The sequence below is a fragment of the Lactuca serriola genome, chromosome 5 (genome assembly GCF_051521515.1).
Source record: "Lactuca serriola cultivar US96UC23 chromosome 5, Lser_US96UC23_V15, whole genome shotgun sequence".
NCBI classification, from domain to species: Eukaryota; Viridiplantae; Streptophyta; class Magnoliopsida; order Asterales; family Asteraceae; genus Lactuca; species Lactuca serriola.
In genome coordinates, this window is record NC_136412.1 from 280,689,037 (window position 1) to 280,760,007 (window position 70,971).

Below are 70,971 nucleotides of genomic sequence, written 5' to 3' on the forward strand. Positions count from 1 at the left end.
GGGATCAGGTTCCGAGCCAATAGATGAGGGGCTACGCGAGTTCATCGCGTCAGAAATCACCAGAGACATCCTTGAGTCGACCCCCATTATCTTCGGGTCAATCAAGGAAGGGATATTGGAGTTGATGGAGGATCGCCTCCGGGCATTCAGGAGCGACATGGTATCTGGTCAGTCGGGATCCCGCACATTGTCCTTCAAGGACTTTCGGGGCAGTGGTGCGCCAGATTTTCATGGGGCGAAGGACCCCATAGCTGCCAGACGATGCATTGTAGACATTGAGTATGCACAGATGATTAGCTTCTGCCCTGAGGGGTCGAAGGTGAGGTTCGCAGTGGGGTGTTTACGAGATCGAGCTAGGGATTGGTGGGAGTCCGTGGGTGACTCGTTGGGAGCCTCAGCTATTGAGGCTATGACTTGGTCGGACTTCGCGACCAGGTTCAGGGCAGAGTTCGCGCCGGCTGTCGAGCTTCAGCAGCTGGCCAGGAAGTTCTTGGATATGAGACAAACGACGGAGACTGTGGCGGAGATCACCGCCAAGTTCCGGGAGAGGACGTTGCTGGTGCCCCAATACACGGGTGATGAGGATATGAGGATGACCCGTTATCATGACATGCTATGAGCTGATATTCGGGAGCATGTCAGTTTTTCAGCTTGCCCTACCCTGGACTCTATGATTGCCAGGGAAAGGGAGAGGGAGATAGATCTGGAGCACATCCGAAAAAGGAAGGCGGAAGAGGGGCATGTTATGGGGGCTTCGGGAAAGAAGCCCAAGGGATTGGGTGCGGGGCCGAAAGGCCAACAGGGGTGGGACCGCTGTAAGAAATGCGGCAGGGCGCACAAGGGAGCGTGCAAGATAGGATCGTTAGGCTGCTACAAGTGCGGCAAGTCAGGGCACTTCATCCGGGATTGTACCGCCCCTGCACCTGTGATGCAGACGTCTGAGTTTCTATGTTTCCATTGCAACCAGAGGGGCCACAAGAAGGCCAATTGCCCCCAGTTGACAGCATCAGCGCCGGTTAAGGCGCCAGCTCCAGCTACCCTGCGGATTACAGATGGCTGGCAGGGCAAGGCAGAGGCTCCAGTGGTGAGGAGCCAGGAGTTTCAGCTGACTGCAGAGGAGGCACACGCCGCACCTGATGTGGTGACGGGTATGATTCTTTCCATCTATTTTATTTTTATGATGTTGTGTTATTGATATGTGCCCTGTGTTCATGTGTTAGGGTCGTTCCATGTGAACGGTATCCCAGTTCAGGTGTTGTTTGACTCGGGTGCCACCCGGTCATTTGTTTCCGTTGCGCTTAGCAAGAGATTTACTGAGTCTTCGGGCATGTTGGATTGCCCTTTAGAGGTAGAGATTGCCGATGATCGACCGGTACGAGCATCAGCAGTGTTCATGGATTGTGTTCTGAGGTTATTTGAGGAGCGCTATTTGGTGGATTTGGTTCCCATCCCGTTGCAGGGGAACAAGGTGATCATAGGCATGGATTGGTTGAGCCCTAATGGGGCGGTGATAGATTGTGCACAACAGCTAGTGCGGATCAGGACCCCGAGTGGGGGAGATTTGCTGATCCACGGCGAGAGGCCGCAACGTGGAACTGCAGTATGTTCAGCAGCGAGAGCTAGGCGCTACCTTCATCAGGGTTGCGCGGGATATGTCGCGAATGTTCTGGATACCCGGGAGACGGGTAAAGCGACGGTGAGCGAGGTTCCAGTGGTGCGAGAGTACACTGATGTTTTACTGGAGGAGCTTCCTGGAATACCTCCGGAGCGTCAGGTAGAGTTCAGGATCGACCTAGTTCTTGGTGCGGCTCCGATAGCCAAGGCACCCTATCGGTTGGCTCCTCCCGAGATGCAGGAGTTGTCTACGCAGCTGCAGGAGTTGCTAGACAAGGGATTTATTTGACCGAGCAGTTCACCCTGGGGAGCCCTGATCCTGTTTGTGAAGAAGAAGGACGGGTCGCATCAGATGTGTATAGATTACCGGGAGCTGAATAAGGTAACGGTGAAGAACCGTTACCCACTCCCGAGGATTGATGACCTCTTTGATCAGCTACAGGGAGCATCTTGGTTCTCCAAGATCGATTTGCGTTCAGGTTATCATCAGATGAGGGTCAGAGAGGAGGATGTACAAAAGACTGCGTTTCGGACGCGCTATGGCCATTATGAGTTCGTGGTGATGCCGTTTGGGCTCACCAATGCTCCTGTCGCGTTCATGGACCTCATGAACCGCGTGTGTAGACCGATGTTGGATCGGTCAGTGATAGTTTTCATTGATGACATCTTGGTTTATTCCAAGACGCAAGAGGAGCACGAGGAGTATCTGAGAGAGGTTTTGGAGACCTTGAGGAGGGAGAGCTTGTACGCCAAGTTCTCCAAATGTGAGTTTTGGTTGCGCGAGGTGCAGTTTCTTGGGCACCTCGTCAACCAGAACGGGATTTCAGTAGATCCGGCCAAGGTGGAGGCCGTGATGAGATGGGAGGTTCCAAAGTCTCCATCCGAGATTCGGAGTTTCCTAGGATTAGCAGGATATTATCGGAGATTCATTCAGGATTTCTCCAAGATAGCCGTACCCCTGACACGGTTGACTAGGAAAGTCGTGGTCTTTCGATGGGGGCCTGAGCAGCAGGCAACGTTCGAGATTCTGAGGCAGAGATTGTGTGAGACATCAATCTTAGCACTGCCCGAGGGCGTGGAGGATTTTGTGGTGTACTATGATGCGTCTATCTCGGGCTTAGGTGCAGTATTGATGCAGAGGGGACATGTCATTGCTTATGCCTCGAGGCAATTGAAGCCTCATGAGGCGAACTACCCGACGCATGATTTAGAGTTGGGGGCGGTGGTCTTCGCCCTCAAGGTATGGCGGCATTATCTCTACGGGGTTCGATGTACCATTTTCACGGACCACAAGAGTTTGAGGTACCTCATGGATCAGCCGAATCTGAACATGAGGCAGCGCCGGTGGCTAGACGTGGTGAAGGATTATGATTGCGAGATCCTTTATCACCCGGGGAAGGCCAATGTGGTGGCCGATGCGCTTAGCCGCAAGGCAGCGCCGATCAGGGATATTTGCATGAGGATGACTGTGGTGACTCCCCTATTAGAGCAGATTCGGGAAGCTCGACAGGAGGCTATGAAGGAGGAGCATCAGAAGAGTGAGCGTATAGTGGGTCAAGTCACCTCCTTCGATTATGATAGTCGAGGGTTATTGACACTACACCATAGGGTGTGGGTGCCGTATCACGAAGGTGTTCGCCAGATCTTGATGGAGAAGGCGCACAAATCCCGATTCTCTATTCATCCAGGGGCGACGAAGATGTATCGGGATCTTCGCCTAGACTATTGGTTGCCCTGCATGAAGCGAGATGTGGCGTGGTACGTCGAGCGGTGTTTGACCTGCAGGAAGGTCAAGGCTGAGCATCAGAGACCGCATGACAAGATGCAGCCGTTGGATATCCCATTGTGGAAATGGGAGGATATTACGATGGATTTTATCACAAAGCTTCCACGGACGGCGCGAGGAGTAGATTCGATTTGGGTCATCGTGGATCGGTTGACCAAGAGCGCCCATTTTATTCCGATTCAGGAGAGTATCTCGGCCGAAAAATTGGCCGATATCTATATCAGGGAGATAGTGGCGCGGCACGGGGTGCCAGTGTCAGTGATAACAGATCGAGATGTGCGGTTCACTTCCAGGTTTTGGAAGAGGTTTCATGATGAGTTGGGCACTCGTCTGCATTTTAGCACCGCCTTTCACCCGCAGACGGATGGTCAGAGTGAGCGGACTATCCAGACTTTGGAGGATATGTTGTGGGCATGCGTGCTACACTTCGGTGGTAGCTGGGATACCTATCTTCCCTTGGCTAAGTTCTCGTACAACAACAGCTACCACACGAGTATTGACCGTCCCCCATTCGAGATGTTGTATGGACGGAGGTGAAGGACCCCGATATGTTGAGGTGAAGTTGGTCAAAGGGTCATGTGAAGCACGGAGGTGGTGCTCAAGACGACCGAGAGGATCCAGCAGGTTCGAAGCAGGCTTTAGACTGCGCAGAGTCGGCAGAAAAGTTATGCCAACAAGCATCGATCAGACCTAGAATTCCAGGTCGGGGATATGGTTCTCCTGAAAGTGTCGCCTTGGAAAGGCGTCATTCGATTCAGGAAGCGGGGCAAGTTGGGCCCGAGATTCATTGGTCCGTTCAGGGTTGTAGCCCAGGTAGGCAAGGTGACATATAGGCTGGATCTGCCAACTGAGCTCAGTCAGATCCACAACACCTTCCATGTCTCCCAGCTGCTGAAGTGCCTCGTGGATGATTCAGCGGTGGTGTCGTTAGAGGATATACAGGTTGACGACAACCAAATTACATTGAGCGCTCAGTCGCAATCCTCGACCGGAAGTCGAAGGATTTAAGGAACAAGAGGGTGAAATTAGTAAAGGTGCAATGACAGCACCGCAAGGGTTCGGAATGGACTTGGGAGCCGGTGGAAGAAATGATGGAGCATTACCCCGAACTGTTTCAGGATCGAGCGGCAGACTTCGAGGACGAAGTCTAAAATAAGTGGGGGAGATTTGTAGCACCTGGTTCCTGGTACGTAAAATTTATCTTAGTGTTTTTCATTTTTAGCCTTGGACTCGGCGAGTTGTAGGTCCGACTCGCCGAGTAGAGACGGGATCCGGAACACGTTTAAGTTGGCGACTCGGCGAGTCCCTGTTGTCTAATGAAACCCTAAATTTCAAGGGTTTGCACCTTATTTAAACCCTCTTATCCGCCCCTAAGCTCGCCCCCTTCACCCTCAGAGCCTTATACTTCGTTCAAGCCTTATTCCTTGTGAGATTGAAACATTTTGGTGTGTTTTCTTGAAGATTTGGAGAGAGAAGGAGAGTAGATCAAGAAGAGAAGAAGGAGGCCAGGCATATTTGTGTTATCTCAGTGTTTTCCTTGAGGTATAACTCAGTTTCCCTTTGTTTTCAAGCTTATTGTCCCTTGTAGCTCCATGAAAGCCCTTCTTGAGCCTTTTCCCAAGCTTGTTTGTGTTTTAGGGTTCGTAATAAGTTGTTTAGCCTCTAGATCTAGGCATGATTGAGCTCCAGGAGCTTGGATCTACTGCCTTTATGGAGCCATATTGCATGAAAGCCCTAGATCTACTCTTTTGGTGCATTTTGAGCCCTAAAACCCTCATGGGTGTTTATTTACACGTAAAGTTGGAAACTTTACGTGTTAATCAGGCCCTAGAAACCCAGATCTATGAATGGCATGAGCTGGATTCAAGTAGAATCGCGTGTATAGTAATTGCATGTGGCAGACTCGGCGAGTCGAGTCGCGGGTCCTCGAGTTTTTCCCCTTTTTTGTGTTGCGGGTTGGAGTAGTGAGTCATGGGGGTGTGACTCAGTGGGTCAGAAGCCAGACTCACTCATGAAGTAACTCGGCGAGTCAGTGCCATGACTCGACGAGTTCAAGGCAATCTTCTTGCCTCAAGAACAGACTCGGCGAGTCTCAACATAGTGTGTTCTTCGGATGAAGAAGGATTCGGCGAGTTGTTCATATAACTTGGCGAGTAGGATGAAGGACTATTGGCCTTTAGTTTAGAAGGAGAACTCGTCGAGTCAATGCTTAACTCGATGAGTAGAGACGGGTTTATGGTCGAACAAAGGGATAGGGACTCGGCGAGTTGGCAAGTCAACTCGGCGAGTCGGGCCAACTGGCAGTTGACTTTGACTTGACTCTTGATTGGTAAAGGGTAAATGGTCATTTTACCCTGAGGTCGGTTAGCAGTATTTGACTAAGGGTTTTGTGGGAATTATAGCCGGAGGATTTCCGGAGCGGCAGCAGCAGCAGACAGTCAGTTCCCACGCAGATCAGCAGCTACTTCGAGGTGAGTTACCTTCCAGTAGCGGTGGGTCTACGACCAAAATGTCGGCCCACCAGTAGGAGTTGTATGATAGATGATGGTCTCTGTGATATTCATCTAGGGTTGCTACTACCCGTGTTATGTTTATGTGCTAGTATGATATGATGCTATGTGATATGTGTTATGTGGTAGTAGTAGAGGGTGAAATAGTCCCCAATATCCGGTCGTAAGGACCGAAGGGGTAAGCCGGGCACCCAGATATGCCTGCAGTATCCGGTCGTAAGGACCGAAGGGGTAGGCCGGGCACCCAGGTATTCCCGGCAGTATCCGGTCGTAAGGACCGAAGGGGTAGGCCGGGCACCCATATATGCTCGGCAGTATCCGGTCGTAAGGACTGAAGGGTAGGTCGGGCACCCAGATATGCCCGACAGTATATGTATGTTATGTGATTATATGGTATGTGGTACAGTGGGGGAACTCACTAAGCTTCGTGCTTACAGTTTTCAGTTTTGGTTTCAGGTACCTCTTCTTTGAAGAGGAAGGAGCCGGCGCGGTAGCGGTACATCACACACATGCTTTGTATTCCGCATTATGAGATCTTCCTGGGGATTTGTACTTTGACACTTTTACGTTTTATAAAACTGTTTTCCAGACACGCAATATCTTTGTGAAACGATATGAACGTTGGGCGTTTTATTCCTAATGTTTTGCTAAATACATGTTGTAAAAATGAAATTTTTGGCTCGTATTTTGGGATGTTACATGAATCACATGTGATTTATATGTGAATCACATGTAATTCATATATGATTCACTTGTGATTTACATGTGAATCACATGTAATTAATATGTGATTCATTTGTGATTTTTCATGTAAATCACATGAGATTTACATGTGAATCACATGTAATCAAAAGGCTAAAATATCCCCTTATAAGTATTGAGAAAAAAAATCAGTTACATATATTTACAATAAAGAAAACTAAAACTTATTTGATTATTAAAATTGTATTCCAATTCTTTCACTTGATGTTGTTAATTGTTATCATTTGTGGTGTATGTTAAATGTGTTGAAGTTTTCAGAGAATTTTATTAAACATAAATAAAGCACATTTTTAAGATAGTTGAGCATTTTATTTGTGACAACCCGAAATTTTCCATTCAAATCAAACCATTTCAATCCAATAGAAGTAGAGCAGTTACAGTGAGAATTCAAACTTTTGGAGTAAGTTTGGCAGTTTTAGGGTTTTACACCTAAGGAGTTATTAGGAGAGTGGGTGCATTAGGATTTTGTGCAACACTGTAATTCCATTACTCTAGGTCATTAGAATCCACTCCGAGAATAGAAATATTTTCTGCCAAAAATCTCTGGACTATAAATAGAATTCTGAACCAAATTGGTTCATTATTTGATTTCCAGTTAGAGAAAAGCCAAATACTCTCTCACGGATCTTCGGGTTTTCATCCCAGATTGTGAGTCTACTTCCCTAAATGTGTTTTAATACTTGTTATATGTTTTATAACATTGTTTACATGTCCAAAACACTAGATCCGGGAGTTTACCGCCCAAGAACGTTCTTGGGGAGTAAACTCCAAAATCAAGCCTAAAGGCCACATAGTCCCATTTCCGTGTTAGGCAACTAACTAAGGACCTAGTGTATGATCATTGGAGGCTAGAAACAAATCAAAATCACTTAGTTTGAGGAGTTTACGGCCAAGGAACCACCTCTTGGGCCGTAAACTCCAAGTAAAGGGCACAAATGAGTGCCTTGTGATCCCTAGCCTTAGAACAAACACCTAGAAGCTTTACACTCATGATTTATGCCATCAAAACCCTTAGAAATCATTTCTATAAGGGAGTTTACGGCCAAGAAACTCCTTGGGCCGTAAACTCCAAGTTTTAGGTTCCAAAATGCCTTTAAACTCTTCCTAAGGCTTAGTATTCATTTTTGGCATGTACCTTAATGTGTTTAGGACCTAGAAAACACATAAAAAGCATAAGTGTTTGAGAGTTTACGGCCAAGAGTATTTCTTGGGCCGTAAACTCCTTAAATGGGGTCAAAGGACACCCTAAACACTTCCATAGGCCAAGAAACTTTTAGGGCAAGTACTTAGAGGAGATATGGACTAGTTAAAATTCTTAGGACCTCATGTGTGAGGGAGTTTACGGCCCAAAGAGTTCTATGGCCGTAAACTCCATCAAATGGTCCCATTTAGTGCCTTAAACCTCCCTTAATCCAAGTATTGAAGCCTAGACTTGTTCCTAGAATTGTTAGACACTTGAAAAGACAATAAGAACCCTCCCAAGGGAGTTTACGGCCGTAAACTCCAAGGGAAAAGGGTCTTTGGGCCGTAAACTCCCCTTAGGAGTCAATATGGTGCCTTAAACTCTTGCCTAGCCTTGAAACAATTCCCCTCTAAAGTTGTACTTCTAAACTCCATTTCATGGCTTGTTTGAGAGTTTACAGCCAGGAGCCTACTCCCCTGGGCCGTAAACTCTAATGATTATGGTCTTTTGACCTTAAACTCTCATTAGGGGCATTGCACTCCTTTATTGCAACCCATTTGCCTCCTAGCACTTGACCAAAAGTGTTGTCCTCGCGCTTAAATGTTGTTACTTGTATAATTAGTGTTATAATCACTAGTTATTTATATACATATGTCTTCATATGTAATTAGGATCATTGTGTGTGTCTAAGTCATCACTTGACACCAAGCACTTGTCCGATCCTTCCGTACGATAACAGCCCGTTCATTTCCAGTCGCATACTGCAGGTGAGTTCATACCCCTTAACTAATGTTTTAAACTGTTTTAAATGTTTTATGGGGGGGGGATACAAGTAGAATCATGCTACTTTTTATGTCAATCACATGTGATTAGTAAGTCGGATTATATTACTTAATACATCAATCACATGTGATTAATATACAGCATTCAAAAGATTTGGCTACTCATTAGCCGTTTTACCAAATAGTTTCCTTCAAATGATTTTTATAAACATTTTATATGCTTTAAACTACTTATTACACTGTACTTCTTACTCGGCTTATCATACTTCAAACTTGTTTACAACTGTGTTTCAAACAAAGGTTTCTTTATACTCAAAAACTGTTTTATTATACTTATTCCTTCAAATTGCTTTATGGATTGACATCAAGTCGATCTTCTCTTAAAATAATATTCCTGTTTCAAATGTTTTACAAAACTTACTTATGCTTTTATCTTATTATAAATTGCATGCCTCTATATGTATAGTTATATAAGAAATGTTTAAAAGACTTAGGAAGACTATCCACCCTATTTCCTTTTCGCGCCTTGAGATGTGGTCTGGTGGGACATTGGGTATTCGTCCGAGGGTCGTTTAAAGATTTGTTATATATCATGTGTACATATATAGTCATAAAAGGTCTTTCCAGTTTATCCTATGCCCTTGAGTAGCAAGGGTATACATCCACGTCCATACGTACCACTTAGATTACTAGAAAGCTACCATAGGGGTAGTTCAGGAAGATACTAGAACCATTACTAGAACGCGATATCATACAATGAGTCAGTTCATTCATGAGTCAATACTTTCTAGAACATTGCTATACATTACATGTACAATTATACTAGGACGAGAACATATACATCCATACTAGAACATTTACATTACTATACTTGCTAGATAGGGAGAACACACATTCTAGCTAGCACACGTAGAACCTTACCGTACTCTACTATAATATTTACATTATTATACTTATAGGAGTACTTGTGCATAGATATATCAGTAGGAGTCCTATTACATTTTATATGTATCGACTCTGTTATCAAATCTGTGTTCTTATCTTTACCTTGTGATAAAATCACATAATCGACGAGATAGAATGGATTATTATCCTAGTACCAAAGGATACGTATTGAGGGATTGACCATTCCTAGAATCTCTGTTAGCTACAGAGGTAAAAGTACATCCACGGATGTCAAACGGTTGGTACCATTACAGGTACACAATTAAGGGATTGACTATTCCTATACCCAGCTGTTAGCAACAGAGGTAAGAGTACATCTACGGATGGCTTAAAGTTATCAATGATAGTTACCCTAGTACCAAAGGGTAATATTCAGTTTAGTTATATTATTACCTTTATTATGTGACTCATTCACATGGCCAAGGAGGTGAATTATATTTAGGTATCCTAGTACTAAAGGATACAATGTCTTATAATGATAATAATAGTAACACAGTTGGGTCTTGGTAGAAGACTACATTCAGAACAGTTGGGTCTTGGTAGAAGAATACATTCAGAACAGTTGGGTCTTGGTAGAAGACTACATTCAGAACAGTTGGGTCTTGGTAGAAGACTACCTTCAGGACAGTTAGGTCTTGGTAGAAGACTACATTCAGAACAGTTAGGTCTTGGTAGAAGACTACACACAGAACAGTTAAGTCTTGGTAGAAGACTCCTTTTTGTTACTAATAGGAATCATAGGGATTTCTAGGGATTTTCAAACATTTACAGTTGAGCTACAAACATTTTCATACTTATACTAGCTTTCTTTCAAAGTAATGTCATGTCTTAGAAATTATAAGTTTTCACAAATTAAGACACATTAATACTTATGATCTCACCAGCTTTATAGCTGATACTCGCTTTCAAAATTACTTGTATCCTCAGGACATCATAGATAGGTACCGATGCAAGGAGAAAGGAAGATGAAGCTTATTCAAGACTTATCTTTTATTTTGATTTATGCTCTAGTGTTTATCAAAATTTGACAGAATACAATTGTATAATAATTATTTTATTAATGCAATGGATGATGTTGTCGCTTGTTTACTACTTTACATTGTTGTTGATATTAAACATGACGTCCTCCGCCCCAGAACGTTTCCGCCGTTCTTGGTTTTGGGGTGTGACATTATTTGAATATGTAAGTGACACCTAACTAACCTAAGCTAAATGACCCCCTGCCTCAAGAAACTTTTGATCAGCTTGAATTGCTTTCATGTGTGCTTCCTCATTTTTTTTGTGTTCACCATCTTTTTCATGTGTGCTTCCTCATCTTTTGATCAACTTGAAGTGTGGTGTGGTTTGGGTTGGGCTTTGATATTTGGGCCTTGCTAGTGGGCTAAGGGAGCTGCATACGCGGGGCGTACAAAGCCTGGTACGCCCAACGTACTCGTGGAAAGGAAACACGAAGGCCAAGCACTACGCCCAATGTACCAGGAGTACACCCAACGTACGTGTGCAGACCCTTAAACCCTACAATTTGAGTTGCTCCCTATATAAAGAACATAACCCCCCCCCCTATTAGTTAAGCCTCGCTTCACTCCTACCCAGCCACTACGAAAACCCTAGCTCCCTTTGTGTGCCTTTGTGTTCTAAAATCCATTGTTGAGAGCGTTTGTGTGTTATTTTAGTGAGAAGAGAAGAAAGGAGCTTGAATAAGAAGCAATGATACACCATTAGCTTGTAGATCCAAAGGATTGACATCATTTCTGACTCTTTTGAGGTATCAAGCTCCATACTTGACCATTGTCTACCCAGCCACCACGAAAACCCTAGCTCCCTTTGTGTTCTAAAATCCATTGTTGAGAGTGTTTGTGTGTTATTTTAGTGAGAAGAGAAGAAAGGAGCTTGAATAAGAAGCAAGGATACACCATGAGCTTGTAGATCCAAAGGATTGACACTATTTCTGACTCTTTTGAGGTATCAAGCTCCACATATGACCATTGTATGCTTAGATTTGTTTATTTGGGGTTTTTATGTCCTTTTTAGACCCCATTGTTGGGAGTGTTTGAGTATGGTCGGTTCCAAAGCTTAAGAGCTGTCCTTTTGGACTCTTGGAAGCACCTAGAGTCATACAAATCGGATCTTGGTGGTTAAGCCAAAACCATGCAAGAGCTAGATGGTCATAAAGTTGGATTAATGGACCAAAATCATGTTTTTACCCCAATCTTGCATGCAAGCACATAAAGTTCGTGACTTTATGGTTTAAGAGGTCTAAAAGGACCTGGATCTGCATTTTGGGCGTAAAGGCTGAATGGATTAAGTCATGGGTGAAGCCCCAAGGAAGTTGGCCAGTACGTTGGGCGTACTCCCTGATGCCATGCGTACTGGGTCAACTTCCCATATGTGGTCAAGGCCAGCGTACGTCGAGCGTACGTGCCAAGTACGCCACACGTACGCATGCAGAGTGGACTCCTTGGGTTTTTGGGCCTTAGAAGATTGGGCCTAGACTTTTGGGCCTCATAGCCCATTGTAAAGCGTAAGTTTGGGCTTGGGAATATGAAGTTAGAAGCATTGGGCCCTTGGGCTATGTTGGGCCATTTGGATCATTTTGTTTTGGGCTAAAGACTTAGTAGAAATTATGAAAAGGCCCATTTAAAGGGTTGGGCCCAATTTTCCAAATGCGGACCTTTGGGGAGTCAAGATGGGTCAAGGGCGTGTTGAATGTAATGTGCTAGAGTGGGGTCTTTTGAATATTCTCAAATTAGACCAAGGGGTAAAATGGTCATTTACCCCCCAAGTAATGTTATAGACTCTGATTGAGTGTTATGTGTCTCTGATAGCTGGGAGCCATCGGAGCAGCTGTTAGAGATTTCCTCAGCGAGATTCGACACGCAGTTTACAAGGTGAGTTACCTTCCAGTAGATGTGGGTCTAAGGCCACAATGCCGGCCCACTAGTAGGAGTTGTATGATAGATGATTGTCTTTGTGATAATAATCTAGGTTGCTACTACTTGATATGTTTTGTGTTAGTATGGTATGATGTTATGTGATAGTGGTAGTAGAATGGGGGAATAGTCCCTCAAGTTCGGTTGTTAGGACCGAGGGGTAGGTTGGACACCCCGGTATGTCTGACAGGGGAAGGTTGAGCACCCCGGTATGCTCAACAGGGTAGGTCGGGCACCCAAATACGCATGGCATGGGGTAGGTCGGGCACCCGGTATGCCTGACATTATGTGTTTCGTATGGTATGCGGTATGATCGGGGAGCTCACTAAGCTTCGTGCTTACAGTTTTCAGTTTTATTTCAGATACCTCTTTAGCTAAGGGGAAGGAGTCGGCGCGGTAGCGGCACATCACACTCGCACATGATTTCCGCACCGAGCTTTCTGGGATTGTACTATGATTTTTTTTACTATTGATGATATGGTTTTGAGACACGTTATTACATTTTATGAATCGGTTTGACATTGGTAATGTTTTGGATAATCTGTTTTATAAGTCACTTAAATAAAAAAGTGAAATTTTTGGCCTTGAAATTCGGGATGTTACATCGTGAAAACCGTAGTTAACTCGCTGAGTTTCCAGACAACTCGTCAAGTCCATGCGTGTCCAAAGAGTCGGAAAAAAACCTAACTGACTCGTCGAGTCGTCTTGCTGACTCGTCGAGTTCATGCAAAAACCAACAATGGCCAATCTTCATCGGACTTGCCGAGTTGACTATGCAACTCGTCGAGTCTCTTCAGTCCATTTTCCCATTCAGATGTTTTTAAGCTACCCCAAAGCTCCAAATTGTAGATCCAACTTCCTAAGACACATATTCCACGTAAAGTTGCAATCTTTATGTGCATGCAAGGTCTTAAAGGCTTGGAACACCAAAACCAAGTCTAGAATGAGGTTTAGGGCATGGTGAGAGGTCAACACGAGATAAATTTGATAACTTTTTGAATTTGGGACCTGGAGGAGTCCAGATTTGAAGGTACAACTTCAAATCATGGTCAATACCCGAAATGGTTCACATATATGCTAAAAATGGCCCTAAACTTAAGCATGGAGAAATCTAGCTAGAGAGAAGTTAAGGTAACGACTTGTTACCTTCCAAATGATGCCAAGATGATGTAGAAGTCGGATCCAAAAGCTTCTCCTTGCTCCAAGCTCTTTAGACTTCAAGTCATTTCCATAAATACACCTTCCAAGATTCTTAACACACAAATGGAGCAAAATCACAATTAGGGTTGTCGGAGCTCAAGGGGGACGACAAGGGAGGCCGGTGGAGGCTAATCACCCTTTAAACAGGGTGTAGAACCTTGGAAATTAGGGTCTCATTTTCCAGCTCCTACTCGTCGAGTCCGGGTCCTCCGACTCATCGAGTAGGTCCAATAATCCATGCGGGCTAACCCGCCTATACACGACGAGTTGGGGCAACCAACTCGTCGAGTAGGTCCATGAACATGTATATAAGACTTTAAAACTTAGACCTAGGAGTCGAGGTGTTACACATATAAGGAAAAACCAGGTGTTTGTTTTTTCCTAAAATGTTCGAGTAGCGAACCGAGACCTACTCTCACTGAAATCGAAACGCAAGTGAAAAAACCAGTCAACGTCTTGAGCAGCCGACACTGATTGAACCTATGAATCAGGAGGTCCGACGCGATCGGACCTCTGGTTGATTTTTTAGGGCACCGAACTTCGAGATTGAAGGACTCAACACAACGTTGTTCAATCTATCAATTGTCAGGGATCTTCAATGGACACCACTTTCTAATACAATGGATCGGCAAAACGGATTTTGATTCCAATTTGAGATGGAACTAAGATAGCTCTTTCGCAACAAAAAAAAAAGTGTATCTCCAAGATAGAAGATTCATGAATATTAAAAATTTCAATGGGCCGATGAGTCATTGAGCGAGGCCAGGCACTGAGCTATCTTAGATCATAAAAACGAAACCCAATTAAAATTGGCCCCTAGCCCAAATTAGGTCAAAATGTAGAAGATATTTCTAGAAGCTGATTTCTGGACGAATCTAGTTCTGAAAAGAGCCTTCTATTAATTGTGAAAAATTCAACATAAACCCCTCCCTCTCGCCCCCATCTTTTTACCAGTCCACAGCTCGGCTTTACCAAAGTATTTGGAGAATTCAAAGGTTTTTTCTCTCACGCCGCAACCTTACTTGATCTCCGTCTTCCCTAGGTTCGATCTCCATCTATAATTTATCAGATCGGGTATCGTTTATAACTCTTTGTTACAATTAGTTTCCTAGATTCAATCCAATTATGTTTACTGTTTTGTTAGTTGTGTTTGATTTGCTTTTTGATTTAGTAAATGCTTCTTCAGCCGTTTAATTTTACAGATTTAGTAGGTTTTGTGGTCGATTATTCTTGCAATAGGAAAAGGTTAGGATGTATCCCCGTTATTTTTTGATAGACGCGTGTCGTGTAAATTCCACGTCATGCCTTGAGCTTTTACACTCTTCTTGTTGTGGCATGCGGTGCAGGGGTGATGTGGGATAAGGTGGAACAGATGCATCACCTTTCTTATGAAAATGACGGAAGTGCTAGTGTGGGACTATCTATTAAAAAAAAAAAACTTCATCAGTTTTACACATTTGCTCTTCTTCTCCAAACGCTGTAGACACCGTTCGATCTTAATCCTTTGATTCATAATATTCTTCCACGAAAATCGACGATTCCTCAACTTCTTCAAATATTTAAGTAAGAATTTTCTTTTCATGAGATCTGATATCGATTTTGAGTTTTGTTTGATGTCGATTTCAGGTTTTGTTAACAAAGGAACAAATAACCTTTATCTGCTATGAGTTTATGACTATTTTAGGCTTGATTTTCATTTATTGCGCCTTTGATTTAGGATCCGATAGGGGTTTGTTCCATGTATGCTGTGATTTCCGATTTTAGGTTTTCTATTTGATGATGTTGAAGCTATGTTGGAATTATACCTCCTTGATTGTTGCTCACTATGGATTCATACATGTGCTAGGGATTCAACTTCCAAGAATTTGCAAATGGAAGCCACCAGAGAAGCTAATATCGGTAGCTTGTTGGATAAAATCAACCCACCGCTACTCGAAGATGCAGGTCTTGAGGACTGTGCACTTCATCCGGACTCCATACAAGAAGCCTTCTTGAAGGCGGCCACCGCTGTCCGCTCACATATTTTCCACGATTCCGATGATGAATCAGAAGGAGACTGCATCAATGATCCATGGCCTGGAAACGAATCTGGAGGTGACAGACTCGTCGGAATCACAACCGAGACCGATCCTCCGGGGGCTTGTGCTCCAAAGAAAGGCGGTGAATTGTCGGAGGTGGTAGGAGACGAGGTGGTTATAGGCGTAAGAGAGGGTATGCCGGATAAGGTGGTGGAACCGGAGGTGCCAGATGAGGCGGAGAAGTCATGTGTTGATGGACTGCAAGGATTGAAGATCCGAGATACTGATGATAAGAAATCTGAAACTAACAAAAAATCGAATGAAGATGAAGAAGACGACGAAAAAAGAATCCCAGTTTTGACTGAAGTTTGTATATGATTAGCGACTGTTTTACTTTTATTCTTGTAGTAGCGGTAATATCTCTTATCTATTTTACTTTAAACATAATCAATCTCTCATTTTGACCAACTTCGATTGAAATTAGAAGCAAAGATTTTTTTTTTTGAACACCAACACAATGAACACAATGCTACATTCTGCTTTGTATATTTATTAATCTTCTATACCGGATCCATGAAATGGAAATGGTATTGATGAGGAGTTTAAAGTTGCTAAAATAAGTATATGGACAACAAAGCACAAATGAATTGATGAGAGTGCATATTCAAACGACTGGGGTCAACAATGGGCTATTGGAAAAATGAGCCTCTAGGTTTCCAACAACAAGATCAGCCATCACTATTCGTGTCTCAACAGTGCCACTCCCAATATGTGGCACCAGGACTACATTATCAAGCCCAAACAACTCCTCAGGAACATGGGGTTCATTCTCATACACATCAAGACCTGCACCTGCTATCCGCCTTTCAACAAGAGCGGATACCAGTTCAGGTTCATCAATGTGTGGGCCCCTCCCAATGTTGATGAGAAAACCCTTGGGGCCCAGTGCATCGATGACTTGGCGGTTGATGATGTGGCGAGTTTCTTCAGTTAGTGCACACGCCACAACAAGGATGTCACAGTCTGAAGCCAATTCAACTACACTGGGGAAGTATTTGTAATTTGATTCTGGTTTTTGTGATCTGGAATAGTAACTTATTGGACAGTTGAATGCTTCAGCCCTCTTTGCAATTGCTGTCCCTATTCTGCCTAGACCTATGATTCCCACCTTTTTGCCACTGAACTGCAACAAGGATTATAAACAAAATATGAAAAACACTAGTCCAAAATGACATGAAGCAATCGAATCAATGAAAATGTTCTAGCTGAATATTCATTGAATCTGAGAAATCAGTGGTTGGCAGAAAGTAACTATCATCAAAAGTCAAAACCCTAATTGAATCATGATATGTTGGGTGGAAATCAGATCATATACGTGGCACCTCCGATATTAGGTTACTAAATCAAAATCAGATCAGTAATAGTGTGAAGCATCATCGGACTTTAAAGTGATATAGCATCTGATATAGTAAAAAATAACTATTTTTGATAATGTGAAGCAGCATCTGAAATGTGATTCAGTAAAACAGGAGATGATTAAAAAAGAAATTGCGAAATTCGCGTAGATGATGAAGTCAAACCTTAGTAGTCAATTTGAAGTCACCTTTCTTCCATAATCCACCTCTAACGTACCGATCGCACTCACTGATCCCTCTTAAGGTCGTCAGCATCAATCCAATAGCTAAATCAGCAGCGTCGTCAGTCAATACATCAGGTGTATTGCTGACCCTAATTCCTTTCTGCTTACAAATCAACTTCTAGCGTTTGACAAAATACTTCATTTTGAACAAAAAGCTTCGTTTGACAATACAAATTTCTAGCGTTTAGTTTAAACGAAACGCTTATTAGCTAGAAGCTACCCGCTACAAGTTAACCGTTATCAGCTATTTTTTCCGAACACGTCCATAGAACCATAGAGGATTGGTGATGTAGTCATTTGAAGAGTCTCATAAGTAATGTTGCATTCATTCATACTAAGATGGGTATCCAAAAGAGAACAGTTGTCATTGTGAAACGTTTTCGTGATACTTGGGGTGTAGTGTTTGAGCCTCTATTTAACATGCTTGCTTTGTTCTAGATTATAAAACATGCTTTACGTGACGACTATTTTGTAAGATGGAAAAGGAACCCATTAAGAGATAATGAGAAGAGAGATATAGTTGACTTAGGATTTTGGTATGATATTCCATAGTCCATACTCCATACCATGCTTTAGACTGTTTTTGAATACATCATTTATCATTTGTTTGATTATTATTTAGTATACGAGTTTATATGTGATTCTTTCCTAAACTTAACAAATTGTCAAACGAGTTTAAAGAGTTAAAAGAGCTTGAAAGAGTTTGGAGAAGTTTTAAAAGTTGATAAAGCTTAAAAGAGTTTATAGAGTTAAGGTGTATAAAGCTTGAAAACGCTTATAGAATTGAAAATATTTTAAGAGTTTAAAAAGGCTGAAAGACTTTAAAAGAGCTTTTGAGAGTTTAAAATACTTAAATTAAAAGAGCTTTTAAGAGTTTAAAATACTTAAAAGAGACCAAGAACTTGAAAATGTTTAAAAAAATGGAAAGAATATGAAAAAAGTTTAAAGAGAGAAGAATTATTTTAAAATATAAAAATGTCAATTTTATATATTATTTTTATGGTTCATAATCATGCATACCTCATTTCCCTCTACATATTTTTCCAATCAAAAAGGCCAATTTTAAGTGTGGTTAGAATCAGTTGCAAAATCAAAATCTTAAAATACCAACACAATGCTACAATCTGCTTTGTATATTTATTCAATTTCCTTGCACAACCCATGAATTTGAAAATGGTATTGAGGAATTTAAAGCTTTGCTAGAAGAATAAGCAGACTTTAAAAGAAGCTCACAAGTGTCAACAACAGCTTTTTAAATGGTAGTAACTTAATACCAATATCATCATAATCATATTCAAACAACAGGGGTCAACAATGGCTTCTTGGAAAAGTGAGCCTCCAAGTTTCCAACAACAAGATCAGCCATCGCGTTTCGTGTCTCAACAGTTCCACTCGCGACATGTGGCAACAGAACCACATTATCAAGCCCAAACAACTCCTCAGGGACATGGGGCTCCTTCTCAAACACATCAAGACCTGCACCTGCTATCCGCCTTTCAACAAGGGCGGATACCAGTTCAGGTTCGTCTATGTGTGGGCCCCTCCCAATGTTGATGAGAAACCCCTTGGGACCCAGTGCATCGATGACTTGGCGGTTGATGATGTGGCGAGTTTCTGCAGTTAGTGCACACGCCACAACAAGGATGTCACAATGAGAAGCCAATTCAACTACACTGGGAAAGTATATGTAATTTGTTTCTGGTTTCTGTGATCTGGAATAGTAACTTATTGGACAGTTGAATGCTTCAGCTCTCTTGGCAATTGCTGTCCCTATTCTTCCTAGACCTATGATTCCCACCTTTTTGCCACTGAACTGCAACAAGGATTATATACAAAAGATGAAAAACAATATCACAGCAGTGAGAAACAGCATCCAAATCATAACTGATATAGTATGTTCGTCTAATATTTGATTAGGAAGATCATATCCATGATAGTGTGAATTAGCATCTAATATTTGATTTAATAGAACAGGAGATCGATTAAAAAATTTGCTAAATCCGCGTAGATGATGAAGTCAAACCTTGGTAGTCAATTTGAAGTCGCCTTTCTTCCACAATCCAGCCCTAACATAACGATCGCACTCGCAAATCCCTCTCAGCGTCGCCAGCATCAATCCAATCGCCAAGTCAGCCACATCCTCGGTCAACACATCAGGTGTGTTAGTAACCCTAATCCCTTTCTGCTTACAATGCCCCAAATCCACCTTGTCTAACCCCACGCTGAAATTAGATACAATCTCTAAAGCCGGTAACGAGTCGATCAATTCTCGGTCGGCACCGGCGTTGGCGTTTCCGACGACTGCTCGGATTGAACCGGAATTCTCCTTGAAGAAGTCGTTTTTCTGGGGGAGATTCCACAAACGGAAGAGATTGAAGCGTTTATCGAGTTCTTGTTCGAGGTAAGAAGACATGGGGTAGGTCATGAGGACACCGATGGCTTCCATGATAGAGGTCGGTGAGTAACTGAGGTCCACTGGTGTAGGAACGATAAGTTTAATACTTTAATGGCTTTGGCTGATATGCATAGAGTCTAGCGCGGATCTCACGTTTTCTTTCGCCATATTGACACCTTTTTCTTTTTTTACCATTTAACACCCTGTCACTCAATTTTTTTTATTTTCCTTTTTTTAATTTAATTAAAATACTTTATTTTAATATAGAAACATTTTTTATGCATAAATATTAAACAAAATTTATTTTTTAAAACCACAAACAATTAATATAATATCAATTATATTTTTTAAAAAACAAACATTTCATATTAAATTGAAAAAGTTACCATAAATTAAAACTTAAAATACCTAAAAACACGATTTAGTAATTCAAACCACTACAAACGTAACTTAACACCGACATACATGACTTAATACCTAAAAACACGACTTAATACATAAAAAACACACTTCATAACTAAAACACATTTCATAAAATTAAAAAAAAAAAAACACTGAAACAACGGGTCTTTCTCCGAATACTGGTCTTCCAATTCGTCTTCCAATGACATATTTAGATCAAGATTGACCATCCGAAGATGATTGGTCAAATGGCGGTGAAGATCAGTATGGTTTACTGCAATGTGAATTATCCACATTCTTTGTATCCATTATTGACCACCATATTCTAGTAGTTGTGTCTCTTGGATGACTTCATTCTCGTCGTACATACATATCGCTAGACCTGGCAATGGGGCGGGTTTAGAGCGAATCGAACTTGATCCAAACACATTTAACAAATTTCAAAATCCGATCCAAACCCGCTTCGTAACCCGCAGGGTTTTGAATAATCAAACTCATACCCTTATCCACCGAATCAGCAGATATCCAAACTCGCCCCGTAACCCGTAGGTTTTTTGAATAATCAAACACATTTTACTTAAATCATAAAATCACATTTATTAAATAAAACTAAGTTTTGATTTAGAAAACACATTGTGTACTCAAGGACTTTCTATTGGAATTAAAATCATTATTTTAGTTACTTTCGATTGGTTTTTGACCGTCGATTATATTGATAGAGAATAACAATTACAAACTTTCTTCCGGTTGATAAATGACCTTATTGATTTATAAATGAAATTGGTGATTACATGATGAAATATAAATGAAATGAAATCATGACTCTTGGGAGAAGACTGGAAGTCTAGAAGTTGAGTCCTCGAGTCCTATGTAAAAACAATTTAGTCTTTGGCCTTTTCTCTTTTGACTTCTAATTGGAATTTAATGTAAACTTTAGGCAATATAAAATATAAATTTATATTTCTAAAACTTATATGGGGCGGGTTATAAACGGAGCGGATCAGTGATGATCCATACCCGACCCTTTTAATAAAAGGGTTAACGGGTAAACGGATCAAAAACTATGCTCCAAACCCGTATATTTGTTAAGGGTTTGGATCGGATCAGGGTCAAAACCCGCTCCATTGCCAGGCCTACATATCGCGTTTTCTTCATGTTCTATTATCATATTATGCAATATGATACATGTATACATCACCTCTGTCATAGTAGAAAATATCACGAAACATGGATGCTTTTGCAACTATCTGTCAATACTTTTTAAGTGCTCAAAACGTTCATTCGATATCTTTTCTTACTTTTTCTTGGACTCTCTCAAATCTGGACCTCTGAGGGTCATCCTAACATGAAAAACTTTTAACGAAAACAGAAAGCTCATAATATATCTCATCCACAAGATAGTACCCAAATTTATATTCCGTTCCTCGGAGTACAAATGACAAATCTGGGGTAGTACCGGCATACACGTGGAATATTGATGAGTTATTGAGAATATCAATATCATTAAGCGAACTGGCACTACCGAAAAAGGCATGCCAGATCCACAAATCCTGTAATGATAATTGTCCTTTGTGTATTGCCCATGATATGCATTGGGACACATACTCCATTTCCAATGCATACAATCTAAACTTCCTAACATCTCAAGCAAACCATGCACATTTCCATTATGAGCATACAACTTGTGTATGTCACTAGCAGTAGGATGATGCAAATATTGTAGACCATACAAAGACATAACAACTATGCAAAATTTGTGAAGATTTTCTCGGACGGTACGTGCGAACATCCTAAAACTCTCGTCTAATGCATCAGGGGTGGCATATGTTAACATACGAAATACAACATTACATTTCTGAATTGGATCAAAGCGTAATGTACCTCTTGCATCTGGGCTTGCCTCATATACTCAGACACGGAAGTCACACCTTCTACAATATGCATAAACATGTCTTTATGATTCCTGAACTGCCGATGAAAATAATATCCTTCAAATAGAGCATTATAATAAAAATAATCGTGTATGAGACGTTAGTGGGCCGATTTACACTGTCTTTGGACATATCTTCTTCGTTTACGTTGCGCATTGTTTGATTCAATGTTGTTAAGATGTTGTTCTAGCCTATTACGTATGGAGAAGACCGACTGTACTACGCTATAAAAAACATCGTCTGATAAAGATGACAAAGACGAAGACAACATTCTTTTCAAAGGAAAAACACAACAATCTTGAAGGAATGATACTTTGTGTGTTTGAAAAGTTGAAAATGTGGTCATATACAGTGATTGCAATTATTGAAGTCTTGTTTGCCTGCCATCTGGCAAGATTCCCTTTACTTAAATGAATGTGATGACATATATATTAATTTTTAATATAAAAAACTATTAAAATTAAAAATCAAAGTTAACCTAAAAAGTACATTTAAAATTAAATAAAAAAGGTTACATTAATTTCAAATATAAAATACGATTAAAATTTTAAAACATGACTTACTTCCTAAATGCTACACTAAAACACCACTTAATACTGCATCTAATACATAAAAACACTACGACTAATCCCATTTGTATTCTTTAGCAAGATCCTTCTTTGCAATATTAAAAATCCGACAATCTTCCTCGGACAAGTTATCTCCTGGGGTTAAGAAAAGTTTTAACGACCGGTTCTTTTTTTTTTTATCGAACAGTTCCTTTCTTTCATTTTTCCCAATTCCAAAAAACTCTCAAGCTTATTGTCCAACCCTTTGATGTCTCTGCTCCACGTCCGTCGGCGAACTTTGTGCTCCTTTCAGCTTTCTTTTTGCTTTGTCTTGCCCCATAGGAGGAGTTAGAACTTTATAATGATCGTCATTATTGAGGTCAATCCCTCCGATACGCGCATCAGAAGTTGACTGTGGGTTGACTCTGAAGTTTTGGTTCGTTTGGACATCCCTGCGTAATCGTCAAGACTATTTAGATCTACCCATTTTCGATTGACCTTCACAACTCCCCAAAACGACTCATTTACAAAAGCTTTTCCGACTTTCGCCTTGTAAATCTTTCGAACTTTAGCCATGACATCCACTTCAGTTGTACCGCTTTGGGGGTTTTTCATCGCGTTCATGTATATGCTGTTGAACTCCATTGCGGCTCGGTTGGCGGTCCTCCACAGTAAAGTGACTCTCGGTTGCGGTAATTCTTATTTAAGCGGTGGCAAAAGTTATTCTAAACTTTTTTCTTTGAAGGTAGTTGAGTCTTGGTCGTTCTCGTGGATCGAGTCCACCGGCACATCTAACCATGTTCAGTTAGTGCCCTCTCTTCATCATCTGTCCACCCACTACATGGATTCCTCCCTTTTACTTTATTTGTGTTTGTGGTTCCACTTTGGGCTCTTGAAATGATTCTTGAATGGGATATTCGACGAGGCCTTCATCGGAAGAATCGATTGACTCGTCGAGTAGGCAGTGTGGTTGGGATTGAAATTTAGTTTTGCGGTTGGGTTTGAGAAAATAATTGAGTTTCTTAAACTGTTTCAAACGGATCAACATCCACATTCGGACGAGGTGTTGGTTGATATTGGTTATGGAAAAATCGCATTGGTTGAGAAGAGAATGGATTAAATGGAAACATTTGCAGAGCCGTTGTATGAAAGTAGAAGCTAGTGGGAGAGTGAATTGGTTGATCAAATGATGGTCGATAACATGGTGGTGATGGAAGGTTTGGGGATGGAATTTTTGGTGATTGAGTGTTTGGAAGTGGAAGGTGTAGTGATGGAAGGTTTGAAGATTTCTTTTTGTTGGTTCTTGGTTTTTTTTTTTTTTTTCTTTTGAGATGAATACATGTTTTGTTGGTAAATTGAGAGAGTTACTGAGAGATATGATATTTTGTGTGTGTAAATTAGTAAGAGTGATTTGATATATATATTAAAAACGTTTTTTTTAATGTAAGTTGGTAAATAATTTATTATGTAAATTCAAAAGCTGGTTTAAACGTGTCAAGTCAAATCCGGTCAAAAGCTGGTAAGTAATTTATTTATGTCAATTTATTAGATCTCAATTAATGCAAAGCAATCCAGTCAAATCCCTTCGTCCAATCACAAGACACACAAGTCTTCTCTCTTATCTCGTTATGTCTGTGGCGAGGCAAACATGGCGAACCCCTTAGTGAGCTCTAGGGGCGGTGTTCCAAATGGGTAGCAACCAATGGCGAGCAACCTTAGCGATTCCACTCCGCTCAACAACCTTCTCTCTCATCTCGTTACAGAGTGGAATCGCTAAGGTTGCTCGCCATGGGTCGCTACCCATTTGGAACATCGCCCCCTAGCGCTCGCTAGGGGACTCGCCATTTTTGGCTTGCCACAGATGTAACGAGACGAGAAAGAAGGCTTGTGTGGCTTGTGATTGGACGAAGGGGATTTGACATGATTGCTTTGAATCAATTGAGATGTAATAAATTGACATAAATAAATTACTTACCAGCTTTTGACCGGATTTGACTTGGCACGTTTATACCAGCTTTTGTATTCGCTTTTGAATTGACATAATAAATTATTTACCAACTTTTAATAAATTACTTACCAACTTACATTTAAAAAAAAGCGTGTGTGTGTGTGTGTATATATATATATATATATATATATATATATATATATATATATATATATATATTCAACTACCACTCAACTAATATAAATCAAACCACACTCTTACCAATTTACACACGCAAAATATCATATCTCTCACAAACTCTCTCAATTCACCAATGAAGCATGTCTTCATCTCAAACAAAAAAAACCGCAAGAACCAACAAAAAGAAATCTTCAAACCTTCCATCACTACACCTTCCACCTCTAAACACTCAATCACCAAACCTTCCATCATCACCAAGTTATCGACCATCATTTGATCAACCAATTCACTCTCCTGTTAGCTTCTACTTTCCAACAATGGCTTCGCAAATATTTCCACTTAATCCATTCTATTCTCAACCAATGAGATTTTACCACAACTAATATCAACCAACACCTTGTCCGAATGTGGATGTTGATCCGTTTGAAACAGTTTAAGAAACTCAATTCTTTTCTCAACCCCAACCGCAAACTAACTTTCAATCCCGACCACGCCACCTACTCGACGAGTCAACCGATTCTTCCGATGAAGGCCCCGCTAAAGATCTCGTTCAAGAATCATTTCAAGAGCCCGAAGTGGAACCACAAACAAAAAAAAAGGAAAAAGGAGGGCTCCATGTAGAGGGTGGACAGATGATGAAGAGAAGGCACTAGCTCAATAATGGCTAGATGTGTCAGAGGACCCAATCCATGGGAACGACCAAGACTCAACAACCTTCAAAAAAAAAGTTTGGAATAACTTTTTCCGCCGCTTGAATAAGAAGTACCGCAACCCCGAGTCACTTTACTTGAAGTGGAGGACTGCCAACCGAGCCACAATGGAGTTCAAAGGCATATACATGAATATAATAAAAAACCCCTAAAGCGGTGCAACTGAGGTGGATGTCATGGCTAAAGTTCGAAAGATTTACAAGGCGAAAGTTGGAAAATCTTTTGTCAATGAATCGTTTTTGGGAGTTATGAAGGGCAATCGAAAATGGGTAGATCTAAAAAGTCATGATGATTACGCGGGGATGTCCAAACAATCCAAAACTTCGGAGTCAACCTACCGTTAATCTTCTGATGCGCGTATCGGAGGGATTAAACTCAACAACGACGATCCTTATGAAGTTCCAACTCGTCCTATGGGACGAGACAAAGCAAAAAGAAAGTTGAAAGGAGTACAAAGTTCGCCGACTGACGTGGAGATAAGTAGAGATATCAAAGGGTTGGACGACAAGCTTGAGGGTTTTTTTGGAATTGGGAAAGATGAAAGAAAGGAACCGTGTGATAAAAGAAAAGAAGCTTTCGTTAAAGCTTTTCATAACCCTGAGAGACAACTTGTCCGAGGAGGATCGTCGGTTTTTAAGAATGCAAAGAAGGATCTTGCTAAAGAATACAACTGGGAATAGTTGTAGTATTTTTATGTATTAGATGCAGTATTAAGTCGTGTTTTAGTATAGTATTTAGGAAGTAAGTTATGTTTTAAAATTTTAATCGTACTTTATATTAGAAATTAATGTAACATTTTTTATTTAATTTTAAATGTATTTTTAGGTAGACTTTCATTTTAATTTTAATCGTATTTTATATTAGAAATTAATATATATCCTCACATGCATTTATGTAAAATGAATCTTGGCAGATGGCAGACAAACAAGACCTTAATAATTGCAACCACTATATATACTATATATGACCACATTCTCAAATTTTCAAACACACAAAGTATCATTCCTTCAAGATTATTGTGTCTCTCCATTAAACAAGAATGTCGTCTTCGTCTGCGTCATCTTCATCAGACGATGTAACGCCCCGATTCTCAGGTATTGTTTAAATAAGATTTATTAGGTTAAGCCCTACTCGACGAGTTGGTTGGCCTACTCGTCGAGTAGCAGCGGGGTGGGATCGCGTGTTAAGTCACCTGCTCGACGAGTCCATATTGGGACTCGGCGAGTAGGAGCTAGTAGATGAAACCCTAAATCCCGGGGTTTGCACCCCTATTTAAAGGAGCTTCAGCCTCCTTTGGCCTCTTTATAGTTCTAGAGAGTCCTTGAGAACCCTAATTCGTGTGTGTGTGCCCATTGTGTGTTTGAAGCTTGAAAAGAGGAACTTTGGAGGGAGAAGGCTTGGAGGAGAAGGAGATTAGAGCAAGTAGAGTGTGGGAATTAACACTTATCTCAGTTATCATCTTCTAGAGGCACCCAAATCGTCATCTTTCTTGTAGATCTCTTCTATTGGTTGAGTGTTAGGGTTTTTGTGGAATATTAAGTTGGTAAGATGAGCTATGGGCTAGATCTGAGGTTGTAACTTTAGATATGGACCCTCCTTGGATTCTAGAATCATAAAGTTACAATTTTGGTCATGATTGAGGTCCCTCTTGAGCATGAAGCTCCATTCATAACTTAAAATAGGCATTTAGAGTCTTTATAGCCATGCATGCACATAAAGTTTGCAACTTTACATGATAAGCATGCCCTAGAAGCTTGGATCTATGAGTTGGAGTCGCTGCATGGCTCAAAACAAGTCTATATGGAAAAAAGGACTGAATGGACTCGGCGAGTCGCAAGGTTGACTCGGCGAGTCACATGAAGATGGTCGTGAACTTGACGAGTTAGAGGAACAACTCGGCGAGTCCAATGATGATTGCCATAGTCTTGACGAGTTGAAGAACAACTCGGTGAGTCGGATGAGTTTTCTCCTGGACACGTATGTGTGTGTATCCGTCGAGTTGCAAGGAGGAAACTCGACGGGTGGCCTTAAAGTATGATCGAGAATCAAAGGAACTCGACGAGTCACCCCGATGACTCGGCGAGTTGGAATACGCTTCAACGAACTCGGCGAGTAGCCGAGGGTACTCAGCGATTCGAGGTCAACATGGAATGTTGACCTTGACTAAGGACTTTGACTTTGATCAGGGGTTGACTAGTGGGTTATGGAGTACCTTATAAGGTTGACTTACGAGTATACTGTACTATAGGTGGTGGAGCCTGTGTCGAGTGATCCGAGAGTTGGAGTTTATCTTCCGAGTCGACATCTGCGAGGTGAGTTATCCTCACTATATCGATAGGGTCTATAGCACCAAGGTCGGCCCTTTAGTTGTATTTGTTATGGTATGCTATATGTGGTTATGATCTGTTAGATCGGAATCAGGGGAGACAGTATGCTATGCTTTTATGATCCGTAGGGATTGGTATGTTAGTGACCTGCTAGGTCGGTGCTCTAGTTACGAGAGAATTCTATGATTGATGATCAGTGAGATATATATGTTTGATGTTTGTATATGCCAATATATGATAGTTATGCGCACATGGTTATTTGCTTGTTGGTTGGGTTGAGGCGGTCCTGCTTTGTTCTGAAGGCCAACATACCATATGAGCGGTCCGGGGAGACTGTAGGCCCACGTGGTGGACCAGTCATGCCGAAGGCTCGGGGTAGATCTAGATAGACTGTAGGCCTTGTTGGGCGATCCAGTCAGGCCGATGGCCCAGTATGCATGTTGATTGATTGATTATTATTGATATGGTATTGTTAGTGTGGTATTGGTATTTTGGAGGTAGCTCACTAAGCCCTCGGGCTTACAGTTTTCAGTTTATTGTTTCAGGTACTTCAGGAGATCATGGCAAGGCGAAGGCGTGACCGTACCGCTCCTCATCCTTATGTTATGATTTTGGGACACTCTGATGGATGATGATTTGAAAACATTTTTGTAAACAATGCTATTTGACTTTTATCTATGATTGAAAAGTTTAAATTTGGCGTAAAATTGATGGATGTTACAGACGATGCTTTTGATAATGTAGTGTAGTCGGTCTTCTCCATACGTAATAGGCTAGAACAACATCTTAACAACATTAAATCAAACAATGTGCAACGTAAACGAAGAAAATATATTCAAAGACAACGTGAAATAGCCCACTAATTTCTCATACACGATTATTTTGACAAGAATGCTCTGTTTGAAGGATATTATTTCTGTCAATGGTTCAGGATTTATAAAGACTTGTTTATACGTATCGTAGAAGGTGTGACTTCAGTGTCTAAGTATATGAGACAACACCCGGACGCAAGAGGTACATTACGCGTTGATCCAATTCAGAAATGTAATGTTGTATTTCGTATGTTAGCATATGCCACCCCCTAATGCATTAGACGAGAGTTTTAGGATGTCCAAACGTACCGACCGAGAAAGTCTTCGCAAATTTTGCATAGTTGTCATGTCTTTGTATAGTCTACGATATTTGTGTCATCCTACTGCTAGTAACATACAAAAGTTGTATGCTCATCATGAAAATGAGCATGGTTTGCCTGGGATGCTAGGAAGTTTAGATTGCATGCATTGGAAATGGAGTATGTGTCCTAACGCATATCACAGATAATAACAAAGGGCAATTATCATTATCCTACGGTCGTGTTTGAAGTTGTAGCCTCACAGAATTTGTGGATCTGGCATGCCTTTTTCGGTAGTGCCGGTTCGCTTAATGATATTAATATTCTCAATAACTCACCAATATTCAACAAGGTGTATGACAGTACTACCCTAGATTCGTCATTTGTACCCCGAGGAACGGAATACAAATTTGGGTACTATCTTGTGGATGGGATCTATCTTGAGCTTTATAATTTTGTTAAAAGTTTTTCATGTCCAATAAAAAATATCGAACAAACGTTTGGAGCACTTAAAAAGTGTTGGCAGATAGTTGCAAAAGCATCCGTGTATCGTGATATTTCTACTATGACAGAAGTGATGTATACATGTATCATATTGCATAATATGATAATAGAACATGAAGGAAACGTGATATGTGTGTACGACGAGAATGAAGTCATCCAAGAGACACAACCACTAGAGTATGGTGGTCAAGAATGGATACAAAGAATGAGGATAATTCACAATGCAGTAATCCATACCGATCTTCGCTGCCATTTAACCGATCATCTTTGGACGGTGTCAGAGGAGCTAATTCGCCGAAGGGAGAGGTGTAAGTTGTTGGAAAGAGGGTACGGACGTTGATATGTGTGTGTGTGTGTGTGTATATATATATATATATATATATATATATATTTTATACATTATATCTTAATATTTTAGCCTATATTATTCTCTTTTAGAACTAAAAAGTACGTATAATGCTTTGAATTATGATTTGCAGCTATTAGTTGTCGATAGAGCGGAAAAGAAAAGACTGGAGCGGAAATTGGACTTAGAAGCTAAAAGAACAAAAATTGTTGAAAACCGCAATTACGCCCAACGTAATATAAGTTACGCCAAGCGTAATGCTGAAACACGAACTACGCCCAACGTACTGGGTGCTTATCCAGGCTTCCCAATCACAATGGACGTCTAGCTACGCCGAGCGTAAACCGACTTACGCCCAGCTGATATGGGCTTATTTAGTCATAAAAATCATTCATTATCTTATTAATTATTGTTGATTTTATATCATTTTATGAACAAAAGATACTTAATTAGCTTAATATTTCAATTTCAGCAATAAAAGACATGCTCAGGGTGAGAAAGGAAGAGGATTGAGTGATTGGAAGCTTGGATCTTGGATTTTGAAGAAAGAAGGATGTTGTTGGACAGCTTGACCCCTCATCAGTGTTTTGGCCATATCTCATGAACCATAACTCCGATTGACGAGATTCAAAATGTTATGAAAACTAGACACAATTTCGGACGACTTTCGTGTTTTGAGAAAATGTTGATTCCAAAAGAAACTCGACGAGTTTTTAGCACAAACTCGACGAGTTGGTTAGAATGTTCCAGATTCGAAGATGCCTTGTCGTACACGCTGTATACGCGGATTATCGAAAAAAACTCGACGAGTTTTTGGTGAAAACTCGTCGAGTTGACGCTGTTTTCAGAATTTATATATAGAAACTCTTCTGATTCGAACCCTAACTTTTTGTGGAGGCTAGCTGCGACTTTTGAAGACCAGAAGGTTCTTGGAGCTGCTATTTTCGAGATTGCAACATAAGAGACAATTTAGAAGAGAATCAAAGGCAAATAATCATTTTTCTTTTCTTAATCTTTGTTTTGAACCATGTTTGAATCATTAGATTTTGATTTTAGGTTATTACTTGCTTTAGATATGAGCTAAAAGCTTTTTACTTCTGTTTGGATGAGATAATCTTATGAATATGGTTTGATTGAGTGGTTGAATTGATATTAATTTGGTTATTCATCTTGTTAAGCTTATTAAATATCCTTATGTATTGATGATAAATGTTTTTAGTTAACCTGTGTAATGCATTATTATGACCTTAGAACAAACAGGGGGTTGATACGAGTTCCTGGACGTACGCCTAGCGTACAGCCCATACCAGCACCCATATTTTTCATTTGAATTTGTTTAATGCTGTGGTATTTTGTTTTGGTTTTGTGCTGTTTTTATTTTTGCAGAATTATGGCTCGTAGAACTCAAAGAACCAACCCACCCGAGGACGTGATAGATCATCGTTTCTTGCAATTCCCGCAAACTCTAAACAATGAAACTCGGGCCAAATATGTGAACAATTTGAGTCTGCTGCTTACTAAGGAGATTGACATAGCACCTTCTTTTGATTGGGGATTGGCAGCCCGGACTAGAATTGATGAGTTGATCCAGAATTTTTTGCAATACACCCACTCGGACGCGAGTGGCGTGCCTTTGTTCGTATGTCAGGGTTGGGAAAGATTGTTCAGGATCCAGGAGCCTGTGTATCGGGAATTTTTGCTGGAGTTTTATGCTACAGTTTCCTATGACCCTAGGAAGACACCCGATGATAAGACAGCCTTTTCCTTTAGACTGGGTGGTGTGAGTCGGGAATGCAGTGCGATTGAGCTTGCCACTCGAGTTGGGATATATATAGTAGACGAGACGAGGAGTGTCCACTTCCCGACATTCCTTGCTGATTGTCTCACGGGCCGGCCGGATGACTACAATGAAAACACTTTCTAGGCAGAGATTACTGGGGGAGTGTACACACCATCTATTGCTCGGGGGAGGATGATTCGGTCTACCACATATAGATTGTTGCACCGTCTGATTTTCATGTCCCTCACGCACCATAAGAATAGTGAGAGAGTGCCTTCTACAGACCTGTATTTCTTATAGGCGCTTGTTACTCCAGGGAGGCACCTGAACCTTCCAGTTGCTTTAGCTGCTTATTTGAGTAGGAGGGCCAGGGGACTTCGGGAGGATAGCCCAATTTGCGGGGGGCATTTTATCACACGATTAGCTCGATCCTATCAGGTGTTGACGCGCGAGATTACGAGATCGATGGTGTTTCATGATATGAGGCCGATGAGCCTTCGGTTATTGGAGTCGATGCGTGTACTTGAGCGGGGCGAGGATGGTGTCTTACAGGTACGACCAGATGACGTGGCCGTCGAGGAGGGTGCAGTCGAGCCACAGCCGCGACGAGCCCAACGACGTAGACCAGCTCCTCGAGGAGCGCAGCAGGACCTGAGCTAGAGATTGATATACGTTACCTGGCTCAGCGCATTGACGAGGGATTTCAGAGCCTGAGTGAGTGTGTTGCACACGTAGAGAGACGGCAGCAGTGGTATGGGGATGCGTTGACCGCATTGTTTGCCCATCAGGGGTTTCAGTACTCGGTTCCTTTTCCTCCACCATTCCAGTCACGACCTGATGGAGCCGGTACATGTGGGACACAGCAGCACGGTGACGAGGATGACGAGTGACTTAGTTTATCCTTTTTATTTTTATTTTTGTGTTATTTTTAGTTTATTTTTGCGTTGCTTAGTATTAATATTTTTATTTGGTATGTAATTAGTTTAATTTAGGTTGTTTTATTTTTGGTACTTTTCTTTTCCATGTTGATGCTCTTTGGTTGTTTAGATCTTTGCAGAATTTTCGCCCTTAGAAAGCTAGCAGTAAGTTCAACAGCTAGGTCCGACTGTTGCTAGATTATAGTCAAGACCCACGATTTTTCATAAGTGTGGGGTGCGTGTTGATTTCGTGATAGATTATTTAGAAGAGTGGCATTTTTACTATATTTTGACTCTTATGGTATGGATGAGTTGTTCCCGCACCATAAAGTTTTATTTCGACATAGGGGTGTTGAACGGGTAATTTTTTCGGGTTTCGGGTAATTCGGGTTTTTCATATTAGAAAAATTACCCGTTACCCTACCCAAACTAAATTCGGGTAATTCGGGTATCGGGTCGGGTTTGGGTAATTCGGGTATTACCTGATGAATATGATTTTTTTTTTGAATTTCACCTAAAAATAAATTTAATGAAATAAATAAGTCGTGCTTTATTAGTCTTGTGTATATAAACAAACGAGACATAAACGAAGTTACTCAAGCTTTGAACATTGAGATTTTCTACTCAATAATAAATGAGATATCAAGTAATTTTTTAACGACTTAATCTAATCTAATAAGATGTTAAAAAAACAAATACCTAAAGATCTTAATTTAAAAGTTTAAAATGTTTAAGATAAATGTAGTCATAAGTTTTGCCATGTTCTAAAGTTTCGTCAAGATAATGAGTTTGTTAGTTGTAATATAAACTATAATCAAGAAAACAGTTAAATTTTAAAGAACGTGACAATATATAAAAATTACTTTTAATATTGTTAGTGTCGTATGGTCATAATAAATATATTTATGTTTTACAATAATGATAGTTAGTTTAAGCGTGATCAAATACATGTTATATAGTACAAGCTCTACAAAAAAAAAATTAAATAATTTGGGTAATTTGGGTATACCCGAAACCCAAAAAATATACCCTTTACCAGACCCGAAAAAATTTCGGGTAACCCGATTACCCGGAAAAATTTACCCGATACCCGATTTACCCGACCCGTTTTACCCGATACCCGAAAAAATCGGGCGGGTAATTCGGGTATCGGGTATTTTCGACAGGGCTATTTCGACACGAGGTAGAAGTATCATCCCGGCTGTCACGACATGGTTGACACTTTCCTATGTCGTGGGGGAGTTTTCATCGCGAGAAGAGGCTGCCATTCTTGATATGACCATGTGACCAACAATTTTCACATTGTGGCCATGTTTAGATTTCACATCTCTCGACGAGACGACGTGGTTGACACTTTCCCACGTCATTGTTACTACATATGCATTTATTTGCAATCTTTGCACCACATCTTAGAAATCAGCGTTCTTGAAAATTCAGAAGCAGCAGTTCTAGTTTCCAGTCTTTCAGCAATGTTTGGAGCAACTTGTAGCAGCCCCATTCGATCTCGCCACAACTACCCAGGGGAGTCTGTTCTTTTTTTTATGTGCTTAATTAGTTTTATGCATACAATGAGGGCATTGTATGAAATAAGTGTGGGGTAGGGGGTCGATAAAAGTAAATTAAAAACTGAAATAATAGTTTATGTGTCTTTTTAATGCACTAGTTTTTTATTTATAATTCCTAATTTATCGCATCTAAATCACACCTTACAGGCAGTAAACACGATCAAGTATAGTATAGCTTTGATAACCAAGGGTGTCGAACACAAGGGGAACGGTAGTGAATTAATTTAAAATATTTGATTATAGGTTACAAAACACACAAATGCAGTAAAGAAATGGTTTATTAAATCTCCGATGAACAATTAATTAACAAATCTCGATAAACTAACAGGGAAACAAATCTCTTCAGGTACTTTGGTTTAGATAAATTACACCTTAAAAGCATAGACAATTGCATACAAAAATTCATTTATTCATGTTCACCGATTCCTAAAATGATTAGATTCGTGTTCACTATTACTAATCCTTTAGCAAACAAGTCAATTCAAACAGTGATCAGTTGATTAAACTAACATGTTTCCTAGTGTTCAGTTCGTATTAAGCAAGACTTGTAATAATAGTTAATCAAATTACTAATTCAATTTAACCTCTTGTTGATGGTTTATCACACAAGGCTCACACATTAACTTACTTATTTCCGAATTAATCATAGTTTCACATTCGCTATTCCTAGTCGTATAATATTGATGGTCATCAAAATCATAAGAGACAAGCAATCAAGCAGATGTTCATACAACTCAATTTACTTGACAATTAACAGCAAATAATTATCATTAACACGTAAGGATTTTTTAACAAGCTTGGCAAGATAAATTAAACATAAACAAACAATCTAATCTAGCAATTAATCTATAAATCAAGGTTTCATTCAATCATAAACACAAAGTAAAAGGTTTTTACACCGAAATCAGAAAGTAAACACATAATACTATCACAGTGGAATGCTAAACATGGTCACGTTAACAAACCACATGATTACGGACACGTATCCGCTCTCTAATCCTTCCGATCTCCGCTCCCGTTAGCTTAACGGCCTTCCGGCCGCCTTCTATACCCTCAAAACGGCTTAACAGAAGTTAATTATCGACTAAATTAGATTAGAAGTCGAATCCCCCCTCCTGGCTGGCCAATTATCGACGTCGCCTTGAGTTTCAAGGAAAAGGATGATGTGGGTGGGGTATAATGTCATTTGTTATAAAACATGACAATATCGAAAAGTGGAAATCGTGGATATTGTCGTTGTATAAATTTAAAGGGGTAAAAGTGACAATTTACAAAATAAATGGGTGGAAAGTGTTATTTTACAAAGTAAGATGACAGAAAGCGTCATTCTACAAAATAAGAAGGAGGAAATTGCCAATGTATGAAAGTAAAGAGACCAAAGCTGCCACCATAAGAAATTTTTGTGGCCAAAGTATGAAATAAAAAACTTTTATAGCCACAAAACTATATTATTTATAAGGGATTACTTTTTATTATATATAATAATAATAAAAATGGGTATTCTTTTTTATTTTATAAATATAAAGTATTTAGAAAAATATAAAATACAAATTAAAAGAGTAGGAACTACATCTTAAAAAAAATTAATAATAAACCAATTTTTGGCTGAATTGTGGAAACCTTTTGTACTTTATTTACAGAAACCATATAGATTACAATTATTTATACCAAACTTCTAGTTTATTATTTATATAATCATATCAAACATTATATAATTATTATATAATAGAAACTAAAAATAAAGTCGGGTTAACCTTCTTCTAGTGCCTATAAATCAGTAAAAACTAAAAACTTAAGAAGTTGAAGGAAAACTTTAAAAAATTCTTACATATTGGCCTCATAATCGATATATATATATATAAATATATATATATATATATATATATATATATATATATATATATATTATTCAATTAGTAGGTGTGGGACCCATTTATTACATTGGGTTGATTAAAAAAATATCAAAATGTAAACATTAAGTATTTTTTAAAATTAAATTTTAAAATAAAGAAGGAAAAAACATATTTATTACAATTTATAATCATATTTATTACATTTAATATTTTACTTATATAACTATATGTATTATGTAGTTTTTTAATTTTAAAAATTAAAAAAACCTAAAAATTGACATATGGATATTATTTATTTCAAAGATACCACAAAATGACAAATGTTAAACTTATGAGAAATTGACATATGACAAAATAGATCTTTATTTATTAAAATAGAAGTCCCAAAACCCAATAATTGTATTAAATTTGACCATTTTACCATTTTAACATGTCATTAAACTTTCATAAATTACACTTTTGGTCTGGATTTCAAACTTTATAACAAATTTGATCTAAAATTTACACTTTTGACGCATATTTTAAACTTTTTTACAAATTTGATCCAAATTTTACCATTTTAGCCCAAATTTTAGAATTTTGTTATGAATTCATCATAACTGTAGTTTTTTTTACAACTTTTTTCCCAAATTTTGTTTCGAATATATTTTTCTTTATAAAATCATATTTATACAAATCCATGTTTATAAAAAGAATATATACAAACACGTATTTTACAAAAATATATATACAAACACTTATTTCATATATATATATATATATATATATATATATATATATATATATATATATATATATACATTTTTATATAAAAAAAGTTTTTATATTGAAAATACGAGATTTTTTATTTGAAAAGATGTTTTTTATATAAATTTGATTTTGTAATGAAAAAACATATTTGAAACAAAATTTTGAGAAAAAAAAATTGTAAAAAGAAAAAATTAAAGTTATAATGAATTCATAACAAAATTCTAAAATCTAAGACAAAAGGGTAAATTTTAGACCAAATTTGTAATAAAATTTGAAATCTAGGCCAAAAGTGTAATTTCTGAAAGTTGGGTGTCGTGTTGACCAGGTAAAATGGTCAAGTTTAATACAATGACCGTTTTTAGGACTTAGGTCGTGTTTGAGAATCATCTGACCGAGTCGATTCAGACCTTTTTGGATGACTCGGTCAGCTATAAGTGTTTGATAATCAACTTTTGTGCATCTAACTCTCACAGAAATATCTGAATGAGAAAGAAATGAAAAATGGGCTGACTGAGAAAGGTTCCATTACTACCCTTCCCTAACGTGTCTCTTCCAGCGCCTCCTTTCTTCATCCTCTTTCAGCGACTCCTTTATTCTCCCTAACCAGCAAGCATGTCGACCCCATTCTTCCTCTTCCACCCACCGATCGAAGCTCCTTCCTCATCTCATCAGGTACGCTTGAATGTTCCGATTTTTGGGAAAGTTCTGATTTTTTCCGTTGAGAGGGATAAAAGTTCCCATTATTTTGTTGTTGAATGTTCCAATTTATGCTCTTGATTTTTCAAAATCTGAATGGGAAAGTTCCAATTTTTGTTGTTTGTTCTTGAATGTTCTTTTGCTATTGAATGTTTATTTTGCTGTTGAGAGGAATAAAAGTTTCGGTTTTTCAAGTGATTTTGCTATTGTTGGTTATTTCATACCTGAACAGATACATACATATCTGTTCTTAAATGTTATTTTTGGAGATTATGAATTCCATGGCGTTGAATTTTTTATCAATAAATTTTTGAAGTTGGTGAATTTGGAATTTTGGATGTTATCAATGTTTTCTGGTCAATAACGAAGATGTAATGGGTTCTAATGATCACCGGATTGAAGCCTTGAAGTTCTAATCTTGAAATACAAAAGTCAAAATTGACATGCCAAATTGGATTATATGATTATGAAATCAATTCATGTGCTTTGTAGGATATGGTAAATGAGAAGTGATATTTGGTCCTATGCGTTTTGATTATTCATTATAAATTTCAATCAAAAACTATTGCTTTATTCTTGATTTCAATATGCAGGTACAGTTCACATTTAATTGATTTATTTTACATGGATTTCTTTTATCTTTAATCATGGTAATGTATTATTTGTTGAGATGCATTATGCATACCACGTGTTTGATTGATTGCTCAATGAAAACCAATTGTATGTCTACATACCATGTAGACTTCTATTCTTTTTACTGTACTTAAAAGTCCATTTTTTTCTTTTGAAATACATACCATATAACTTATAAAAACAATGATTCTTTTTATAAAATTTATTTGGATTTTTAAAGGATTTGTACCTAATTTACATTTTGTATGTTTTTTCAACTTCATCCATCGTTGTATAGTAGAAGGGTAAAATGGTCATTTTTCATCAATCAGCATATTAAGTCAGATGTACAATCAAACAACATAGTTTCTTACTCATTCAGGATTTCTTACCCAGACAGACCGACCTTTCCCAGACAGCTCTTTCTCGGTAAGGAACTATCAAACGGGACCTTAATTGAATAAAATTAAGATATTAGGACTAAATCGATTATGAAACCGATATGTAAGTAGTTTTCTATAGTTTTTCCTTAATTTTAGGATTAGTATATTTAGAGCGTGTTTGGATAGAAAAAAAAAAAAAGAGCTTATAGCTTATTGCTTATTACTACCGCTTTTAGCTAAGTTTAAAAGGGTGTTTGTTTTTCCTTTTAAATCAGCTCTTTGACTTTTAACTTTTTCAAAAAGTTAGAAAATTCCAAAAGTTGTTTGTTGCCAAGTGGAAAAAGACTTTTAAAACCAACTTTTACCAAAACATAAAAACTAGCATTTGCAAAAGTCATACATCCTGACTTTTTGTATCTTTTTAAACTTTTGAGGCTGGAAAAGCAAAAGAAATCACAAATACTTTTTAAACAACATCTTTTTCCTTTTGGAAAAAGATCTTTTACAAAAATGACTTTTCCCCTTGAAAAGAAATCTCAAACACCCGTTAAGTTTCTGGATAGGAAACACTAAAAATCAGGTTATTGTGTTGGAGATAAGCTAAATAAACTGATTTTAAAAAACATTCCCCCCTTTTTATAGATTATTGTTTATTTCTAATCAAAACACTTTACAGAAACTATGTTCTCTCACCACTAATAAGTTAATAAACAATAATATAAACTAATTTATCCAGACTTTAGTCTTTTATTTGAGCCTTTTTAGTGAGCCTTTTTAATAAATGTCAAAGCAAGAAACCAATACCTAGAACTTATAGCCTTTTTAATGAATGTCAAAGCTAGTAACCAATACCTAGAACTTATACCTACAGTGTAAACAGGGGCTGAAAGCAATTCCGTTGGCTGAATGGATTAACAATATCGTATAGCATGGTAAAGTTAACATGAATAATGCTATGAAACAGCATCGATATAATAATTAAGTAAAACAGTAGGACTAACTATACGTAGATGAGATCACTGAAATTTTTTTGAGAGTAGATGAAGAAATCTAACCTTAGTAGTCAATTTGAAGTCACCTTTCTTCCACAATCCAGCCCTAACATACCGATCGCACTCACAGATCCCTCTCAACGTCGCTAATATCAATCCAATCGCTGTATCAGCCACATCCTCCGTCAATACATCCGGTGTATTTGTAACCCTAACTCCTTTCTCCTTACAATACGCCAAATCGACATGGTCTAATCCGACACTGAAACTCGATATGATCTCCAGAGCCGGCAACGAGTCGATCACTTCTCGGTTGACACTGGAATTGGGGGTTCCGACGATGGCGCGGATGAAATCGGAGTTCTCCTTCAAGAACTCGTCCTTTTGAGGGAAGTTCCAGATGCGGAAAAGCTTGAAGCGGCTATCCAGTTCTTCTTCCAGGTAAGAATACACCGGGGTCGTTAGCAGTACACCGATGGCTTCCATGATCAAGGTTGGCTGTCTGAGGTCAACGGGGGTAGGAAAGATGAGTCCAGTGAGTGTTGGATGCGTACCTATTTAGTAACCAGAACGCCTTGAAGACAGTCAGACACGATAGGACACGTACACAAATTATGTCTTCAAGTAATTGGCGGATTCTACAAAACTTTTGAACTATAATGACTTTTGATTTTTCGCTTTTGTATTTGAATAAAAGTGGGTTAAAAAGATATTCTATTTTATTATAAATAGTTAATTATAAATTCAATTTTTATAAAGGGGTCATGTTAAAATTATATTTTTCATATTCTTGTTAGTTTTGTTTTAGAGAAATATATCTATCTCCTAAGCTGCTTATTAAATTAAGAGAAGGACGGATTGGGTTGGGTGTAGTAAAATGAATCAATGGAACTTTAAGAAAAAAGTTATATAATATCAAAAGTTCAAACCGGTTTGATCACTCGTGACGTAGTGGATTTTGTCCCGTGTGTTTTTAAATTTCATTTTTTGTGTTTAAACTTTAGATTCTTATAAAGTTTCAAAATAGATATTATTTTTACAAAAAGAGTTAGTAAGAGAATTTCAAATTGGTTTTTCTTTTTTAAACTAGATGGTTACCCGTGCGTTGCGCGGGACGGAAAGTGTCAGTTTTCTGTTATAGCGTTATACGTTTGAAGTACATTGCTATAATAAGGAAAACTTTTAGTGATTTCAAAAATTATTTCATGTTAACAAAATGTTGAGACTACGTGCTTTAAAATAACATCAGAAATGATAGTCCCTAAAAAAATACATAATTTGCATCAATTTAAAAAAAAAATTGCATAATAGTACAACAAAAAATCACCATACATCAATCTGATGTATGGTGATTACTCTAAAATTTGAATTCCTTATGGTTTCCATCTTAATGAAATAAGAGAGTGGTCTTCGTATGAAATTGTGATCTGCAAAACCCAACTAACACCTTCAACAGAAATGTACTTTCATTCTATAGTTCAACATGAAAACATGTTGCTATATCATACATCAAATTAATTTTAAAAAAACAAAATATACCTCCACAAAGAACATCATAGCCTTCTGATTGTTTCCTTATTTACTTGTAAAAATGCTGGTCCAATTTATCCCCCTTGTAAAATTGCAACCATAGAAAGAAAGAGGTACATGGGAATATGTAATAGGAAAGAAATTTATATGTTTTAAAGATCATAAGAAAGCGAACCTCAAGTGTTCGTTAACATAAACAACATTATCCTCAGAACGATCGTAAATAGCATCAAAATAAAAATGTCCCAACTGTTAAATTTTTTTTTCATTTTTTAATTCACTAATAGTTGTCACACTCTCTTTTAGTATATATAGGAATCATGTAAACTAACCTTAACAGTGCCTCTGGTTCAAACGTGGAGCAATACAGCAGGAAGGTTATTCAAATGACCTGCATCAAATAACCAAAAACTAAGAAACCCTAAAATCAAAACTATCACATGAAAAATTATAAATGTAATTTGCTATAAAGTTTAATTTTGGTTTATATTTGCATGTAAAGAAATGACTGAATTAGAAAAATGGTCCCTATGGTAGAACGAAAATAACAGATTCAATCCAACTTCAGATTTCATTACAACCCTTGAAGAACAAAAGAAGCAGCCAATATGTCTTTGTCCTAAAAATGAAAGTTTTTGTCTAATGAAAATGGAATGTTTTTTTTTAAGTGAAAGTAATATGCTAATGATTCAGTACCTGTCAATCTGAGCATGATTAAAAGGTTGAGTATGACAGGTCTTGACTTAATCAGATCTTTTCAATAAAAAAATTATCAACTAACCCTAAATGACTTAATTATTAAGTGCGGAAGTCTAATATAGTTATTAATTCAACATAATACAACAATAAATGTGTGAATTGTTTGTCGAAAAACTCATAGTCCTTGTGATCGTTTGAACCTTAGCCAAACAGATTTTTTTTTTTAATTTTTGTTTCCAACTGAAAAAACATACCACTCTGCTGTTGTACCAAGCTGGTGATATTTTTTGCTGTCATTCTCTACAGCTTGCTAGCTGCCCAAACAGGTCTTGACTTCCGCTGCTTTTATGAATAAAATAAATTTTGGTTTGACTCATTTATTTATTTATTTATTTTCCTTGCAATGAAATCATTATGAAAAATTGATGTTCGTATATTTCTACAACGAGTGGATGTGATTCTTAATTATGATAATTGTGGAAATGTCAAGAATTTACCAAATAGGGAGAGTTTCTCATCGCCCAAGTTTCAATTGGACAGAAACTTGGAATCATGCAACTTGGTTGCACGATGAATGAGAAATTTAATATTTGGAAATTAAACTAATTCGTTGACAAAGTGTCAAGTGAAGGACTAGGAGATCGAGTACACAAAGATGTGTATTGATCAAGTCCACCACAAGGGTAACAAATATATTCGTCATGATTTACTAAAGGATTAGTAAATATGATTATACTTATAAGATTAAGTGTAATTATGAATTGATTGAAAATGTTTAAATCAATAGCAGAACGAATAAAAGAATCAAGTAGGCAGAAAGATAAAAGTTTCTCTATTCTAAGAAGAAGGGAGAGTACCTTTTATACTTTATGATATGTCTTAATGATTAAGAACCATATTTCAATTGATCATCTAAAAAAGTCTTAGTACAAGTGTATGTATAAGAAGAGGAATCAAGAATTGAAGAAATGGTTAAATCAAGAAGTCAATCATACTTCATTCCAAAACAAGTCTTAGAGTTAAGATTGTAATATTGAGTGACAAGTCTTAAGAAGGTTTATAACATTCATCAAATGTAGAATTTGGAAAAAGGTTTTCCTATTCTCGCACATTTGAAATTGGAAAGTTGTAATGTCTTGGATAAGACAAATACCAACTAGGACCAATTTTATGAAATGTTTTGTCTTGATAAAGGCTACACTAACTCTTGAATATTTGTTTGTCAAGAAATGTTTATTGACAAGAGAATCTTATATGTCAAGGAGTCAGTGGGAGTCTTAATGGTCTTGAAAGGTTTCAAGAACAAATCAAAAACAAACCTTATCAATCATCACTAGCACACGAGTAGAGGTTTACAGCCTATCGTGTTAACATTACCTTGTTTTTGTGCCGTTCTAATTGACTTAATTATGCACGTGAGCCCTATGTGTTCTCATTTGAATGCATAAAAGGCAAGGACCTTGATCAATTGAAAGTACATTGATAGGAAAGAGTGAGCTGCTTAACTACTTGGAAGACATGGTGGGCAACCGTGTTACCATAAGGCAAGAAATCAAGATTGAGAAGGTTCGGTCCATATGAGTTTGGATTGGTCGCAAACTTTGGGTTTGACAAATTCACATGGATAGGAACACATACACCATTAAAATCTAAGTGTCATAAGATTCCCTCCTTCATGAAAATGACTGTGAGGAAATGCTTTCACTAAGGAAGATTTTAAGAAGATAGTGATTATGAAATTGTATTCTCGAATTCGATTATGGTTACAGTATTCCTTTCCATGATTCGAATTATGAGATTTGGCAATTAGTCTGAATTGTTTAGACACACATATGAGCTATCTAAGGCAAAGGTGTATAAAGAAGCCTTGATAAAAGATTATCAAACCATTGGGTATTAGAATTATGAACTTAAAGAAATCCAATAGGCATTGTTTTTCTAAAGGTTAAGTTGTTTCTGAATACATGTCAAAGCTAGTGGGAGCATAAGTGTTATGTTTATAATAATCATCATGATAGTGGGAGCATAAATGTTATGATTGTATGATTATTAAGACAAGTATTGCAAGTTAGCAATATTAATTATAGAAAAACAAGAGTTATACCTTGCAAAGTCATAAGGGTTGTAAAGTTGTTTTACTATAATTAAGGGAGAGAATATTATGCTTCATTTCGAATCTAAAGGCTTAGGTTTTGGAATATTAATATTTTTAGTCAAGGATACATAGTGTGTTCTTAAATTTCGATCATGATTACGACATTCCTCTTCATAGTTCGAATTGTGAGAACGTAGCACATAAAATATTATGGCAGAAGATTGATAAAGTATCAAATCTTCATATAAGACATTATGCATTGTGTACCATACGCTTCGGGTATAGGATCGATTGCAAATGCTATAATATTTGACCATTCTAAAATTTTCCAAATGTCTAGCGCATTTAGAGGGAAAAAGGACAAGAATCGGTTTTGACTAAGATAATTAAACAACTATCAAAGGACAATCCAAAGTTCGCCGAGGATTGGTTGCTTGTGAGTAGTTGGAAGTATAGTATTGGATGGACCATATCGACATTATTATGAATAGATAAGATTCTATTAAGAATGAGTTGTCATATGGAAAATATGGAAACGTTTCCATATTGGAAATTGGATATTGAGAATCAATGTCTAGATTAGAAACTTTTATGCAAAAGGATGTTCAAAGGAATGTACTTTGAGTGAGAGACATCATTTCTAAGGAATTGTCTTGTAACAATCTCCGATAGAGGAATTTGTAATTTCATTGGTAATAGTCATTGTGACTTTAGTGCAGTGACATTACGAAAGGATCATTGCATAAAATGTTAGAATCTAACATATTCCATAAGTGGCAAGAATTTGGTATTATTTCACTCATGAAAAAGGATTAGGAGTTGTGAAATGAGTATGGTTGGAAATGTGTTCATTTGATCTATTTCACAAAGTAAGAACCATAGGTAAACATTGTGTGCATGCTAAGAGCATGGGACAAATGTTGTAAAAATTCAAGTAAGAAGTTGATTACCTGAAACAACAAATAATGAGTAATCGATATGGTAATAAATAAAAGGTGTTTTATTTATACTCAAAGGTTTGAGGGCATATGGGATTAGTATTATTCTTGTGTTTCATTTTGCATGTTTTGACTTCCTGAATAATTTAATTGGTTCAGAACAGTCAAATTATTCAAACGGGCCACAGTCGTTCATATGTTGGAAGTAGATATGAATGAAGACTGTCGTGAATTGGTGTGTGGATTGTCTAAAGAGTATTAGACATAAGCAAATGTTTGCTGCAACGTTCATGAGTGCTTATGAATATGATTTGAGCATTGGATTAAACCCACGCTCACTTGGATCACTTCATGGATTTTATCACGAGTGATTGGTGAGATGATAACATCTTATATTCTTGAAACCAAGATGTGTGAGTTGTATCTTGCGAGTCGGTTGCACATTGATAATATGTAAATGCACCAGTAACTTGGTGTTATAAAATATATTGTTGTGTGTGATTCGGTGAGTGAGTGCAAGCGAGCATTGAGTCAAAGTTTATCCGTTCCTTTTATCCAAAGTAAGATAAAAGCGATATCTGTGGGCCCCTCGATGATTTAGTGATGGCACCTAAGCGCTTGGCCAAGCCGGGACTAATTTGATGTGTTCAAATTGTAGTCTGTTGTCAGTCATCATAAATCTGAATTCGGGAAATAGCACATAGACAGAGAGAATGATTTAGATCCATGTCTCAGTTTATACGATATCTAGAATGGAGGAATATATGATCCCTTATCTAAAGGACACGCGTATCTGATAAGATCAGAGTTGACAGCGGCTTTGGAAAGCTACGATTGCAGATCAGGATCTGAAGTCATACGCAGAATAGTTATTAGACTTATCCAAGTGGGAGACTGTTGGATTAGTGTCTAAGTCCATAACTATTTTGGTATGTACTTGACCCGATGGTGCATGGTCCTTTTGGGTTGCCTTCACAAAAGCAACTTGATAGGATGAATTATGGAGAGAAAGGATTAATTATGATTTATTAATATATTATGAGAATAATATATTAAAGGAGAAATCATATTGTTTAATTAATATTAGTCAATAATTAATAAGAATTAAGTTTGTGACTAAAAGAGATTAATTAAACTTAAGGGACTGGAATTGTATTTATAAGATAATTGCAATTGGGCCATGGATTATCTTATAATATAGGGTTGGAGGAATTCTATGGGGAAACCCATTAGAAATCGTCCAAGGCTTGTTAAGGAAGGAGTCCAAGGGTTGCTTAGGGCTTAAGCATCCAAATTAGGGTTTCATTGTTAGATAACCCTAATAGCCTCTCTATTTAAAGGACCCTTATGGCTCAAAAAGGTGGTGAACTTGTTGATTAGGGCTTCCACACGTTTTGTGCAGCCTCCTTCTCTTCTCTTCTTCATCCTTTTGCTCTTGGTGTTTGTGAACCATTAGAGGAGTGACATTTGTGACTCTAAGCTTTCTAAAGTCAATACAAGAAGGATTTGAGATTGTTATTGCTACATAACAATCAAGGTATGATCTAAAACCTAATTCATATGTTATATTGATTATCATATACTAGATCTAGGGTTTATAGTCTTGTATGGATTGCATGTACAATAGAGAAACCTAGATCCAAGCATTAGGGTTTGTATGAGCACATAGGATGTTCTTATGGCTAAAACCCATCAGTTTGATCATTGGACTTACATTGGAAAGAATTTGGAATGTTAAGGGCTAAATAGTAAATTCCGGTTCTAATTTGAAAAGGATTTGTTGAGGAGGGGTTGTTAGGTAACTGTTGGACTTAATTTGTAAAGGATTTCAGGAGGCAGGGTTAAAAAGGTAAATTGTGGACTTAAATTGTAAGGCTTTCTGAAGAAGGGGTTTAAAGGGTAAAATATGTGTTTTATTTCGAAAATATTGTTGAAGGGAGGGGCCGATTATGTCATTATGGAAATAAGTTTGGAGAGGCACGGGTACTAAACTCCCATCTAAACCCTAACCCTAAACGGATGTGCAACCGTCACCCTCAATCCTTATGCCTCCCACCACCGACTGCCACCCCACCTGCTTGTTTCTCCGACCGGCCAAGCCACCAAAGACCTAAGATGACCCACAAACCACTACTCCCAGCGAAAACCACCCATCGGTGCTATTTCACAGCCGTTGTTTCACCATCCTCGTGATTTCCTCCAGCCATCACTATTTCATTGTCATCCGACCACCATGACCACTGCCGTGACGAGCGTTGTTGATGCTGCCTATTCGACGAAGATGGATGAGGATCAAGCGCCTCCTTCTCCGTCGCTTCTGTCGCATCTTCTCTCCGTCGTGCTGCTACCGTTGCCGCCTTTTTGTTTCACTTCTACCACCTTGCGCCACCATGTGGGTGGTTGGGGTTGTTTTGTGAACAAATATAGTGTATATTTTGTAGTGAGTGGGTGTCGTGTGAGGGTTTGTTGGCCGGAAAAATCAAGAAAGCCACCGCCACCACCATGAGGTGGTGGCTGCCATCTGAAATCCGCTGTTGTCGCTGCCGTGAGCCACCAGGTGGGTGGCTGGAGTGTTTACTATTTTTGAAGTGTGTGTTTAGGCGTTTTGTTTAGCTGGAGTGTGTATTATTTTTGAAGTGTGTGTATGTGCACCATAGGATGTTGTAGTATACTAAAACCCTTCAATACAAACATTCATAATAACATCCCATGTCAAAACCCAAGTGTCAATAATCAAAACATGCTATCATAAAACAATATCATAGTTGAATCCCAAAGATCTCATGTGCGAAAAACCATAGTGTGATGCGTTGCGATTGAGTCGGCTCCTTTCCATTGAAAACGAAGTACCTTAAACCAAAACTGTAAACCGTATGCATGAAGCTTCATGAGTTCCCCCATCATACCACATACCATATAACAAACATATTGTTTAGCTTATCCAAGTACTGGACTACCCCTTCGGTCTCTTTCAACTGGTAATTGCCTAGCATATCAGGGTGCTAGCCTACCCCTTCGATCTTGTCGATTGGTACCTAGCCTAGAATATTGTAATGCCTGTGTTTCTGGGCCAGTCATTACTGTCGATGTAATAGTATAGGTTAACCTTTGTAACCCGTTTTGAAATAATAAAGATGTATTATTTGAGTATTATGTGTTTTGTGCTTAATTGTGTGACTTAAATGAATTAAGGATAAAAATAAGCGTCAAAATTAAATGTTTGATAAACTTGATATCTATGAAGGATGTGGTAGTGGTCGTGAAAAGGTATCCGAATATATAAAGAATGCCGAATCTGAGTTATAACAAAGAAGTTATGACCTGTCGAAGTTTCGCGACAGAAACGGCACGACGTTGTATGACGTAAAATATGAATTTAAGATAGAGCGATATCCAGCCTTAGTGATCTGAATGAAAGTCGTAGAATATGTTAAACCGAGAGCGTTCATAAAAAGAACGTCTAAATCTGACTTCATATGAGGAAGTTATGATTTTTCGAAGTTTCGACTTAGCGATATGCAACCCAAAGTTTGAATATGAGATCGAGTGGTTTCGAAACAATCTAAATGAGAATTGAAAATCTCGTCGATAGTAGCCCAACGGTGAAAATACAGACGAAAATGGATGTTAGATGAAGAAGATATGATTTTCTAATGGAGTTTTCATGTCCCAGCTTACTGAAATAATATAATAAAAGTTAAAATCAAAATTAGCTGACGGAGTCTAAATGAAAGTTGTAGAGCATAGTCTCACCTACGCGTGGATATAAAGAACGTCAAAAATGGAGCTCATATGCGAAAGATATGAATTTTAGAAATCTAGAAATGCGGAGTACGCCCAACGTACTCATGGTTCATGGTCTGGGTTGGGCCACGTCGCCCTACTCCAGCACTCGAGTGCCCCGGGTCCGTAAGCAGTGACGCATTCGGTCTGATCCACTTAGTACGCCCAGCGTACATGTCGAAGAGCCAGTACACCCAGCGTACTTGATGTACGCCCATCATACTTGATGTACGCCCATCACTTAGTACGCCCAGCGTACTCTGAAGTTACGCCCATCGTAATCGCAGGGATCAACCCCTATGAATAGAACTCAAGGGCTGCCGAGTTTTGTTGCTCATTTCTTTCCTCTCACTTCTTATTCTCTCGTTTTACGTGTAAAATATACCCCCGAAGCCCCGGTATCATCCCGACACCCGAAGCAAGTCCCAACGCTCCGAAGTTCCCGAGAAGATTATATTTCGAAGCCGAAACTCTGTCCGCGTAAAGCCCGGTTTTTGGGAAAACATCCTAGTTTTATCGGAAACAATTGTTTTAAGAGACGAGGTGTTGTCCGATCATCGTCTTATCAAGTGAGTGTATATTCCTTTTCTTCTAACACATAGATACGAAATATTCTCTACAAAATACGTGTTATGTGTTTGTATATTATTTGCTTATTTGAAATAATTATTGAATGAATGATTTGTACAGGTTTTAGGCTGTATATAAATGTATATATTTTTATTTACTAATATGTTGGGTAGAACATGGGTAAACATTTGTTGTGTGATGAAATAAAATGATGAGAGGCCTTGATGTGATTGTAATCTAGTTGTCCAGCAGAATATGGATGACGACCACAGACTTTTCTAGACAATTCAGTGGAATGCTGGCAGGCTCATAACCTGTAGGTGTAGTGAACTTGGGTATTCATTTGTTGTATTCTATCCCCTCATGGTTGCCTTAGGACATTCATTGTTGAGGAAACCCCTCTGCAGTAGTGTCCGTCCCGATGAAAATCCTAGATCAGGTCCCTTGTAATAGTTGTTGTCATAGGGACGTAAAGTGAGGATAATGGGAATGGGTAGTTGGGTTATTGTTGGTTGGTGAAATTAAATATAATTATTTATTGTGGTTTGAAAACCCTATATGCTCACCAGGCTCCCAAGTCTGACCCACTCAGTTTCTTTGTATTACTGGTAGTGGCGCGAGAGCATAAGTTGGGGAACTTATGAAGATATTTTTGTTTATAGACCAATAGTTGTATATAACTATGTAAGGTCTATGTTTTATTGTTTATGCTTTTGTGTCTGTATCGGAACATGACATCCTGAGTTTTGATATATAATGAAAATATATTTCTTTAAGAAATGCTTTGATAAATCTTATTTTATCATGTAATGTTTTGGGGACAAATTCCGCAACTCTTTTTAAATCAATGGATTTACTCTGAAATTATTTTAAAAGCATAAATGAAACCGGTCTTTTCTGGCCGTGATTTTGGGGATGTCACACATATCAGGGTGCTGACCTACCCATTCGGTCCTTTCGACCGGTACCTTGCCTGGCACATCAGGGTGCTGGCCTACCCATTTAGTCCTTTCGACCGGTACCAGGGACTATTTCACCCCATACTCTACCACATAGCATCCTAGTGCATAAACATATAATCATATACTGCCTAGCTTATTTGGGTGCTGACATACCCCTTCGGCCCTATCGACCGGTACTGAGGCCTATCCTACCCCTCCTATCACATATCACATAAGATCATATCATACTGACACATAATCATAACAAATAGCACCATACCAAATAATTATCTCAAAGACAATTATCCTTACTATAACTCTTACTAGTGGGTCAGCCTTGGTGCCTTAGACCCACTTCTACTGGAAGGTAACTCACCTCATGCTGCTGAACTTCACCGTAAGAAATCTTTAGCCGTTGTCCTGGAAACTCCTCGAGCTATCAATACCACAATATCACCCAATTAGCAATTGGGCTCTATACCATGTTCCATAATCCATACTTGGGGTAAAATGACCATTTTACCCCTGGCCCAACAAGATACATAACTCAGGCCCAAGTCCAACACCAATTAAGACCAAGACTCCAAAATCCATAAAGGCCCACTAATGGCCCAAATCTATTTTGGACCTAACCGAAGAAGGCCTAATCTCCAAAAGGCCTGAATTACTAAATGGCTACCCTAACCAACTCCTGGTCCATGGTCCAAGGCCTAAAAGTCAACAAAACAAAGTGAGGCAACCAGACAGAGTACGCCTTGCGTACTCATCTGGTACGCTAAGCATACACCTGTTAGGGCTAGTATGCACTGCGTACCAGGTGGGTACACCCATCGTACTCCTCTGAGGTCCAACCTTCTCCAAATAAGCACTTAATCACTTTAGCCCTTGCTCCAACTCTCCAGTCTGACTTCTAAAGGTGACTTTTCAAGTAAAGTGAGCAACGTTACTAACATGCATTGCTTAATGGGACTCTAGAGCTCAAAAGAGCTTAATGGATGGTCTTAACTCATGCTTGGACTCAAACACTTCACAAAGCTTGCATCTTTATGAAAGAGGGGACCTTAGAATGTCTAGATCTACAAGTTTGAGTCCTTAAAACAACCCTAGCTCACCAAGCCCAAGAAAAAGGCTAACAATGGCCAAAAACCAACCCAAAAGAGGATCTATGAAATTGAAGGTCAAGATTAGAGCTTTTTACCTCCAATGGGTTGCAAAATATGAGAACTTTCTAGATCTACAAGCTCCCTTCCATGATCAATACTTGAACACCACCTTCCTCTTCTTGTACACACACACTAACAAGTCTTATTTTAAGCTCCAAACTTCATCCAAGGCAATCTAGGGTTTCAAGGACGTGAAAAGAGGTGGTAGCTGACTTGAAACGACCTAAGGAAGGAAATAATGTGTAACACCCGTGTTTCTAGGCTAGGCATTAATGATGATGTAATAGTCTAGGTAAACCGTTGTAATTTGTTTTGAAATAATAAAGATGTATTACTTGAGTATTATATGTTTTATGTTTAATTATTATGATTTAATAAGTTAAGAATAAAAATAAGTGCCAAAAATAAATATTAGATAAACCTGATATCTATGGAGAAAGTTGTAGTGGTTGAAACAAGGATTTTGGAGATATAAATAGGTCTGACAATAGAGTGGATTTTGACCCTGATCCGATCCAAACCCTTAACAGTTATACGGATTTGGATCATAGTTTTTGATCCGTTTACCCGTTAACGACCCGTACCCGCTAACCCTTTTATTAAAAGGGTCGGGTATGGATCATCACCGATCCGATCCGTTTATAACCCGCCCCATATAAATTTTAGAATTATACATTTATATTTTATATTGCCTAAAGTTTACATTAAATTCCAATCGGAAGTCCAAAGAGAAAAGGCCAAAGACTAAAATGTTTTTACATAGGACTCGAGGAATCAACTTCTAGACTTCCAGTCTTCTCCCAAGAGTCATGATTTCATTTCATTTATATTTCATCATGTAATCACCAATTTCATTTATAAATCAATAAGTTCATTTATCAATCGGAAGAAGTTTGTAATTGCTATTCCCTATCAATGCAATCGTTGGTCAAAAACCAATCGGAAGTAACTAAAATAATGATTTTCCAATAGAAAGTTCTCGAGTACATAATGTGTTTTCTAAATCAACACTTAGTTTTATTTAATAAATGTGATTTTATGATTTAAGTAAAATATGTTTGATTATTCAAAAAACCTACGAGTTACGGGGCGGGTTTGGATATTTGTTGATTCGGTGGACAAGGGTATGGGTTTGATTATTCAAAACCTTGCGGGTTACGGAGGGGGTTTGGATCGGGTTTTGAAATTTGTTAAAAAGGTTTGGATGAAGGTCAATTCGCTCCAAACCCGCCCCATTGCCAGGTCTAGATATAAAGAATACCGAAATCCGAGTTATAACGAAGAAGTTATGACCTGTCGAAGTTTCGCGACAGAACCGGCACGACGTTGTATGACGTAAAAAGTGAATTTACGATAAAGTGATTTTAGCCTTAACGATCTAAATGAAATTCGTAGTGTTCGTTAAACCGAGAGTGTGCATAAAAAGAATGTCCAAATCTGACTTCGTATGAGGAAGTTATGAATTTTCTAAGATTGGCATAGCAATATGCAGTCCGAAACTTGAATTTTAGATCGAGTGATTTTTAGTCGAAACAACCTAAATGAGAAGTTATGAATTTTTAACGGACTTTTTCTATCCCGGCCTGTTAAAAATATAACTTTAAAAATAAAGTCAAAATTAGCCGATGGAGTCTAAACGAAAGTTGTAGAGCATAGTCTCACCTATGCGTAGATATAAAGAACGTAAAAACGGAGCCTGTATACGAAATTTACGAATTTTTGAAGTTTAAAAATTCGGAGTACGCCCAGCGTATAGGAGTACGACCAGCGTACTCGTGTTCATGGTCCGAGATTGGCCACGTAGCCCTACTCTTTAGCATGATGGACACATGTCGTAGCCTTGACACGTCCGATATGATCCCCTCGTACGCCCAGCGTACTGGCTGAAGAAGGAGTACGCCCAGCGTACTCTAAAGTTACGCCCAACGTAACACGACTTTTCAGCCCCTATAAATAGTGATTGAAGCCAGCCGTATTATTGTTTACAAAATTCACTCTTCTTACCCTCTACTTTACTTTTTGCTACACTAAATACCCCCAAGCCTAATATATCATCCTAGCATCAAAAGCAAGTCTCGTAGAGCCCGAAGATCCCGAGAAAAAGAATTTTCGAGCCGAAACTCTATCCGCGTGAAGTCCAGTTTTTGGGAAAACATCCCGGTTTTAACGGAAACGATCGCTTTAAGAAACGAAGTGCTGCCCAATTATCGTTAAATCAAGTGAGTGTATAGTCACTTTCATCTTACACATAGATATGAAGTATTTTAAATAAAATATGTGTTATGTGTGTGTCTGTGTGTGTGTGTGTGTGTATATATATATATATTGTTTGTTTATTTGAGATGGATGTTGAATGAATATTTTATACATGTTTTAAATTATTTAAACTTTATATGTATTTTATATCTATGAATATGTTGGGTAGAACATGGGTAGATAAATAATGAGGGATGAAAGATGATATAGATGAATGTTGGCAGCTGCGCCATAACCCTTAGGTGTTTTTGATTTAAGTGTTCACCAGTTGTAATCTAAATATCCTGGAAGCTGCGCCTAATGGATAATTTTTGCAGCTGTGCCTAATAAATACAACTTAATCCTGGCAGCTGCGCCTAAAGGATAATATCGGTAGTTATGCCTAATAGAGAACGTCATAATCCCGACAGCTGTGCCTAGATGATAATATCGGCAGTCACGCCTAAAAGATAACATGGGTAGCTGCGCCTAGCAGATGATATTGGCAGCTACGCCTGGTTGAGAACAACACAATCCTGGCAGCTGCGCCTAAAGGATAATATTGACAGTTGTGCCTAATAGAGAACGTTGGCAGTTGTGCTATTGGCAACGATGGACTTTGTGCCTATACCTTAGGACAATCCTTTGGAATGAATGAGTGAATGATAAAGGATTCTTAGGGTGGAACCTTAAGAAACTGCAGAAGTATCCCTTAAGCAGTGTTGTTAACCCAATGATGATCCTTAAGCTAGGTCCCTTTTTATAGATGTTTAGGGACATAAAGTGAGGATAACGGGAACGCGTAATCAGGGTTATTGTTGATTGATGAAATTAATAAATTTATTGTTAGTTGTTGAAATCAATAAATTTATTGTTGGTTGATGAAAATTAATAAATTTATTTATTGTGGGTTGATAACCCTATATGCTCAACAGGCTCCCAAGTCTGATCCACTCAGCTTTTTATATTGCAGGTAATGGACCCAGAGCATAGTTGGATGATGACGAGGGATTTTTGGATTTTAGGCCATTAGTTGTAAATAACTGTTGTAAGGCTTATAGTGTACTGTTTATGCTTTTGGTCCGTATTGGAACATGACATCCCGAGGTTTTTTTATATAATGAAAATATATTTCTTTAAGAAATACTTTGACAAATTTTTATTATATTTTGTTTTGGGAACAGATTCCACAACATCTTTTGAAAGATTACTCTGATTTTATTTTAAGAGATAAACTAAATCGGTCTTTTCTGGTCGAGAAAAATGGGGATGTCACATAATGTGGCTTATATAGGGCACAAGTCGAGAAATTAGGGTTTTGTTCTGAAGGAAGTACACCCCGTGTACCCCTTTGTACGCCCGACGTACTCAAAGCCACTTATGATCATTCACTTTCATACGTTGGGCGTACCCCAGCTTACACTGGGCGTACCCAGCTGAACATGTGCATGCATCGTTGCATGCATGGGGCTGATCTGTCAAGTATTTCCATTATGGGCTAATTTTGCCAAAACCTTCAAAGTGTCATAACTCACTTGTCCTAAGTCCGTTTCCAACGAACCTTATACCCACGAAAAGGTGGCGAGAATCCCTACGCTCTTAGCAATACACCCTAGCCTTAAAGCCTTCTGATTAAAACCCAAAACCATTAAAAGACCGAGATGTCAATTTACAGTCATACCCTTGGCTTCCGAAGACATAATTGAATACATGGTTCACTTAGACCCTAGAAACTACATCTGATATGGGCTAAATCCTTCCTTGCCCAAAGCTTATAACCCCCATGTCAACTGATGACTGGGTCACAGTCCCCAGCAACGAAGCAATCCGAAACCGGGTGTTACACATACATGGAGGAGATTTTGGGATCCTGCCTCCAACACTCCTATTCTTTCTCCACTTTCTCCTTAACTAACTTCTCCACCCTGTGTAGAAGCTCCTTGTTGATCCCTTCTTGCTCCTTCAAAGCATGTTCTACCCGATCAAGCTTAGCCTTGAGGTCCTTAGTGGACCGAGAAACATGGTCGACAACCTGTAAAAGGCAACGGTAAGAAAACTATATACAAAAATAAAAGAGCACAAAGATACTTAAAGATTGTGCGAAAGAGATTAACTTCTTCATCGCCTCATCCACTCCAAGATTCTCCAGGTCAAAGACCTCAGTTGATTTCCTCTTCTGGGATCCTGGAGTCTTAAAGTCAAATATATGGAGGCTCTTTTAGGAGGGAGAGAAGATGAGGTCTTCTCCTTCTTAACCACCTGTTGGCTCTTTTAGACTACACTATAAATACACATGTATACCACACACTACACACAACCAGACTTACTTCAACACTTATACTCTGTTACATATTTCCATTTCTATAATTCACATTTCAATCAATGCAATTAAATAAGGCGGGTGATCATTATCACCTCCCAAGGTTTTGTGTCGAAGATCTTAGTAAGGCGGGTGATCATTATCACCTCCCAAGGTTTCAATCAATGCAATTTTGTTCTCAATTCGATAATCACTTCAAATATAACACCACAACCTCTCATTCACTTTGGTTGATATCATTTAATTGTTTTTTGATCAAAACACTTTATATGCACAGAAAGGTATTGACGAGCCCCACAATTCTATCTAGTTACTTTTGGCTTAACACATACCGAACTAAAAACCATACTCCATGGAGGAAACCTAACGAATAACTTTTCCCATTTTATCTTTTGGTTCCCACATACAAGTTAAGGGATTAGATCCCATAACCAACATTATCAACCTTCAATAAGATCTAAACTTGACATCCTCAAAGCCCAAAACCTTTACATAATTGAATTTTAGTCCATAACCTTAAATTAAGAAATGACCTGAAACAGGGCGTTACATTAATTCAATATTTTGTTGTTATTTTTGTTAATAGTACTTTTGACTGGGATAATCCTTACAACTTTTTAAACAAGGATAAATTTGTATGTTTTTTTCTTAAATAGGGACCACGTGTGCATTCTTTTAACAGGAAACATTTCAAGAATACCATTGTATATTACACAAATACAGATGCTATAACAAAATTGATAACCTATGCCTCTTAGTTTTATTTTATTTTGAACAACGAAAATTTGTTAAGCCTTTAGCAAGCAGCAAAAAAGGCCAGAAGAAAACGCAAAAAAAAAAAAAAAACACTTGAGACAGGAAATGGAAAAATACACCACGAAACCCAATTTAAAGAGATCATTTTCCCTCTATTTTCACCCAAAGAAATGCAGTCGCCTTTATATCTTCAATCAATCGAATCGAAGAGGAGGGAACTTTGTTGAAAATCATGTCATTTCTAGCTCTCCAAATTGACCATAGAGCATACATGATCACCACACAAGTCACCTTTTTGAGTCGGGATTGACAATAAACGTGAGAGATAGATAGGAGCTCCTCAAGAGAAGTAATATGTGATCGTACCAAGTACATTGCAATAGAATGTGAATGGAAGACTCACCCTTAAGCCCACATGTCTTGCAAGTAACTGATGTCAAACTGACTCCCCTTTTGCTAACTTAATTTTGGAAGGCAAACAGTTTAGAACCGCTCCCCAACAAAAGAAATTGAGTTTGAAGGGGACCCAACTATTCCAAAATTGTTTATAAGTAAGTGACGTACAAATCTTTGAATCCTAAATAGTCGTAATCGAACTCACTGAGAACAACCCCAAGGGTTTCCCAAGCCAACACCAAGATGTGAAACCAAAAAGTCACCTGAGCTTTCGAAGGTCGAATCTGAAAGCATCTTCACACAGCTCCACCTTTTCAGTTGCAATTCTCGACGATCTATTCCAACTCCAAGTATAGTTCAGTGACCCCTCATTTTTTGAACATCTCTCTAAAAAAAGAACGATGTTTGTGGACTTGGCTTCGTGTCTTTTGAGGAAACCTTAAAACTCAAGGTGAAAGTTGATATATACTTCAAACATCTACTTAATTTTAACTAATCATTATAAATTTACAAACATAATTTCAATCTTTGTAAATTAATAAAAAAATTCAAATATTCAACTAGTCATTAAATTGAAAATTATTAATCATGATTTTCATGGATTCTATTTCTAACCTAATGATTTAGCATAATTACATTAAATTTGAGAAGCTTTTTCGGATCGGATCCAACTGGCCCGTGTGTAGTGTGTGTGCGCTCTGTATCACTAACCCCGTAGCGGCAGCTTGGCCAGTAAACTTACCGACCTCAATCATGGAATTGAAAGCCATCGGCGTACTAATGACCTACCCCATGTCTTCTTACCTCGAACAAGAACTCGATAAGCGATTCAATCTCTTCCGCTTGTGGAATCTCCCTCAGAAAAATGACTTTTTCAAGGAGAACTCCGGTTCCATTCGGGCCGTCGTCGGAAACACCAAAGTTGGCGCCGACCGAGAATTGATTGACTCGTTACCGGCTCTGGAGATTGTATCCAGTTTTAGTGTAGGGTTAGACAAGGTGGATTTGGCGCATTGTAAGGAGAAAGGGATTAGGGTTACTAATACACCCGATGTGTTGACTGAAGATGTGGCTGACTTAGCTATTGGATTGATTTTGGCGACTTTGAGAGGGATTTGTGAATGCGATCGTTATGTTAGAGGTGGATTATGGAAGAAAGGCGACTTCAAATTGACTACTAAGGTTTGATTTCATCATCATCTCCTTTTTTGCTCTTTCAACCTATGCAACATAATTACTCTCATTCTATTTACATTGTAGAGAAAAAGATCGGATCATGAATCGTTTTTCAAGAATGTTACGTTTTCAGTATCGTATGCCATGGATGTTATCTTGGACTAGTATTTTTCATATTTTGTTTATATTCCTTGTTGCAGTTCAGTGGCAAAAAGGTGGGAATCATAGGTCTAGGAAGAATAGGGACAGCAATTGCCAAGAGAGCTGAAGCATTCAACTGTCCAATAAGTTACTATTCCAGATCACAAAAACCAGAATCAAATTACAAATACTTCCCCAGTGTAGTTGAATTGGCTTCAGACTGTGACATCCTTGTTGTGGCGTGTGCACTAACTGAAGAAACTCGCCACATCATCAACCGCCAAGTCATCGATGCACTGGGCCCCAAGGGTTTTCTCATCAACATTGGGAGGGGCCCACACATTGATGAACCTGAACTGGTATCCGCCCTTATTGAAAGGCGGATAGCAGGTGCAGGTCTTGATGTGTTTGAGAATGAACCCCATGTCCCCGAAGAGCTTTTTGGTCTTGATAATGTAGTACTTGTGCCACATATTGGGAGTGACACTGTTGAGACTGTAAAAGCCATGGCTGATCTTGTGGTAGGGAACCTAGAGGCTCATTTTTCCGAGAAGCCATTGTTAACTCCAGTGTTTATAGATTAGAAAGCTACAACTGGGATCTCACACAACTTTCAATGATTTTCATCTGTTATGTAATATGTAGTTAAACTACATTTTTAAGTTTAAGAGATGAAATTGTAATCTATGTGGTGTTCACACATCTACATGGATCATCAATGTCTTACCATGTCTTTGAGAGACTGTTTATGATTCATTTTTCTTAAATTGGTGCTATATGATTTGTTCTTATGCATGCTTGAGAATTGAGATTGTATATTTAGTACCAACAAATTCAACAATTTGACCGCTAGTACATAGCTTTTGCATGTGATTGAATTCTATTTGACCATGTATTGACATGTCGCATGCGTTTTATGTGATTCATAGATATAATATATTGGTATATGATTTTCGATTCGATATTCTTTGTTTACTTTCTTTAATTTTATTTGTCGATATCCTTCGAAACTTATATTTGAGTTTTAATCCCTTTGAGGTGTTCCAGAAGTTATTTTTCCACCTTTTGTTAACCAAAATGGGAGAAGAGTTTATTTTGTTATTTCGGTTTCTACTATTGTGTTAATAGTTGATTTGATGACTTCTTTTTATCCCCAAAAAAAAATTTGTTTGTCATCATGAGATTATCAGCGGATGCGATTAACACTGTTTATCAATCTTGTTGGTTTTGATGATAGGAAACAAGTAGCCCGAATTGTGTTGTTTATTAACCATTTTATATATTGTGAAAGAAGTTATTCTTACAGTACGGTGAAAGCGGCAAATTAATCGAGTTTCCAAGCCTTACTCTAAAATTGAGTTAGGATATGAATGTGCCGCTTGGACTTTATTGGATCATAAGAGCATCCATAATACAAGAGTTTTTTAGTTAAGTTTTTCATTAAAAGCTAAAAAAGAAAAAGCTTGTTGTATCTCTCACAATATGAGAACTTTTAAAAAAAAAATATAGGATGTTTGTATATGTTCTTTAGTTATAGTTGGTTGAAAATATGAGAACGACACAAACATTAAAAGAACTCATGAGAAGAGCCGAATAGCTTTTTAATTAACAAACAACTTGAAAATGTTTTGATTTACACAGACATTAAAAGAACTCGTGAGAAGAGCTTTTTAATTAACAAGCAGCTTGAATCTGCTTTGATTTGAAAAACTATCTTATAGCCTTTTTAATTTTCAAGAGTTCTTTGGTTTGAAAAAACTATAAATAAGCTGGTATTGTGTATGCTCTAATATGAGGAAGATTGGCACACACACACACAAAAATAATATAAAAATAAAAATAAAAAAGATTATACATCCAAGGATATGAAGATTGGTGGAATTCATGAATAATTTAAACTGTCAATTTTTTTTCCAAATTAACTACGTGATTTTACTGCGTTGATGCTTTTGAGACGATTGAGGCGAATGAGTTATTGCCTACATTCATGGGAAGGAGATCTACGATTAGGGTTGGATGAAAAGCAATGGTACCAGATGGGAATGCTAGCACAAAGATGTAAAGATTAGGAGTGGAGATTCAAAGGAGTTGATGTTGATATAGGAAAGCGTCCAACTAAAATTAATCGGCGTTGATAGTAAAATGGTATGAACCATAAGTTTAAAAGCTCGAATAAGATCTCAATAACATTTGATGTGAGAGTTTGCCAATGTCAGTGGAAACTTAAGACTTAGTGTGGGACGTAGGGAAAGGTGTCAGATGTTTACATTGCTAGAAAGCTATCAAAAGCTAGGAAAATGTTTTGCGTTTGTTCATCTCTTAATGAGGTGGACGAAGGAGAATTAGCAACAAATATATATAGTATATACAGAGGACATGATCATTATTTGCGACATATAAGTTTTTGAGAGACGAGAATACTGGCAACAAAATGAAACCATTCCATAAAATAACATCAAGGCTGGTATGCAAAAGAACGAGTGTTTATCGTGTTCTTTTGTGAACGTAGTAGCCGGAAAGTTTGGGGAACAAGTATAAGAGAGTCGTTGAATCCAAAAAAAAAAAAAAAAAAAAAAACTTATCTTATTGTTAGATGCCAAAGACTTATTGATTATTCAAGATTCAACATGTGTTGTTTTGGTTGAAATAAAGGAAGTATTAAGCACTACGAATCTCCATCATTTGTGTATATATGGATGAAGGTTTTGTGGACTTGGAGATTAGCTACATTGATGGTGCTTGGTTTTGGATAGAGTTTAAGGCTTGAAGTTCTCGTGTTAATTTCAAGCAACATGATTTGCTTTGCCAAAAAAACTCAAGGACTTATATATATGCTCGGTTACAAAATCTTTTTTGTTAAGGAATGTTTAGTTTGGGTGGAAATTGAGGGGTTGTCTTTAAGTGCATGGACAACTAATGCTTTTAAAAAAGTTGCAAACATACGAGGAACATCCATGGTTGATGATGAAGATCACGAGGAGAACATTACGTATGGGAGGGTGTGTATGAAAGCATTAAAAGTTAGAACCTACACTCATGACATATATGGTGATGGTTATGAAGGAATTCGATTTAGCTTCTTATCTATTAGTTGATTATCTAGCTGGCATATTAGTTGATTATCTAGCTAGTATATGGTTGTTATCTTTATCTAGGTTTCTTATCTGCTATCTAGTTTTAGGCGTTTTGTATAAATACCAATCGTTGGTATTCCTCTTGATTTCATGAACCAATAATAAGAAGCAAGACCCTTTTGTTTACGTTTTCATTATGGTATCAGAGCTGACCAAGTGATAAACAGTTCCAAGAGAGGGCATAGGTTTAGTGCTTAAGACTTGAGTCTTAAGAGTTCCAAAAGCTTCATCTAAACCCATGAGGAATTCATATATGCGTTCCTTTTCTTTGGATTCCATCAATCTCTTCCCGAGGTTACAAGTGTACTTGCCACAGGTGCATTTTTGTATGGGTGATACAGATTGAATCTCATCCCAAATACTCCTCATCTTAGTGAAATAGGCTGAAACCGATGCATTGTCTTGCCTCATCGTTGTCAGTTCTCGCTTCAATTCATATGCTCGTGGAGCACTTTCTTTCCCGAAACGCTCCTCGAGATCATCCCAAATTTCTTGGGCAGGGGTAGCATACTTCATGCTATTTCGGATATCTTTCTCCATAGCAGTAATAAGCCATCCCTTTATGATGGCATCACTCCGCTGCAATGCCTTGAAATCTGGTTCTGCTTCATCTGGTTTTCCAATTGATCCATCGATAAAACCTGCCCTATTTTTGGCGAGAAGGAATTCCTTCATCTCTCTAGAACAATTTCCATAGTTGCTGTCATTGAGGGTGTCGTTGCCATGCATTTGACGAGGATAGTCATTAGGATGTATGTAGTAAGGCGAATTTGGGTTTCGGGTTTGTACAGTCTAAGGATGATCATTCTCTATTCGTCTTCAAGAAAGCCTCAACGTATATTGCTGCCCTCATTTATGTTGATGACGTAATTTTACTTGGCAACGACAATGCACTTATCACTAAAATTAAGGTGTATCTTGATAGGAAGTTCAGTATTAAAGACTTGGGTCCATTGAAGTATTTTTTGGGTATTGAAGCCACTAGAACACCCGATGGTTTAGTCCTTAGTCAACAAAAGTACACTATGGATATTCTCGCCGATAGTGGTCTTCAAGGATGTCGTCCTAGTTCTTTTCCGCTGGAGCAAAATATTCATCTCAATAATGCTACGGATGCTCCTCTTGTAGATGCTAGTCGTTTTCGACGCCTCATTGGGCGTCACCTGTACCTTCAAGTCACAAGGCCTGACATCACTCTTGCAGTCAACACTCTTAGTCAATTCGTTGCTTCACCTCGTCAACCTCATCTTGATGCTGCTATAAGAGTGTTACGCTACCTTAAAACTACTCTGGGACAAGGAATTTTCTTTCCATAAAATGGAGATCTTAGTCTCGTGGCTTACTCCGACTCAGATTGGTTGGGCTATCCAGTGACTCGCCGTTCCAAAACCGGTTATTTTTATCACATTGGGTGGTGCCCCAATCTCTTGGAAAACGAAGAAACAATCGGTGGTATCTCGATCCTCTGCTGAAGCTGAATACCATGCTATGGCCACTGTTGTTAGTGAAGTTTTGTGGTTACGTTGGCTTTTAACTGATCTTGGGGTTCATCAACACACTCCAACTCCTCTATATTGCGATAATCAGGCTGCTCGTCATATTGCTAGTAACCCTGTCTTCCATGAACGTACCAAGCATGTTGAAATGGATTGCTACTTTGTTCGTGAAAGAGTTGAGTCTCAACATATCCAACCTTGTTTCATCCATACTACCAATCAACTAGCTGACATTTTTACCAAACCTCTTGGAACTGATCGTTTCCGGTTTCTGCTTGCCAAGTTGGGCATTCGTAATCTTCACGGTCCAACTTGAGGGGGAGTGAAGGAATTCGATTTAGCTTCTTATCTATTAGTTGATTATCTAACCGGCATATTAGTTGATTATCTAGCTGGCATATGGTTGTTATCTTTATCTAGGTTTCTTATCTGTTATCTAGTTTTAGGCGTTTTGTTACCAATCGTTGGTATTCCTCTTGATTTCATGAACCGATAATAAGAAGCAAGACCCTTTTGTTTACGTTTTTATTAGGTTACGATGGAAGGTGTGGTTTATGATGTGTGAATCAAATAAATTTTAAGGTGGGTCTTGAATATAACCAAAGAATATGAGAGAAACATAGGTAAGGCTGAAATAGGTATTTTTGATGAAGAAACTATATGGATGGTTAAGTATTGGGGAGAGAAGAGAGTGATCAAGAAGGTGTTGGAGTTGAGAGAGAGGATACAATCTCTGATTCGTTGTTAAAGCCCCCATGATTTGATGGAACTATATATAACAGCCATGTGAAACTTGTTCTGGTGCCCCCTTCAGAAGTGGGGTCGAGTGGTACTAATCATGACCATATTAGTTTGTTGCATGTTAATGAAGCTTCGACATCAAATAGATTTCCAAGCACTTGGATAAAAACTATGATGGTTAGGAAAAAGACATGACAAAAATTAATTGCGCTTCTCTCATTGACAAGATGTTAAAATATATGGAATTTGGTGAGGTTTGGGGTTATGAAATGGATGGGTGTAATACCGACTTAGAGAAGTTTCTTGCTAGAATTGGTAAGAACAAGGTAATCCAATGAATTTTCTTTCGGTAAATGTTTGTGGGATCGACTCATAGAAAAAGAAGTTTGATTAGAAGTATTTTATATAAAGAATGGTGTATATATGTATAATAGATATGTAAAATGCCTATAGGAAGTAGATGGAGGCATATGGGGTACGTGAGAATAATGTACCGGAGAGGGAGACAATAGTTTTTTTTGTATTGAAAGAACCCAATACTTGGTTTCTTACCAGTGAAGTGAGAGCCTGAATGAAAGATTTCAACATTCAATATCAAACACGTCTTTTTGGAAATAAAATAATAGTACAACTTAACACATTAGTAACACCAATGAAAAAAAACAGTACATAAAGGATAACAAACTTAAGAATTATACAATATTAAACATAAATGAAGACTTAAAAGTTAAGAACTATAGGATGTTACTTGACATATATTCCATTTAAATTTTGAGTTGTGTGGAAGTAGATGCTTAGACGATGATAGTTGCTTCATTATGTTTTTTGACTTTTGTAATGTTGAAACTATTATTGAATTATAAATTGCAAAAATATTATTGCAAATGACGTCTATATTGAATTATAAAATTATGAAGTTATAATATAAGTTTTAGATTTAAAAAGTTAAATCTTTCTATACTAATATACTAATAAAAGAATAGTTTTATTATTATTTTGTAACAAGTCACTCTAATACGCATCTTATTTAATACTATGTCACGTGTCACTTTATTGTTTCTTCATTTTAAATTTGCTCTCACTAAAATCAACAATAAATGTTGCTCAAGAAATTAAGATATAATTCAATAAAATCAGTATGCTTTTTTAAAATGCTATAAATAAACAAATATAGAAAACCTAATCAAGTTAGATACTTTAAATAATTAGATGTACAAATTATATAAAAGAATATTTATTTGCAATGATTGTTATTCTTATAGTCTTTGTATTGATTTATTAACGTAATCTAATTTAGTACATTGGTTATCACTCAGTGATATAATAAATAAATAATAATTAAATGAAAAAATCTTACATGCAATTTATCTTGTTTTTTACATGCAAAAATAAAACTTTCTGCGAAAGAATTGCACAAGCTAAAAATCCAACATAATTGTGGTATATGTTTACCCTTTATCCTTTTTTCCCCTTCTTCCATGCAAACCACCATCCTTCAATCCCCCTGCTAACAAACCATCTCCATTGTTGTCTCTCCAGAATCCCCAATTCTTTCTTTGCAGAATCAACCTCCCAAATCCCTCTTTTTTCATCTAATTCTCAAAGGAAAAAAATAAAAGAAGAAATCGTGCGTGCAGTTTGTTCACCGGTTTGTCTTCATCTTCATCGTATGAACCTCGCTGCTCGAATTCAAAATGGTTCGAGCAGCTGAGGATGAACAAAACATGAATCCCGGAGTAGGTGATGAAGGCGCCACAAACAATGACAGCAAATGCTCAGGTAATCGCCACTTTTTTCCCGAGTTTTATTCGGATTTCATGTTTTAATGATTTCGTTGTGCCCTAAACCTGGAATTTCGTTGGATTGATTGATTAAATTGGGTGAGAATTGAGTTGCAGTTTCAGATTTGGATACGGTGAAGGAAAAGTTCGCGAAATTGCTTTTAGGCGAGGATATGTCAGGTGGAGGAAAGGGCGTTTCATCAGCTCAGGCTTTGTCAAATGCCATTACGAATCTAGCAGGTTCTACACATATTATACCTACACATTCTGATTTTCATAATTATAATTCGATTTTCTGAAAACTGTAATTGATTGATTCTCGATCCATGTATTCAGCTGCTGTTTTTGGGGAACAATCACGATTAGAGCCAATGCCACCGGAAAGGAAAGCAAGGTGGCGGAAGGAAATGGACTGGCTCTTATCTGTCACCGATCACATTGTTGAATTTGTCCCCTCAAAACAAAACACTAATGGCGTAAACATGGAGGTAGACGTTCTCTTTCTCTGTATCGATATATGCATTTTTCTTGAATATTAAATGGATGAGAAAGGATTTTGAATATGAATTAAATGCTTAAATTTTACTGTGAACAGATTATGGTTACAAGGCAACGGAGCGACCTCCATATGAACATTCCTGCATTAAGGAAGCTTGACGCCATGCTCATTGTAAGAAGAAGACAAGCCCTATCTTATACTTGGGCTTTTTTTTTTTCATTAAATGTTAGTTCGATATAAAAATAATGTTTAAAATAAGTGTTTAAGAAAATGATGAAACACTTTAATGTAAACAAGTTAAACATAGTGTTGGACATTTACGCCTAACATGTAATGTGTGGGTGTGTAGGAGTGCTTGGATAATTTTCAAGGGGAACATGAGTTCACGTATGCATCAAAAGATGACAACGAAGCAAAAAGCCAAAGAAAGAGGGAAGAAGATAAATGGTGGTTACCAACCCCAAAGGTCCCTGCAGACGGTTTATCAGAGTCTACAAAGAAATGGTTACAATTTCAAAAAGACGCAGTTCACCAAGTACTTAAAGCAGCCTTAGCCATTAACGCACAAATTCTAATGGAAATGGAAGTCCCTGAAAGCTACACCGAAACCCTCCCAAAGGTACTTCACTTCAATACATCAAACTTTTCTACCAAAAATTCAATCTTTATAGAAAAAAAAAATTGAATCTTGATGAAAAAAGATTAAATCTTGGTGATAAAAATCGAATCTTAATAGAAAAAAATTAAATTCTTGATGAACTTATAATGAATCTTTATAGAAAATTTTGAAACGTGTTGACAAAAGATCAAATCTTAATAGAAAAAAAAAATTGAATCTTGATGATAAAAGATTGAATCTTGATGATTATTGATTGTTTCAGAATGGAAGGGCGAGCTTGGGAGACTATATCTATAAGAGTATAACGGTTGAGCACTTTGATCCGGATCACTTTCTTTCATCAATGGATTTAACGATTGATCATAAAATTGTTGACCTCAAGAACAGAATCGAGGCGTCTGTAGTGATATGGAAGAGGAAGATGTCTGCTAAAGATGGAAGATCTAGTTGGGGTTCAGGTGTTAGTTTGGAAAAAAGAGAACAATTTGGAGATCGAGCAGAGACTATTTTATTAATTCTTAAACAACGTTACCCTGGGATCCCTCAATCCATACTAGAAATCAGCAAAATCGAACACAATAGAGTAACAACTAACTAACGCCTTTTCACTTTTCAAACCCCATATCATGGAATTAGTTGAAAACATTCATTAAGTTTTTGCTTGTTTGTTTGATTTTATAGGATGTAGGGCTTGCTATTCTTGAGAGTTATTCAAGAATCCTAGAAAGTTTGGCACATAAAGTGTTGTCACGTATAGAAGACGTACAGCATGCAGATGCTCTTACACAAAATCCATCTTTGGGAGATATGAAGACCAATTCTCTTAAAGATTCAGTCAAGATATTAACATCAGGTAAATTCCCAGATGCAGTAGAAGAGATAGAAAGCTGAATCATTCAATGACATTGCCACATTCAACACAAAAGTTCACAATTTCAGACCTACATAGAGTTTCGATTTACTGTTCTTTCTTCCCATGTAAAATGTAAAATGTATAGAAGAGAACAGATTGTATATTGTGTTTGGTGTGAATTGGATTGGATTGGGGTTGAAACTGATGAATCAATTGTACAAAAAGATTTGTAATGAACACGAATTCATGCTTGATTCTACCACATCATATACTTGAAAAGTGAAAGGAGTTTTGGAGTAGGAAGCAAACATGTACTTACAAGTTGTGGCAAGGATACATAAAAGACATAACTATATAAAATGTTTATCAGATTAGATTTTGCCACGTGGACCTAGCTTAGGTGGTAGTTGTGGGCCCTTGACGATGGGTAACACGTCACCTGTAGCGGTGGAGCTGAAGTAAGCAAGGGTGGAACCACCTCCAAGAATCAAGAACTTGAGTAGCAATCCTCTCTTGGTAAAAGGCGCAGCAAATGTCTCGAAGAACTTGCTCTGCAATAAAATCATCACAACTTAAACTTTCTTTTTGTAAAATCCATCGACTTTGGTCAACAATTAAACTCTAACTTTGATCATTTGGTGTTAATTAACTCATTGAGGCATTAAGTCGAATACCTGGAGGGGGTTGTAAGGTGAAGGAGCATCGGAACCGTAGACATCCCACTGACCGGTGGTGTTGCCCAAATCTTCCAAATCGAAGTACACACTTTTGTCTCCGTATTTAGCAACCACAGCTCCAGATCTATGCATTGATGATTAACAACATCAATGAGCCGATGTAAAGACGAAATTATGAGTTGAAATTAGTACCTTTGAGATTTGGGTTTGAGACTGAGGCGAGAAGGCTTGAGGTTAAGCTTGGTTCCGGAGAGGGAACTGCCGGCAAGGCCGTTAACGGTGGTGGGTGCGAAGGTTGCAAGAGACGCCATTGTTGCAAAACAGCAGAAGCTTACAACCTGTGATTTGAGTGAATGTGATTATTTCTATCGTCGATCGGAGAGTATATGGAACGATGGCCAAGAATCTGAGGAGGGTATGGTGGGGTCGTTTGGATGTAGTTGCATGGATTGGATGATGCCATGTGGGAAATTGGGTTTGTAGGGAGAGATATGGTATCCACACATTTAAGGGCTGTAGATTACGAGATTGGTTGGAGATGGATAAGCCTATCTCCTCCCGATTCTTGAAAATAAGATGTTAAATTAGGGTTTTGCATCGGTTAAAAATAGGAATGGATCCCAAACGGAACACGTTTAACGGAATATGTTACCGGTAAGCTAGTTTATACGGATTAGAGCTGGAATTCACAAAAACTAACATAAATGTTAATTTAATACGAAACTAGTAAAAAGTTTGGGCTAAGTTGTGGGTTTGAATGAATTTTGGTAATATGATGACATTATTAGCATTCAAAAATAGATATCGATAACATTAGTAATCTTTGATGATTTGTGACATAGCAAAGGGTAACAAAATGTGGTTATATGATGACATGGTTAGCATTCAAAAATATTTGAATAGAGATTCATAACATCGGTGCATAGACAAAAAGACATCAATAATATAGATAGTTTTATCCGTCCATCTCTTCAATGATCTGTAGCATCTCCAGATACGTTTTTGATTAGGTTTTGAACCAGTGGTACCAAAAAGCTCATGCATTTGAGAATGACAAGGTTTGCATTTCGGTCAAATTTTGAAAACTCTTCTCACTTTGGTCCTCATTCCAAGTATGTAGTGATCAAAGTGGATAAAATATGAACCAAAATTGAAAAAAAAAATGTTTCGACTTTAGACTAAACACAATAATTTGGAAAGCAGGTAGACTATTTTTTTAAATATTTGTAACAAAGTTATATGATTGTTACTATTTACTAACCTCATTATAGATATCGATAATAAACCACTGTAAGAATTTGTATGGGCATTAGTCGCTTGATTAAATGTTGAAATGAACTTGAAATCGTTTCGACTTTTCGATCATTTGTGATGTTCACATTACATTCCTGTGTGGCAAATAGAAAGTAGCATTTATTGATAAAATGTTGAAATAATCTTAGAAATCATTTCGACTTTTTGGGTCACATAGATTATGTAGGAATCTTAGGTAGAACAAACAAGTGAAAAAAAAATACTTATTATGGGATTATGATATTGATTGAAATCATTTCGACTTTTTGGGTCACGCATAAAACCAATGTGTTCCACTGGCATAACATGCTAGTCTTCTAGCCTAGGAACATAAGTGAACCCAAATACATAGCTCCACACGGATTGTGATGGTCAAATCAAATTCAAAGGAATTTTCCCATAAATAAATCAAATTAAAATAAAGAATTAGTTTGTATTATGGACCAAAGTACGATATCAGTTTTCGGAAACTCAAGAGAACGATTTTGGTTGACCCATGAGGCTAAGTCTTCACCAACACGTGGATTCTGATTAGGAAACTCTCCTCCATGAAAATTCTCAACAAGTGCATACGGTGTAACCCAAAGATTATGTTTAAGAAATTCAGCTCTTCTAAAAAACTTAGGTGTTGTTTGTTTTCTAAAAAAAAACCTCTTCAAACCACTTACTGCTGCGCGGCGCAGCACGCTCGCAACATTTTCCCTCTCACAGCAGCTTGTTTTTTAGAAGACTTCAGACTACAAAACCTCTGCGCGGCGCAGCACACGCGCAACATTTTCCCTCTCACATTCGCGTGTGCTGCGTGGCACAACACTTGACTTGCCTCTTCTAAACTCTCCAGCTTTCATTTTTTCCAAGTGTTTTTTTTTGGAATTTTGGTATAACTTATTTTTTTTTAAACTTTGATTTTCTTAAATTTTTATTTACGGATTTGATACAATTTCTTTTTATAGTTTCCATAAATTTTTTTAACTTAGATTTTTTTTTTTTTTTAAAATTTTTTTTTAATTTTTTTAATTTTTTTTACCGTTTCTATTAATAATATTTTCAGTTTCAATTGCATCTTTTTTAACGTATGTAATTTTTTACGAACTTTGTAGACACCGTTTGTAATTTTTTCTTAATTTTTTTTATTATTCTTTTCTTTTTTATGTTTTTTAAAATTAGTTTTTCTATCTAGAATAAAACTAATAGTTTCTTTTATATTTTTTAAGTTTTTTTTTAAAGTTTTATATTTTTGTTTTTTTACATGTTCTTTTTAGTATTTTTTTCAATGTTTTAAGACTAGAATTATAAATTCTGGTGTTGAGAATTATTTTCAGTTTATAAAGTTAGTTTATTTAAATATCAGTTTACTGCAGCAGTCTGCAGATGTTAAAAACAAACATACTTCTTATTATAGGCTGCAGCCATTTGTTCCACCTTTTCTGCTACAGAGGATTGCAGAGGTAGTCCGCAGACTTCTTAAATTTTCGATTCGAAAAAACAAACAACACCTTAACCTCCCAACCTGCTCATAGCAAGCAGTTTGAACATAGTACCAGCTTATACTCTGTAACATCCCCCTCTGGCACGTATCACAATATTGTCCGCTTTGGGCCAGTCGGCACGAGGACTTCCCAGGGGGTCACCCATCCTGGTACTACTCCCGCCCGAGCACGCTTAACTGTAGAGTTCTTATGGGATCTGCTGCCCTCACGGCTTTAAAACGCGTTGTGATAAGGAAGATATCCACACCCCTTATAAGGAATGCTTAGTTCTCCTTCCCAGCCGATGTGGGATCAGATCTAACCCACTTTCACCCCCATTATAGGGT

The 70,971-nt window shown here is 38.0% G+C and overlaps 7 protein-coding genes and 1 long non-coding RNA gene across 13 annotated transcripts; 3 read left to right on the plus strand and 5 right to left on the minus strand.

The window, feature by feature from the left end:
• Positions 1 to 14,579: 14,579 nt before the first annotated feature.
• LOC145054449 (uncharacterized) lies at positions 14,580 to 16,198 on the plus strand. Of its 5 annotated transcripts, none has more exons than XM_079002648.1 (3): positions 14,581 to 14,786; positions 15,059 to 15,275; positions 15,559 to 16,198. In XM_079002648.1, the coding sequence occupies exon 3, from the start codon at positions 15,584 to 15,586 to the stop codon at positions 16,106 to 16,108; it is 525 nt and encodes a 174-aa protein (XP_078858774.1). In that variant the 5' UTR covers positions 14,581 to 14,786; positions 15,059 to 15,275; positions 15,559 to 15,583; the 3' UTR covers positions 16,109 to 16,198. The 5 variants fall into 5 exon arrangements, with proteins under 5 accessions (XP_078858777.1, XP_078858774.1, XP_078858772.1 ...); XM_079002646.1 differs by having other exon boundaries at positions 14,581 to 14,754; XM_079002647.1 differs by lacking the exon at positions 14,581 to 14,786 and adding an exon at positions 14,804 to 14,957.
• A 50-nt stretch (positions 16,199 to 16,248) lies between these two features.
• LOC145054448 (glyoxylate/hydroxypyruvate/pyruvate reductase 2KGR-like) lies at positions 16,249 to 17,488 on the minus strand. Its single transcript, XM_079002645.1, has 2 exons — positions 17,311 to 17,488; positions 16,249 to 16,913 (listed from the first exon to the last, which is right to left on the minus strand). The coding sequence occupies exons 1-2, from the start codon at positions 17,398 to 17,400 to the stop codon at positions 16,395 to 16,397; spliced, it is 609 nt and encodes a 202-aa protein (XP_078858771.1). The 5' UTR covers positions 17,401 to 17,488; the 3' UTR covers positions 16,249 to 16,394.
• A 996-nt stretch (positions 17,489 to 18,484) lies between these two features.
• Positions 18,485 to 39,929, minus strand: LOC145054450 (hydroxyphenylpyruvate reductase-like). Of its 2 annotated transcripts, none has more exons than XM_079002653.1 (2): positions 39,383 to 39,929; positions 18,485 to 19,182 (listed from the first exon to the last, which is right to left on the minus strand). In XM_079002653.1, exons 1-2 carry the CDS (start codon positions 39,803 to 39,805, stop codon positions 18,664 to 18,666), a joined length of 942 nt encoding a protein of 313 aa, XP_078858779.1. In that variant the 5' UTR covers positions 39,806 to 39,929; the 3' UTR covers positions 18,485 to 18,663. The 2 variants fall into 2 exon arrangements, with proteins under 2 accessions (XP_078858779.1, XP_078858778.1); XM_079002652.1 differs by lacking the exon at positions 39,383 to 39,929 and adding an exon at positions 19,393 to 19,904.
• Positions 39,930 to 40,562: 633 nt separating this feature from the next.
• On the minus strand, positions 40,563 to 41,870 carry LOC145051661 (uncharacterized). The gene is made up of 4 exons (XR_013683757.1): positions 41,803 to 41,870; positions 41,182 to 41,240; positions 40,859 to 40,931; positions 40,563 to 40,746 (listed from the first exon to the last, which is right to left on the minus strand). It is a non-coding gene; the product is annotated as an uncharacterized LOC145051661 (long non-coding RNA).
• Positions 41,871 to 57,401: 15,531 nt separating this feature from the next.
• Positions 57,402 to 58,838, plus strand: LOC145054451 (glyoxylate/hydroxypyruvate/pyruvate reductase 2KGR-like). Its single transcript, XM_079002654.1, has 2 exons — positions 57,402 to 57,927; positions 58,122 to 58,838. The coding sequence occupies exons 1-2, from the start codon at positions 57,499 to 57,501 to the stop codon at positions 58,644 to 58,646; spliced, it is 954 nt and encodes a 317-aa protein (XP_078858780.1). The 5' UTR covers positions 57,402 to 57,498; the 3' UTR covers positions 58,647 to 58,838.
• A 2,481-nt stretch (positions 58,839 to 61,319) lies between these two features.
• LOC145050547 (uncharacterized) lies at positions 61,320 to 61,925 on the minus strand. Its single transcript, XM_078998776.1, has one exon. It carries the CDS (start codon positions 61,923 to 61,925, stop codon positions 61,320 to 61,322), a length of 606 nt encoding a protein of 201 aa, XP_078854902.1.
• Positions 61,926 to 64,755: 2,830 nt separating this feature from the next.
• Positions 64,756 to 67,552, plus strand: LOC145054452 (rop guanine nucleotide exchange factor 12-like). Its single transcript, XM_079002655.1, has 7 exons — positions 64,756 to 65,212; positions 65,332 to 65,454; positions 65,551 to 65,702; positions 65,810 to 65,884; positions 66,063 to 66,332; positions 66,595 to 66,915; positions 67,014 to 67,552. Exons 1-7 carry the CDS (start codon positions 65,128 to 65,130, stop codon positions 67,221 to 67,223), a joined length of 1,236 nt encoding a protein of 411 aa, XP_078858781.1. The 5' UTR covers positions 64,756 to 65,127; the 3' UTR covers positions 67,224 to 67,552.
• Positions 67,412 to 68,190, minus strand: PSAH-1 (photosystem I subunit H-1). The gene is made up of 3 exons (XM_079002656.1): positions 68,055 to 68,190; positions 67,860 to 67,986; positions 67,412 to 67,736 (listed from the first exon to the last, which is right to left on the minus strand). The coding sequence occupies exons 1-3, from the start codon at positions 68,171 to 68,173 to the stop codon at positions 67,557 to 67,559; spliced, it is 426 nt and encodes a 141-aa protein (XP_078858782.1). The 5' UTR covers positions 68,174 to 68,190; the 3' UTR covers positions 67,412 to 67,556.
• Positions 68,191 to 70,971: the final 2,781 nt, after the last annotated feature.

Excerpts from the sequence above, each read along its gene's own strand:
- LOC145054449 (XM_079002651.1), top strand. The coding sequence starts at position 15,584 with ATGGAAGCCACCAGAGAAGCTAATATCGGTAGCTTGTTGGATAAAATC.
- LOC145054448 (XM_079002645.1), bottom strand. The coding sequence starts at position 17,400 with ATGCTGACGACCTTAAGAGGGATCAGTGAGTGCGATCGGTACGTTAGA. Across the intron at positions 16,914-17,310 it reads ACTTCAAATTGACTACTAAG|TTCAGTGGCAAAAAGGTGGG; the intron begins GTTTGACTTCAT and ends TCCTTGTTGCAG.
- LOC145054450 (XM_079002653.1), bottom strand. The coding sequence starts at position 39,805 with ATGGAAGCCATCGGTGTACTGCTAACGACCCCGGTGTATTCTTACCTG. Across the intron at positions 19,183-39,382 it reads ACTTCAAATTGACTACTAAG|TTCAGTGGCAAAAAGGTGGG; the intron begins GTTAGATTTCTT and ends TCCTTGTTGCAG.
- LOC145054451 (XM_079002654.1), top strand. The coding sequence starts at position 57,499 with ATGGAATTGAAAGCCATCGGCGTACTAATGACCTACCCCATGTCTTCT. Across the intron at positions 57,928-58,121 it reads ACTTCAAATTGACTACTAAG|TTCAGTGGCAAAAAGGTGGG; the intron begins GTTTGATTTCAT and ends TCCTTGTTGCAG.
- LOC145050547 (XM_078998776.1), bottom strand. The coding sequence starts at position 61,925 with ATGCATGGCAACGACACCCTCAATGACAGCAACTATGGAAATTGTTCT.
- LOC145054452 (XM_079002655.1), top strand. The coding sequence starts at position 65,128 with ATGGTTCGAGCAGCTGAGGATGAACAAAACATGAATCCCGGAGTAGGT. Across the intron at positions 65,703-65,809 it reads CTAATGGCGTAAACATGGAG|ATTATGGTTACAAGGCAACG; the intron begins GTAGACGTTCTC and ends TACTGTGAACAG. Across the intron at positions 66,916-67,013 it reads GCAAAATCGAACACAATAGA|GATGTAGGGCTTGCTATTCT; the intron begins GTAACAACTAAC and ends TTGATTTTATAG.
- PSAH-1 (XM_079002656.1), bottom strand. The coding sequence starts at position 68,173 with ATGGCGTCTCTTGCAACCTTCGCACCCACCACCGTTAACGGCCTTGCC. Across the intron at positions 67,987-68,054 it reads CTCAAACCCAAATCTCAAAG|ATCTGGAGCTGTGGTTGCTA; the intron begins GTACTAATTTCA and ends ATCAATGCATAG. Across the intron at positions 67,737-67,859 it reads CACCTTACAACCCCCTCCAG|AGCAAGTTCTTCGAGACATT; the intron begins GTATTCGACTTA and ends ATTTTATTGCAG.